Below are 69,094 nucleotides of genomic sequence, written 5' to 3' on the forward strand. Positions count from 1 at the left end.
AGGCAAGAGAATCACTTGAACCCAGGAGGTAGAGGTTGCAGAGAGCCGAGATTGCGCCACTGTACTCCAGCCTGGGCGATAGAGAGAGACTCCGTCTCAAAAAAAAAAAAGAAAGCCAGATCCATCAAGATGCTCCACTGTACAATGTAGTAGTGTGTGTTTTCCCACAGAGAAGATCCAACAGTTCTCTCATCATAATTAAACACAAAACATGCGACAGGGTCCCCGGGGCGGGAGGTGGGGGGGCTTGCGTGTGCCTCACTGGAGCATAAATGGCACAGGTGCTCAGCTCCGTGCCACACAGTTGGCGCTCAATAGATGCTGAGCATGAACGCGGCACTCATCAAGCAACCTGGCAGCTGATCCTTATGTCCACCGCGTGAGGTAGATTACCATCGTCCCCATTTTACAGACAGGAAACCGAGGTGCAGAGATATGGGGACTTGCCCGAGGTCACAACCAAAGAGTGACACGGCTGACTCTATGCTGGTGCCACTAGCTCCAAGGCGCGCCAGCTGCGTGAGTGACCTGGGGGCTCGCTTCTTTGTGGGCAGGGAGCACGCAGAGTGGGCAGAGGGAGCCGAGCAGAAAGAACCAGTCTGAATCGCCAAGAGGAGACAGCATTCTTTAATCATGCTGGACGGCAGGGCGTGGCGGGGTCAGGCAGGGGCAGGATCAGGCAGGGTGGTTTATAGCACAGGTCTTCCTGGCACTTGGTCAGACCCTGTTTCCGTCATCTGGCCATGGAGCCACGGCTCCCTCGGCTGTGAGCACCAGAGATCACCCCCCGGGGCACCTCAGCCCCAGAGTCTGCATGAGCACCAATGGGCGGAGGCCGCCTCCCTCTGGGGAGAAGGGCAGGCCACCTGGGTTTGGAAGGCTAGGGGGACACCAGGCCACCCCACCCTGGAAGAAGAAACGGAAGGCCTGAGGTCCCTCCTTTGCTTTAGCTCCCCAGACCTGCTGAGGGCTCTAAAGCCTGGGGCTTCCGTGGCCCTTCTCCTGCAGGTGTTTGTAAAGGCAGCACCAGGCCGGAGGAGGGCTCTGAGACGAGCAGCTGCCCACCCGGGCCTTAGCACCTTGATAAAGCCTGGAGAGTCGGGGCACTGGGCCGGTGAGAGGGGCATGAGGGGCAGAGAGCACCTGGGGACAGACATCAGTGTCTGAGGGCAGCTGGAGGCCCTGGGGAAACGGAAGTTCAGATGACTTTGGTGGAAGGGACTGAGCAAGGCCCTGGCAGAGCCCTGGGAGGAGGCAGGAAGGGGATCCCAGTGAGGAGGGCAGGTCTTCTCGCAGGATGCCGTATCAGCTGTGGGGAGAGCTATGGGTGTGGGTTCCATTCTTCGGGGGCCCCTTCACCCCCCAAATGCCCCCACACTCCTGGGTCCTCTCCTCACAGAACCCTTGACCTGGCCAAGGCCCCCTGGGGTTCGCTTTAACGATGAGCACTGGGCAGGTGGATGAGGAACGGGAAGGAGATACCTGCCCCTGCCACCGGGACCCCGTCCCACCAGCCTTGGGGAGCAGTGGGTAATGGAGGACCAGCAGCACCTGAACACCCAGAACACAGGCCCCCATGAGCTCTGGGTCTGCTTTAAAACCTATGTACACGTCTCTCCCTGCCTGGGCTGGACTGGCCAGTCACTGAGGGCAGGGGCAGGGCCTGTGTCTGACCCCCTCACCCTTCCCGGGACCCAGCACAGAGTGAGTGCTCAGTGTTTAATGAATGAATAAATGAACGGTGGCTGCAGTGGTGCAGGCCTGAGCAAGAGAAGAGGGGGAAGGGGTAAAGAGAACATAGCACGGGGAGCCCTGGAGGGATGAGAGAATTTAAGAATGTTGGAATTGGCCAGGCACGGTGGCCCACACCTGTAATCTCAGCATTTTGAGAGGCCGAGGCGGGTGGATCACCTGAAGTCAGGAGTTCAAGACCAGCCTGGCCAATATGGTGAAACCCCATCTCTACTAAAAATACAAAAATTAGCCAGGCATGGTAGCAGGCGCCTGTAATCCCAGCCACTAGGGAGGCTGAGGCAGAAGAATCGCTTGAACCCGGGAGGCAGAGGTTGCAGTGAACTGAGATTGCACCACTGCACTCTAGCCTGCGCAACAGAGCAAGACTCTGTCTCAAAAAAAAAAATGTTGGGAGAATTCTAGAATGTGGGGAGGATTCCAGAATGTTCAGAAAGTACTAGAATATTGAGAAAGTCCTAGAACCTGGTTGCTCCAGTGTGGTTCATAGACTGACCCCATCAGCATCACCCAGGAACATGTCAGAAACACAGAATCCTGGACCCACTCAGACCTACTGAGTCAGAACCTGCATTTAACGCGAACCCCGGGTGATTCGCCTGCATTTCCAAGTTTGAGAAGTGCTGGGCTACGAGGCTGGGAAAGTTCTAGAATATTTAGGCTAGAAAGCTTCTTAAAATAGGTCCAAGAGAGAAGAGAGGAGCAGAAATAGGCTGGGAGGGACGATGGCAGCCAAGAAAGAAGCAGGGTCTCCCCAGAATGCCAGGTCCCCGGGGACCTCCCTGGCCTTCCTGCTTCACAGCAGTGCAAACTGAGCCCTGCAGGGGACGGGACCAGCACCTGAGCTCTCCAGCCGGGAGGGTGGCCCAGAGGCCCTCAGTCGTCCTCGGCCTTGATGAGGTGGCCACTGAAGGTGATGTAGGTGTCGAAGTCGTTGCTGTAGATGGCGTTCTCGCGCTGGCGCTTGAAGAGCCGCACCCAGACGCGGTCCCCGTAGGCCAGGTCCAGCATCACACTCTGGCTCTGCATGATGCTGCGCTCGCTGGGCTGCGCGTACAGGATGACGGCCTCTTTCTGGTTATGCATAATGTGCACGTACGTCTCCTTGTAATTCCAGCTGTGCACATTGAGGCTGAAGAAGTAGATGCCACGCAGGGGAGCAGCAAACTGGCCGGTCGCCATGTCAAAGCACCCATCAAGGTTCACAAAGACCCTTTCGAAGAGCAGTGTCTGGAAGTCCTCACCGCTGTGCAGGGCCGTCTTGCGGCCCACTGAGAAGGCGAAGAAGCGCTTCTGGCACGGGGCGCCGGGGCTGCCCATCTCCCCCTTGTCACCCTTGCTGCCCTGAGGGCCAGGCTCCCCTTGGGGACCCTCCCTGCCCATGTACCCTGGCAGGCCCATTGGGCCTGGGTCCCCTTTGTCACCTGTGGGGATAAAAAGGGGACAAGTCAGGGTGGACATCTGAGCCTGCTCCAAGGAGGTGCCCACACTCATCTGTGACGGCTCTGCCCCTGTCCTGGCCCAGAGAAGAAGCCAGCATTTATTTAGCACCTACTGTATGCCAGACATTGCCTCCCCACATGCCTGCCTAAAGAAAACATCATGACCATCTTCACTTCACAGAGAGGGTAAGTGACTCACCCTGGGCCACACAGTGCAGGAGCAGAAGAGGCAGGACTTAAAATATGGTCTGTCCCCAGGGTGACTTGACTTCCCCTCACCCAGCAGGGAGGGTCCGACTGTTGTCTCTGGGAGGCCAGGCCCAGGCCCCCACCCCAGGACCACAGCGCAGTCCAGGCTGGCAGGGATGTGGGGTGTGCTGGAACATACTTTGGGTTTCTGACGCAGGGAAGAAACCAAGAAAAATACACTTGCCCACCTGGAGGAAAAGCCCAGCTTAGGAGCCAGGAAGCCCTTGGTTGGCAGTCCTGCCCTGTGTGACCTCGGGCACTCCACGGCTGGGGTCTCGGTTTTCTGGTCTATATTTTAAAGAGGATTATGTCTACCTCAGGGGTGTTTGTGAGCCCTCAACAAAATGTCCTGTGGGAAAGCACTTTGCAAACTGCAAATAAGAGGCAGAACAGTTCACCCAGCACGGCTGGCCCATCCCGACCTGCTCTGAGGTCTGGCAGCATCTACAATGGCCCCCCAGGCAGGCACAGCCCTGCCCGGCCCTTAGTCCAGGCTGACTTTCAACATAAGAAAAGCAGGTGACCACCCACGCCTGGAGGGACCCGACCTCACATAGCTCCCTGCCACCTGTCACAGTGCCTGGAGTCACACGAGCAACCACATCCTTGCATGGGCTAGAAGGCCCTGTGTTTTCCACAGGGGGGGGAAGGGGACAGAAAGGAGGGCACAGGCCCTTGAGGTGGAAGCCCAGAGAGCTGGGCAGGGCAAGGCCACAGCTCTGCGGGGTTCTGGCTCCACCGCCTCACTGGAGAACCGCGTCCTCACCTGCACAGCTCCAGACCTTGTGCAGAAAGTTTGTTGTGCCTCAGCCCAAGGAAAGGAAGGAGTGGAGGGTGGACAGGATGAAGGGACTATCTTCTTTTTACAAATAAGGCAGCAAGCTCAGGGCGGGGGAGAGACCAGCCTGACTCACTGGGCAAGGGGGCGGAAGAGGTGAGGCTGGGACCCAGGACTCCCAAAGCCAGCCCGAGGTCTCTCACGGCAGCCTACCCACCTCCCAGCAGGCTGCTGAGCTGGGCCCAGGAGCAGTGACCCTGGGTTTGGGGAGGGCAATGAGGAGGGACCATCAGCAGCCAGGCACCTCTCCAACCTCATGCAGAGAGCTAAGTCAGCCCTGGGGAAGCTGGGTGGGGAGGGGGGTGTGAGGAAGAGCAACGTCCTCACCACGAAATCAGAACAAGGGCAGGCCAGGTGCCAGGTGACCACTGGCTGTGCAGTGAGTGTCCCCGGGGAGAGCTCAGGAACAAATCCTGGCTCCATCCCTGACAGCTGTGTGGCCCCAGGAGACTGAGTTTCCCCATCTGCAAAGTGGGAGGAATAAGAAAATATCAACCTCACGGGCTGTTGTGGGCAGAGACGGAAGCTAAGGATGTCAAGGCCTGGTCACAGCCGTCAGCAACCACAGCCTGGAAGGGAAGCGAGTCCTTCCACGTCCTATTGAGAGAGCGAGTAGCCAGCCCGCACCTGGACGGCCCTCACCTGGATGCCTCTCACCTGGACAGGCCCTCACCTGGACAGGCCCTCACCTGGACGGCCCTCACCTGGACAGCCCTCACCTGGACGGCCCTCACCTGGACAGGCCCTCACCTGGACAGCCCTCACCTGGACAGCCCTCACCTGGATGGCTCTCACCTGGACAGCCCTCACCTGGACAGCCCTCACCTGGATGGCTCTCACCTGGACAGGCCCCACAAGGCTGCATGCTCCGACCCTTGGCCCCCGCTGGTTGCTCTCCACATGACATTAGAGGGATCCATTTGAAACCTGGGTGGGATCAAGTCCCCGTCCCACCCAAACCTGCCCCTGTTCCCACTCCACTCAGCGGAGCCCAAGTCCCTACAGTAGCCGGGTGGTGACAGCACCCCATGTGATCTGAGCCTGGTGCATCTCCCGGCCCTGCCCCAGGGCCCCTGCACCAGCTGTGCCCTTTGCCAGGAGGCTCCTCCACCACCTCTTAGAAGACTGTGCTCCATGGGTCCTCCACTGACCACCCCATTCAATATGCAGCCTGCAGCCCAGACCCCCACTCCTGAAGCCCCTTTTCATTTCCCAGAGCACTGATCACCATCGAACATTCCACTCCACTAACTTAGGTGATGTGTGCCTTGCTCACAGCCCATCTCCCCACCGAGAACGGGCGCTCAGGCGGGAGGCATCTTGGTCTGGTTTGTTCACGCTCCGTCATCAGTGTTTGGAACAGACCAGGCTCACATTGGGGCTCAATAACTCAGGATGAAAGAGGAGTCTGGACAGGTTTCCACCCTGCCCTCTACTCCCTCCACCTCAGCTCCCTGGCCCTCCCTGCCCACTGCCAGGCCCCACAGGAGGGCACTCACCCTTCAGGATGGTGATGTTAATGTAGGGTCTGATCTCAGGCAGGGCGTGGGGGCGGCCAGAGGAAGAGGCTGAGGACACATGGGCAGGATCCAGGGGGTCCTCAGAGTCACAGCACCGTTGGCAGCCGCTGGCCACAGCTCTGTCAAAGGTGAGCTCCACCATAGGGATCTCACACATCAGGAGAAAGAGCAGGAGCGCTGCCCAGAGGGGACCCAGGGCGGCTGTCCCCATGGTGACCTGGAACAAGGAAGGAGGGACAGGAACTATACTTCACTCAACATCTACTATGTGCCGATGCCTGGGGTGGGCGGGTTCTGCCTCCCCCAGCCACAGCACTCCTGACCTAATTCCAGAGGGAAGGTTATTGTCCCCATCTATCAGACAAGAAGACTGAGACCTCCACAGAGCAGCAAGTTCCCCAAGATCGGGAGGAGACTGGCAGGGCAGGGCCTGCATGCTGAGTCTCCGGGCACCCAGTCCATGGAGGCTTCTGCTCCACACAGGCCTTGGAAGGATGAAGCCCCTCTGAAAACAGCCACAGCTGAGAGCAGACAGGGATTCCCAGGAAGCTTTGCTGGGGCAGGTGAGAAGATGCCCCAGCTGGCCATGGGTGGCAACCCAGGAGACCGTCAAATGCTTTCCCGCCCGCGCACCTCCCTCTGGCACTTTCTTGCCACTGACTCCACTATCTCCAGCAAACACATGCCCTCCGGGCAGGAGGACTGAGGTTAGTGAACACTGGGGACAAACGTGGAGGGTTCTGGAGGCTTGTTCTCAGGAGAGGGGATGGGTGGCCGAGCCCATGCTTTGGTGTGAGAACACCATAGTTCTGAAAAAAAGAGATAGGAGAGTTCATTGATCCTAGCAGACAGAAAGCAACGTCCATGAGAGCATGTGGGGTGGTGCGCGGTGATGGTGTCATTGCATCGCTTAGCAGTCAGGAGAAGGAATACTGGGTCCTTGACTGCAGCCCATTGCTAGTCTTTAGAGTGCCTTTGTGCAAAGCAAAGAAGGTGCCCCTCTGGACAAATTAGAAATGATAAGAGTCCCCGTTGGAGGGACGTGATGCTGAGGGTGTGCAGCTTGGCAAGGGCTGGCGCTAGTCCACCTCCCTGCTCAGCACCTTTGTGCAGTCAACTATCTACGCAACCCAACCTTATCCAGAAGCCCTGCAGGGAGGGTTCTGTAGAGAGAGTTAGTTCATTGGAAGATGGTTGTGTCAATCATCATAGACCTGCCAATCAGATGCCAAGGTGGTAGATTGGAATTAAGGGGTAGGACTAGGAGGTATGAAAAATTCTAAAGGATCAGAAAAGTGTAAGTGTTGGTGAGGATGTCTCTGGCCTTGGCCAAGAAGGGGTCTAGGGCTCCAGGAGAGAGGCAGGAAGTAGCCTGGACACCAGGCTCTAGAGACAGTCCTGGGTTGGGTGGGCAGGAAGCCGGGCAAAAAGACCTTTGAGGTGGTGCAGCTTCTGGGGGCTGGTGCCGAGTTATCACAGGATCAGAAACTCTGCTTTTGAAACCAGACTGGTTTTTACACTTCTGGCGTTTCTTTGTTTATTTCCTTTTTGTTCTCCTTTAACATTTAGTAGAATTCAAAAATATTTTTTTTGTGGTTAATACATGTAGACAAGGTACAATTATTACTTTTTAAAATGCCACCCTGTCTCAGCTGAGCACTGAGGTGAGGGCAGAGTTTTAAAGGGGCAGGATGGCCAGGTGCAGTGACTTACTCCTGCAATCCCAGCACTTTGGGAGGCCACGGAGAGAGGATCACTCGAGTCCCGGAGTTCGAGACCAGTCTTGGCAACATAGTGAGACCCTGTCTCTATTTTTCAAAAATTAAAACTAAAAATAAATAAAGCGGCAGGAGCCCTGCCCCCCACCCTCAGAGCTGGATAGTAGCAGCAGGAGAAGGGGGCTGGGCAGGAAGTCTCCAGAGCCACCTCCCTCTTCCTGGAGGTGACTCTTCCCAAGCTTCTCTCTGCCCACCCTGGTTGGGTTCCTGGTTCTGCTCAATAAGGAGGTCAAATCCTCAGAGATCAACATCCTCCCTGTCTGAGACTGTCATCCTCAACTTTTACTTATAAGTGACAAATCCCAGTGGTTTTGGAAATCCCAAAATTCCCTTCTTTTTCCCAGCCACAGATATGACCTCATGAGAAAAGCTGAGGTCTTAGAGTCAAATCTGAGACCCAGAATAGTTTGCAAGCTGTGTGACCTAGGGCTAGTGGCTGAACCTCTCTGGGCTTCCTGCTCCTTGATACTTACAAGGAAATGACACCACCCTTTCCCTCCCAGGTAATTTGGAAGGACTTCAATGCAGGGAAAGTGCCTGCCTTATAAAAGACTTAAAAAAAAAAAGTGTGCTTTGACTTCTTCCCTGTGCCTGCATGGGATGGGAAGGAGAACTTCTCCCAGAGGACTGGCATGGTTTGGGAGCATTTCTGTTTCCTATTGGCCCCAGCCGGATGGGAGTCAAAGGCTGTGAGACACAGAACCGTGGCCTGGGAGCAGGAATCAGGAAGCCGTTAACGAGGAATCATAACCACTGCCAGGATCACGAACTAGCTCTGGGGGTGGGTGCCAGGCAGGGACCAAGTGTGGGAACCAAGTCATAGGGAGGACTTTTGGGGTCCTTGCTGCTTCCACTGGGGAGCTGGGACCTCTTTGGGGAGGGAGCGGCAGGGCAACTTTTCTCGGTCCAGGCAGGCCGTGCAGAGCTGAGTTTGTGTGTGCCCGGGTAGGGGCGGGCACAAACCGGGAGCAGTGGAGCGCAGCCCTCAGCCAGAGGCAGGAGGAAATGTGGAGGGGAGAGCCTGGAGAGGCTGTCCCAGTCAGAGGGAGAGAGCAGGGCCCGAGATGCTTCCAGGAAGCAAGGAGGGAGGAGAGGAATTCCAGGCTCTGACCCCAGCCCCCAAGCTTGAGGAGCCTCTGGTCACTCACCCTGTGTCCTGTGGCCTCCCCAGGCGACTCACGGACCCTGAGCCACTGCATGGCCTCTGGCTCCTTGGCCCATGTCTGCAATACTAACTTGTTGCTGGCCCAGACCCCCAGGCCCAGCAGAGGAGGGAGAGAGGAGGGGATGGAGGGAGAGAGGGCGGAGGGAGGGCGGAGGGAGAGGGCAGAGCCGCTTCCCACTTCCCCTCCTCCCTGCTCCCTCCCTTTCAGCCTCTGGGTTCTGCGGAGATAAAGGGAGGCAGGGATTTCCTTTGCTTAACTCTTTGGTGATCCAGTGGGGTCTTGTTTGATTGAAAGGCCTAGAAAGTCAGAGCAGGCAGGAGTCTGAGGCCCCCTGATGATTGGGAAATGGACACAGGAATGGGGCACAGGAGCCCCTAGGTTGCTCAGGAAGGGGGAGGCAGCCCTGAGTCCACCCTGAGCTAAAGCGCTTAACTGCTCTGAGTCACAGAGGCAGGGTGGGTAGCAGAGAAGGTGCAGGTGTTGGCCCTCCAGGCACAGGCTAGAATCCTGGCCCTGCTACCACAGTTGCGTCGCCTCTCAGAGCCTAGGTGTTCCAGAACTGCAGTCCTCAGCCCCCTTTGTGCCAGGCACATGGGAGGGCTTAACCCATGTTTGTTGGGTGAATGACCAGGCTGACCTCCTCAGGTATCATGCAAGTGTTACCAGAGAGGGGTCCTGATCCAGACCCCAAGAGAGGATTCTTGGATCTTGCACCAGAAAGAATTTGGGGTAAGTCCACAGAGCAAAGTGAAAGCAAGTTTATTAGAGAAGCAAAGAAACAAAAGAATGGCTACTCCATAGGCAGAGCACCCCCAAGCACTGCTAGTTGGCTATTTTTATAGTTATTTCTTGATCCTATGCTAAACAGGGGTGGATTATTCATGAGTTTTCCAGGAAAGGGGTGGGAATTTCCTGAAACTGAGGCTTCCTCCCCCTTTTAGACAATATAGGGTAATTTCCAGACATTGCCATGGTATTTGTAGGCTGTCTTGGTGCTGGTAGAAGTGTCTTTTAGCATGCTAACGCATTTTAATTAACATACAATGAGCAATAAGGATGACCGGATGTCACTTTCATTGCAATCTTAGATTTGGCAGGTTTTGGCTGGTTTGTTTACCGCATACCGTTTCTCAGCAGGGTCTTGATGACCTGTATCTTGTGATACCAGTCCTGCCAACTTCCTATCCCTTCCTGTGACTACAAATGCCTGACCTCCTGGGAATGCAGCCTGGCAGGTCTTAGCCTCATTTTACCCAGCCCCTATTCAAGATGGAGTTGCCCTATTTTGAACACCTCTGACATATTTCCCTACTCTCTTTTACGAGGGAACGTTTAATCTTAAGGGTTGTAGAGGGATGAAGATCCATCTTCTGTAACTTCTTCAGGCTGAATAGAGGCGATGATATTCCTGCCTAACTATTAGAGTCTCTTGGGTTTGGTGCAGAGAGGAACTGAGTAAGAAAATGTTGGTGTGTTCAGAGTCATTTGTAACTCTGAGTCCTAACAAAAGGTGATATCTGGAAGATTAATGTGTTCAATTTAAGGAAGCACTGAGTAAGCTTATCTTGCATTCTTACACAAAGAGTATAGCAGCAATATATTCTACAACAGCAAAGTAAAATAAGTAAAATTATCCCAAGTAATCCAAATAAGAAGGCTTTCCATGAACTGGGCAAGAATGCCTGTGACTTATCGGGTAAAATGAGGCTGAGACCTACTGGGCTGCATTCCCAGGAGGTTAGGCATTCTTAGTCACAGGAATTGCTAGATGAGCTGATACGGAGTTGCTAGACGATTCCAATACATGCTCAGAATTAGATACTGATCCAGATTTTTATGTTATCCATCCCTCTTGTTTCTGACGAGAAGCAGTCAAGAGATGACTGTTTGGTTCACAGAAAGAAGCAAGGTCAGTCTAAATTGCAGAAAAAAAAACTCAAAAACAATGGATAAGACTAGAATCTATGACAGGTGTACCATATTTTTTGAAACACTGTTTTTCTCTCTCCAGTCTCCCATTTTTTATTAAAAACAAATCATGGTAGGACCAATTTATTTGCAAAATAAGCTTTAGTCTTATTATACTTGGCTTCATTATTTGCATAAAGTGCAGCAAGTATAATTATTTGCCATATAGGCTCCTTTTAAAATTGGCTTTGTTTCATAAGGTATCTTAGATTAGATGTTTTAAAGCTTTGAGCCCAGCCATGGATTTACCTATGCCTGCAAGAACCTGTATGAGTTACATAAATTCCTCTCCTCTTGAGGTCCCAAGATAACTCGGGGCTCCCAGGCCTGTCAGAAAGTTACATTCTTTACTTACCACAGGTCAGGAACCCTATACAGGGACTTCATACACAAGGTACAAGACCAGTTTTTCCAAGAGGCTTTTATTGGCTCTATTAGTCAACTTTAATTCCTTAAAGAAGTCTGTTTATATTTGAAAGCATGCCACTCCAGTCAAACCCTTGTTAAATAACCAGTTTCTCCAATTGTGTCCTGTTACAAAAAAAAAAAAAAGAAGAAAGAAGGAAAAACAGATTCTTACTGCACTTATGCAAATAACTATATTGCCATAAGTTAAGAACACTCACAAATAGTTTCCAAATTCTGCAGAAATCAGGTAAAGAGAAAAAAATATATTCCAAATTTTGTTTTTGGACAAAACTTTGTTTTATAATCCTTATAGGAGCGTACTTTACTCAATTGTTAAAAGCTGTAAATAGCTCAAGAAGGGGGGGTTTCTTGACTCTGAAAAACAAAACAGAAAGATCAACAACATTTTAAACAAAAAGTCATAAAAGATTATTTCAGTCTTTTATTAGTTCAGTCTATGCAATTAATTCCTGTTTTGCTTGATATATATGTGTTAGTTTTCCAAGAGTCTTGGATGCTGTTTTCTTTTTCTCTGCATTTAAGAGTACTCATCAGAGTCCTATAGCTGATTATAAACCACCTTTTGAAGAGAATAAAAGCAAGACAACAATTGTCTATGGATGACAGAAAGACTTAGAGCAGTCATGGTTAAAGAATTAATATCATTGACTAGGAAATGTGGATACCTCTGTAGCACATAATAAATTAACATCATAACAATTATAATTATTATTGATAATGCCCATTAGTATTGATAATGTTCATATCAGAATTATAGGAGTTTCCCATAATTTTGGAACACATACCAATAACATATTTATATAAACACAGCCCAAAGAAAGCCAAACACAATTTCATATTTGACAATGCTTCCTGTATTATTTTAATGTACCAAATAAGCCAAATATGTCATTTTTGGACTTTAGGGGACCTAATATCTAAAGGACTAATCAGGTTAGAAAAAGGCATAACTTAGAATTTGATTTTGGAAAGTTTCTCAAATATCAAAAATTTAAAACATTTGATACTACAAAATAGCATCCCAGGTCACCATAAGTCATTTATTTGGCCAAAAGGATAACTCAAAGATGTTTTTAAGGGCAAAAACCTTTACTCACTGATAAAGGGAAGACTTAGCTTTCCAAAAAAACTGTCTCTTTTCGTTCCTTTCTTTTTTCTATAGCTTATTCAAAAGGCAAACAAAAATCTTTATTTTTCAATATTACATGAAAAACTTGTTCAAGAGAGAAAGCCAAATTTTACCTTTGCATTTGTGTACTATTAATGTCAAACCCAATTCATAATAAAGCCTTATAGACAACTCTATCCAATTTTAATGTTTGACCATGAGGTAAGAGTCTCATAAACCTTTTATAGCTCTTTACAATTTTCTTGCTAAAGAGTATACCAGTGCTCTAAGAAAACCTTGTTATACTTTTATTCCATATTTAATTTATGGAAAAACTGAATAATATCCCTTTAATTTAAGCCAATAAGTTCACACAGAATTTCTTTTACAACATTAATCTTTCACAAACCTTCCACAACTTGCTCAAACCTTCAGCTTTATCCTACCTAACTTGAAACAATCCTTTAACCCTCTAAAGTAGGGGGAAAGTCCACATTCCCATGCTTTCTTATAATCTTCTTACCAAAAGCATATTCTATTTTCCTTACACACCTTGCATATAAAACTGTTTCTCTAGTAGTCTCAATTACATATAACATATTACAATGTTAACTCTTAGCAACTTTTATTTTTTGGTGAAAAACCTGGTAAGTAAGCAGTTTTACTTATATTCCAGGTGTGGAGCCTAGGACAGCCTTATCTGCAGAAGTGCAGATAAGGTCTGACTGTTTCCAGCATAGCTGGGGGCATGGCTAACTCGACAAGTCCCCAGGCCTTATCTAGAATCTAATGGCCCCAAAGCAGGTAAGCTGGGCAATTTTCAAAAGTCAATGATGCAGTTTATGACCTTGAGGCATTTAGCAAACCTAAAATCTGACCTGCCTAATTTAGACCAAATGTCTAAAGTTTGAAGATATTTTAATGTTACTGATAATCTTTAAAACTGTCTTTATTTCCCAAAGATTATTAAAGTCATGTGAACCAAAAGGCATTAATGTTTCTATTTTTCTGACAAAATATTTAAGTACTTATTATTTTTAAGCCAATTAATCAGAGCTCTTTCATATATCAACATCACACACACAACATATATAAATACACAGACAGAAGATCCAGTAGTTGTAAGATTTTTCATTTGCCAATTTTTAAGTTTCTTAATTGGATTACTGACTTCAGGGTGGAGCCCTTCAAGAAACAGGGCCAGGAAAGCCTGCAGTTTCTAAGGCCTAATAAGCAGGCACAGCTGGAAGGCAAAACAGATCCCCAAAATTAAGGGTTTCATTTTTATATTGGATCCTGGATCCCAAAGAGAGGGCATCAGCCCATCCCCCATGGCAGTCTTATCTTTCAATGGAGGGTGGGGACACTTCCATACTTTCTAGGTGGTCAAGAGCATGCTTTTCTGATCCAAAGGTGCGAAGAGCCAAGTATCCCCACAAAACTGCCATTAGCCATCCCTAAAAGTGTATTCCCCACCTAGTTATTACATAGCAAGGCTAAAAGCTCTCTTAAAATGCAAAGTAATTTCTGATATCCCCAAAAGTCAAAACTGTCAGATAACACAATACAAAACAGAGCAGAGCCTTAGATTTTGAGAGTGGTCTATCTGCTTTCAATTCCTGGGGGTGTCCATGAGGAGAACAGAGGTTTCTCCCAAAACAGGGTCTGTAGCACCTCCTTTTTTCCTGAGAAGTCCCAGGCTATTAAAATTTATCTTAGGTCCTCTCAGGTGGGGCATCAAGAGTGGCAAGAAGACAAAATGGGGAAAAAAATTAAGTCGACTGAAAAGAAAAAATTTTTCAGAAAAATAAGAGCCAAGAAGAGAAAAAAAGCATAAAGGCCTTTTAAATATATGTATAGCTTGGATATCCATTTTTAATTAAGCTGACTTTTAACCAAATCTTGTTACCAGACTCTAGCCGGGACAAACAGCCAATATTTCTGGCTTTTGAACTTCACCAACAGTAACCTCCCAGGTGAAACCTGGTAAGCCTTAACTAAGGTTAGCACTTAACCCAGGTATACAAGGTATTTTCAAAGAGGTGATAAGCAGTTTTTATGAGATCTAGAATCGCCAAGGGTAGTGCAGAGAAAGGAAAATTCAAACGAGAAGTCAGAAGCTGTTTATGGAGAAGAGAATGAATAAATGGCAAAGGTCACATAGATATTAAACCAGAAAGGACTCATTCCCTAAGGTGGGAATTGAACCTGGGTCCCCAGTGTGAAAAGACAAAGCCTTAGCTACTGAGCCACGGCACTAGACAGTTTCTGTCTTCCTTCCTGGAAGGAGCCTAGAGAAGCCAATTTCAAGCGTGCAAAGGCTTTTAACTGCTCAGGACAATTTTTAGGGCTATCACATGAAGCCCCAGCTTCCTGTCGTCTGGATGGTGGAGACTAAGAGAAAGTACTCCCACACGGTCACAAGGTTAAACTTGCAAGGACGTAAAAAAAAGACAAGACAGAAACCTCATCTAGTTTTTGTTTCAGGGACCTGCCGCCAAGTTTGTAACTGACGAGTTTGCTGGGCCAACTTGAATAATGGGCTTATATGGGTCCTAGGCCCACATTCTATCCTACAGTACCTCTTTTTATGACAGATTGACACAGAAAGAAAAGTTCATAGCACTAAGTACACCAGATTCTCTAAAGCTTAAGACTAGCCCCCACGAATTCTTTTTCGTATTAATCAAATTCCTTGCAGGAGAGACAAACAGTGATTTTTATCATTTATTCAACCAGTTTGCACCAAGAGAGGCCAGAAGCCTGACTGGTAAGAAATTCTTACCCTTTGCCAGCATGCCAGGTTTCTGGGTTCCCTTTCTCTCTGTGGCTTTGATGGCTCTGCTTACTGTGCCATTGCTATGGGGGCCAAGACACGTTACAAAAGAAAATCGTCTTTTTCCATTTCATGGAACCACAGGCAAAAGCCTCTTAATTTTGTAAGATGCTGTCCAACAGGCTGCATGGGGAAACCAAATTAACATTTTCCATTCCAGGACACTAGCCACCCCACTCAGTGCCCAACATCAACCTGGCAAGGCTCAAACTTGCTCCCGATGGCCCTTGTCATCTTTGATCCACTCCAAGTGAGGTGGAATGCCCTCCAACCAGGAGTTTCAACATATGGTAGCTGGGCAAGATGGAAGACTGGAGAGTCACCCTGAGTGACAGAAAAGATAGAAAAGAGAAAGGAGAGAGGAAGAAAAGCATTGCCTGCCGGTGGGTGGAGAAGCTGAGGAGCTCAGGGAGGCCAGAGGCCTCCATTCCATTGACACTGGATCAATAGTTCAGGAGGCCGCTTGTCAGTAGCAAAGTATCTTTTCCAGCAATCTCATCATCTCTAAAGTTTCCCCCTTTGGGGAGAAGAAAGCTCCCCATGTCCCATGATCCTGTACGTGCCTAATCCTGTCACTCACAGCTGTCAGCAAACAGTGCAAGGCAGATTAATGAAAAGAGAATAGTGGTTAATATCCCATAGTGCCTAATCCATTTCTCCTTACCAAGGGACATGACCGAGGGGGACCTCTAACTCCCTAAGGACTCCAACCTTCTTCAGCTGGGCCTCTAACCCAATTTCTGATAAGCATCTTTGCCCTTCACTAAGAGGGGCCTTTAACCCCCTATTTCTGAGGAGGGAACCTAACCCAAATCCATACATTACCCAGAATAAAATATCCCTCACTTACCCAAAGTCAGCCAATTGGGGCTGTAGTCTATTTCCTTTGGGTTGAGGGTGTTCTCTGGTATCGTCCCTTCGTGGTTCACCAGAAAAAATGGTACTGGAAAGGGGTCCCAATCCAGACCCAAAGAGAGGGTTGCTGGACTCGCACAAGAAAGAATTTGAGGTGAGTCCACAGAGTGAAGTCAAAGCAAGTTTATGGAGAAGTAAAGAAACAAAAGAATGGCTACTCCATAGACAGACCACCCCTGAGGGCTGCTGGTTGGCTGTTTTTATGGTTATTTCTTGATTATATGCTAAACAAAGGGTGGATTATTAATCAGTTTTCCAAGAAAGGGGAGGAGATTTCCCCAGAACTGAGAGTTCCTCCCGCTTTTAGACCGTATAAGGTAATTTCTGGACATTGCCATGGCATTTGTAAATTGTCATGGTGCTGGTGGGAGTGTCTTTTAGCATGCTAATGCATTATAATTAGTGTATAATGAGCAGTGAGGATGACCAGAGGTCACTTTCATCACCATCTTGGATTTGGTGTGTTTTGGCCGGCTTGTTTAGCGCATCCTGTTTATCAGCAGGGTATTTATGACCTGTATCTTATGATACCAGTCGTGCCGACTCCCATCTCATCCTGTGACTAAAAATGCCTAACCTCCTGGGAATGCAGCCCAGCAGGTCTCAGCCCTATTTTACCCAGCCCCTACTCAAGATGGAGTGGCTCTGGTTCTAACACCTCTGACACAGGGCCAGGGCGGCAGCCAAGTCGCTCCTCTATGCTCCAGCCCCAGCTACACCAAAGTCTTCTTCCTCTGACTGGAATTCTGCCATTGTTACTGACTCACCCTGGTCTTCTAGAACTATTCCCCTGTGGAAATGACCCCCAACAAGTTCACAGGAGGGCAGCCTGTTTGCCTCTGGGTCTGGCAGGGTCCTGCCTCAGTTTCCTTCTTGTTAGGCAGGGGGAAGTTTGGCAAAGACTCTCTGCCCTGGCTTCCTGGGGCCCGAGACTCCTGTATAAAGACCGTATCAAATGTCCCTTATCCTCCACCAAAGGATTTGGTGGGTTTTGGCTGGCTTGTTTACAGCATCCTCCTATTCTACATTTGTTGAGGACTTACTGCCTGGGCCAGGTCTCATCTCTCTAGGGGCTTTTGGTCCCCAAAGGGTGTTTATATCCATTACTTCAACTAGTCCTAGGGAGCTGGGGTCAGGCAGCTGAAGTGACTTGCCCAAGGTCACATAACTGGTAGAGAGGAGCAAAGCCCCCTACAGAAGGGAAGACTCTCCAACCCGATGGAATTCCCTCGGGGCTTGGACATGGGCGGGGAACAATGCCTGCAGGTCAGGGCCGTCCTGGGAGGAGGGAGGTGCAGGAGTGCGGGGACCCCGGCGGGGAGTGGGGATATATTTAAATCTGGGGCTTCAGGTGCTAAATCCCACTCCCCCACTCACAGCTGGGCCAAGTGTGGAGGATGGGACGGCCCCTGGGCTCTGCGTCCTCAACCAGGGCTCATCCTTGGGCCTCCAATTTCCAATTTATTTGGGGGGATAATCAAACAGAAGAATATGAAGCCTGGAAAGATCCTCAGAAATGATCTCATCTGATTCTTTCATCTGACCAGCAGGGACACTGTGGCCCAGGGAGGATTTATCTTTGGCCCAAAGGTCACATAGCAGACTGCAGTCCAAGCTGGGATGACAGCCAGACTCTCCCAACCTCCAGCCTTGTGCTGTCACCCCTCCCAAGCCGACTTGGAATCCCCCAGGTCATCCATTCAGGGGTGCAAGGGAGCCCAAAGGAAAGCAGACTAAAGGACTTTGGCCGCTGGGAACACCCAAAGGCCTGCACTGGCCCTGCTCTCTACGTGGCCCTGCCCCAGGCAGCATTCCCAGGGCGCAGAGCCAGGGCTGCAGAGGGAGGGAGCCAAGGGGAGCCTCCCTCCCTGCAGCTTCTAAGGGAAAAGGGTTGAGTCGGCAGCACTGGAGAGGGAGACAGCTCCTGCCTGGCTCCAAGCCTTCGGGCTTAGAAAACCTGACCTTCTGAGGAAACAGGGATAGAGAGAATGATCAATGGGACTTGGGGAGAAACAGGCTGGGGACACAGCAATGGTTTTGTCAAGGGCCAACTGTGTGCCTGGCAGTGTTCCATACCGCCCTCAACTGCTCCTCTGCAGAGAAGAGCTGTTCAACCCACCTCACAGGTGAGGAGGCTGAGGTCTGAAAAGCCAGGCAACTCACCAGCTTCTGGTGCCAGCTCATTTGGCTCCCGGCCATGCAATGCCCCGGAGAAGAGCCTCCTGTCCCTCTAGGTGCAGGGCAGCTGGCAGGAGTCAGAGCAGACAAGAGAGAACTCTGGAATATTACACTTCAGTATTTTCCCTCCCATTAGCTTTGACCGTGCCTGAAAATTCCTCCATTTGTGCGTCATCCGTTGGTGTCCCAGCCTTTCTGACGATCTCCTCAGCTGGTCAGGTGGCCTGAAAACAGAGCTCCAGCCCTGGGGCAGACAAACCTGGGTGATGACTCAGCTCCCCCTCCTAGCTGTGTGACCTCGGGCAAGTTTACCTCTCTGAGCCTTGGTGTCCCTGGGCCAGATAAACATGAGGAGGCCAGGACCATGGGAGCCGACTGGTGGAATGCCCGATGGGGGCACTCCCCACTGGCCACCCATCAGTAAAGCTGTGTGCCCTTTCCCAGGCACCCTGGGACCCTGGACAACAGCGTGACCAGGAGGAGCGCAGGCCCAGGGTGGCTCTCATCGCCCTGCTATCACTCCCAGCAGTAAAGGAGTGACCCCAATGCAGAAACCCAGGGTACGGGCCCTGCTTCCCCAGCCACTCCCCACCCTTTCCCCTGCCTCCAGAAGCTGGCTTTTCTCCCCAGCCATTCTGTGGGCCTTCCATGTCTTGACTCCTCTAATCCTTCCAACAATGCTCTGAGGTAGGCACACGTGTTACCTCCTCTGTCCATTTTACAGACGAGATAGATGAGGCACATACTGACCAAGAGCCAAGCCCCTGGCCACCATCCTGCACTCGCCCACGTTCCAGCCCAGGGTCAGGAGAGGGTGTGAAAATAGGCACATTCAGTCAGCGCTTACAAAGCACGGCGCGCTTCATGTATTTAAAAAATAAAATGTGTGCCTGTCAAAAAGGGAGACAGGAAAGTAAACATAATGATTCCTGGCGTCCGCTATGAAGGTTGTGAGTGGCAAGTCACAGATCTAATTGTTCAAGCGCAGAGATCAATTTCAACAAAGGAAGACGCGAGCGCCTCCTGCTGGGCAGAGCCCCCGCGCCCGGGAACCCGGGACGCTCCCCGCCCCCCGGTCCCCGGGACGCTCCCCGCCCCCCGGTCCCCGGCCCCCTCCCCGCCCCTCGGTCCCCGGCCCCCGCCCGTCCCACCAGCCCGTCCCCTCAGGGAACTTTGGGGCAGGCCAGGGCGCCCATGCACTCGCTTCTTCCTCCAAACCCCCGCAGTCCCCGCAGCAACCCCCACCCCCCACACACAAACCGGCTTCCTCCCACGAGGAGAGCCCCGGGCCTGGTTCTACCGAATCCCCCACGTTGACCCGCCCAGGGGCCGGGGAAAGTTTCGCTCTCCGGACCCAGGTTCCCCGTCCTGGGCTTTCAGGACGTCGGATCCCAAAGGTGTTCAGCAGAGTTGGGCGGGCTGTCATGTTTTACAAAAGGGGAAACTGAGTCTGGAGAGCGCCAGCGCCGCGCCAGGCCCTGTGCCCCGGCGGGAAACCTGCTGATTGTTGGAGGGGAAACCGAGACTCAGGGACACTGAGGGGCAGCAACTTCCTCCCCCCACACGACAGAACAGCGGCAGAGCCTGCCTGCTGGGGCGTGCAGCTGGCGCCAACCTCTCCCTTTCTCCCTGCAAAACGAAGGCGAAAGACGCTCCCACGCCAGGCTCGGGGAGCCCCTCCCTCTCCACCCGCTTCGCCCTCAAACCCTGGTTCGTGTCTCCCTCTGCATAGCCCAGGGCCCAGGCAAGCGGAACCCCTACATCCACGACAGCGCCACGGGCCCGAGGGCCGAGGACCTGCCTCTTTGGCCTACCCAGGCCTCGCGCCCGGAGGGCGGAGCCGCAGCCGCGCCGGGAAACTGCCTTTGCACTTCCGGCGTGGGGCGAAGCCGAGCAGATCGGAACAAGGCCGAGTCTGACCGAGTGCTGCCGAATACAGCCGAGTAGAGCCGAGCCTGGCCGAGTGGAGCCAAGTGTCGCCGAATAGAGACGAGTCCAGCCGAGCGGAGCTGCGGGTCGGATACCACGCGGCTACTGGGCGAGGCCTGAGGACCCGCGGCGCCCCCTGCCGGGCCTGGGGAGCACAGAGCCACGCTCCGGCCGTCCCCGCAGCCTTGCGACAGGCTTTTGAGATGGGCGTGGGAGCCCATTTTTTCGGATGAGGAAACTGAGTCTACGAGAGGTTCTGAGGCTGGCTCAAAGGCACTCAGCGCTAAGAGGCAGTGGCACTGGGGTTCAAACCCGATTGCGTGGCCAGGAGCTCACCTTTCACTGCCGACCACGTAATGGGCATCGTGCGTTTGTTCCGTTCTCCCTCTGGCAGCTGCCGTTTGATAAGCCCCAACAGGGAGAGCCCCTCCCCTCTGAAGAGCAGGCGCAGGGTCCTGGCTGGAGCTCAGAGGCAACCCCTGATCTTACAGAGGGAGACACCAGGCAGGCTCTGGGGCCTGTTGAGCCAGCAGTTCCCCTGAGCAAATATTGACACATTTGCTGGCCTGGCCTCCACCCGGACAGGAGGGTGGAGAGGCCACATCCCAGCTCTTCCCCTGCTAGGATCCGATACACCCCACCCCACCGTAGGCCTCAGTTTCTCCACCTGTAAGATGGTGACAGAGGATGTGGGTTCCAGGAGAGTGTGAGCCAGAACCTGAGGTGTCTGGGACCCCAGGGGACCCTGACTGTGGCCCAGGCACCTATTTTTTTTTTTTTTTTAAGATGGAGTCTCGCTCTGTCGCCCAGACTAGAGTGCAGTGGTATGTTCTCCGATGACTGCAACCTCCGCCTCCTGAGTTCAAGCGATTCTCCTGCCTCAGCCTCCCTAGCAGCTGGGATTAGAGGCGCATGCCACTATGCCTGACTAATTTTTGTACTTTTAGTAAAGATGGGGTTTCACCATGTTGACCAGGGTGGCCTCAAACTCCTGACCTCAGGTGATCCACCTGCCTCGGCCTCCCAAAGTGCTGCGATTACAGGCATGAGCCACCGTGCCTGGCCTCCCCGCTTCTTAGGGACACCAGCCGTATTGGATTAGGGGCCATCCCTGCTCTAGTATGACCTCTTCACTACCTACAACTGTGATGACCCCATTTCCAAATATCAGGTCACATTCTGAGGCTCTGGAGGTTAGGACTTCAACATAGAAATTTAGAGGGGGGCAGAATTCAGCCTTAACAGGAATGGATGCCCTAGGAAGCCCTGTGTGACACATTCTCTGTCCCTAAAAAGGGGCCTCTTTGCTACCTTTCTTCCTTTCACTCACTGCCTTCCTCCAGCTCAGGGCCTTAGCACGTGCAGATACCTCTGCCTGGCACACTTAGGCTGAAACTTCCACTCTAGATGCAGCTCCCACCAGCCCCCAACCCTCCTAGTGCTCTCCCAGAGCACACTGCACTTCTCCCTCCCCACTGAGCCCCCAAAATAGGGCTACGCTTCCTTGTGTGGTTGCCTGTGAGTGCTGAGAGTGCGGGACCCCTGTCCATTTGCCTGCACTGGCCCCCAGCCGCATGTCAGGACCTTGCATACAGCTGGTGCTCAGAAAAGCCTTTGTTAGCTAAGTGAACCACATCCGGAGGTGAAATAAATGGCCCAAGGCCACACAGTAGGTTTGCTGCGGGAGACATAGGGCCCAGGCCTGCTGACTTTGGCCCCATGACTTTCGGGGAGACATTTCTCCCTCAGCCTTCCAGCGGACTTGCTGAGATGCTCACCAGGGCCTGCCAGAGACAGGGAGTATCCTGAGGCCTTGGAGGGATGGTGGCCTTGCGCACCTCCAGGGGGTGCCCCTCACACTACAGCCTGGCCTTCTCGCCGTGTTTTTTTTGTTTGTTTTGGGTGGGTTTTTTTGGTTTGGGGTTTTGTTTTTGAGATAGGGTCTCCCTCTGTCATCCAGGCTGGAGTGCAGTGGCACAATCTCGGCTCACTGCAACCTCTGCCTCCCGGGCTCAAGCGATCCTCCCACCTCAGCCTCCCAAGTAGCTGGAATCACAGACATGCACCACCATGCCTGGTTAATTTTTGTATTTTTGGTAGAGACGGGGTTCCACCATGTTGCCCAGGCTGATCTCGAACTCCTGAGCTCAAGCAATCTGCCCACCTCGGCCCCACAAAGTGCTGGGATTACAGGCTTGAGCCCGACCGCTCGCTGTGTTTTCTTCTGTGTCGAGTCCTGTGGAGTCCAGCTGTCAACTCCCATGGGTCAGTGGCCTCACCTGCCCCATCCCTTCTAGGTAAAGAGGATCCCAAAGATCTGGGGGCCGTGGTCTTTCCTGCCCCAGGCCCTGTGTGTTCCCAGCTTCCCTCTGATAATGCTGATGCTGATGCAGGAAGTCCTGGTCCAGAGCCTGGTGGCCAAGGGCTGTTGCCTGGCAACTGCCTCTGAGAGACAAGTTCAAGGTAAAGCCTCTGGTCTGAGCAACTTCAATGGCTGGAGGAGGAGGAGAGGAGTGGGCAAGGTGCGTTATCATCACTTCTCCCTCCCTGCTCCTGCTCACAACTGCAGAGCCTCCCCTCACCCTGCAGCCCCAATGGCTCCCCTAACCCACAGATTCTAGCCCCAACCCCATACAAGCTCCTTCAGTACCCGCCCCCCCCTTTTCACTCATTTATTCAGAGGCACCGTGTTGTAGCTTCACAGGAGGTTACAGGAACAGCGTGTACAGTACCCCCTGCAGTTGTGACATGCAGTGGCCCCCTTTGTTCATTCATTCCAGATACTCCTAAGAAAGGCCACAGCAGCACTGCCAGGCCCTGGGAACACAAGGCTGCCAGACACACATGTGTGGGGGACAAGCACACGCACACACAGGCTGCACGTGAGCATGCACAGGCGGGGACACCCAGTGTGGTGGGGAAGCAAGGGCTGCCAGGGCCAGATGAGGGACCCTGCCCAGGCAGCCACTCCCACCCAACGCTGGGGCCCCAGCAGTTCCTCCACTCCCACCACTTGCACACCGGCCGCATGTCACACCTCAGTGCACATTCACTCACGGACGCAGCTAAGATGTCCCGACCACCTACTATGCACCCTGCACTGGGCTCACACAAACCTGGACACACAATATCACACCCAGCAACGGCAGCCACACACAGCAAACCCCACACACACCCAGACCCGCATGTTGTTGGTTGTTGGTGCCTGGCCCACCTCCCCTAGCCATTAGTAGGCTGTCCTTGACCCACCCCTGCCCCACAGGCCAGGCCAGAGTGTCCATCACAGTGCCCTACCTTCTCTCTGGCTGGAAATGTAGGCACATGACCCGCACCTGGCCAACCATGGCACCCTATCACCACGTCTTTGGTGATTGGCCCAAGGGACCATCATGTGACCTAGTTGGAGCCAATCCACTTTCTTCCCTGAAATCTGCTATTTGGATAATAGGGAGAAAGGACATCTACTGCTTTTGGATCAAGGTCTATAAGGATGTGGGCTCAGCCCCATCAAGGGTATCTTCCATGTTCCCTGAAGGACCTGGACTCTGGGAGGTCACACCCGAACAGGCCAGGGTGCACGGAGCCCACACACACCTACACATTCACACCCATCTGGACACAGTGTCTGGCAGAGAAATTGGCCCAGGCCACAGCTGTTATCAGGTGTCACCGTCTTTATTGACAAGAGCTAGAGACAGAAGCAGCAAAGGGTTTCCTAACTGGCCTCCCAGGGACCCTTCTAGGACATTACTCTCCTGTCCTAGGCAACAAGAAGGCAGGATCAGCCAAAGAAGGCCAGAAGGCCAGGGCATCCCTCCTCCCTTGGACCCTCAGATCTTCCTCAAGAAACCCCAGACCAAGTCCCAGGGCCGGGCCTCCAGCCTCCATCTCCACACAAAATGTGGTTTTGAAAACTTCCTTCTCTTCTGATGGTCCCACACTCTCCCCAAGCCCTGCCTCCCTGACCCTTGGCCTCTGACCCCCCAACTGCCCATTTCTCATGGCCTACAGTGTCCTCACCCCAAAGGACAGACACAGAGAGGCCACTTGATGAAGGAGAGGGGGGTATAGGCCAAGCCTGGGGGTGAGGAGGGCACCCCCACTTTATAATCTGATACACCCCACCGTACCCATTGCAGTGAGCCTGGAAGTTACCTCACATGACTCATTTTCTCTTTAGATCTCAGGAGGCAGCCAAGCTGGGATTCATCTCCATTTGTTGATGGGGAAATTGAGGCCCGGAAGGCCAATGCCAGCCCAGGACCCTGAGGTGTGCTGAAGATCCAAGTCTCCAAAAGTCTGGTTCCTGTGCTTTCCCTGAGGACCCCTGCCCTCTGCAGGGGGTGGGGAAGCGGAGGGATTTCACCAGGGGTCTCACCCTCCCAGGGCCAGCCTCACCACAGCTCTGAGGGACCATCTCTGGGAGGGAGTCTAGGCCCAGCCCTGGATGGTGGCTGCTCCCCATGGTCCCCCTCCACAGTCCCACTTCAGCCTCTTCTTGTCTTCCCTGGGCCTCCCGACCTGTAGTCTCCAGGATGATAGAGCATGGGGAGGGAGCTCCCCAGTCCTCCCAATGTCCCTGGTAGCCAGCTCCACCCTAGGGCTTTATTAAGGCCTGAGCCCTCTTGGCAGCACTCTGAGGCCCCTCAGGGACGCAGGCCCTGTGCCTGTCTGTACTCTGTGCATTTGCCGTTGCACCCTGGCTGTTCCACCCTGATCGTGTCCTTCCCTCAGTACTGGTTGGGTGGGGCTGTTGTCGGCAACTCAGGTTCACAGATGCTACCACTGAGCTCAGCCCAGGGGGGCCAAAGACGGCTCCAGGAAACAGATCTGTACTTCTCCTTCCCCCTCCTCCTCCTCCCCTTTCCCCCTTGTCTTCCTCTTCCTTCTCCTTCCTCTTCCTCTTCTCCCTTCCTCTTCCTTCTCCTTCCTCTTCCTCTTCTCCCTTCTTCTTCCTTCTCCTCACAGCGCTCTTCAGACACTCTGCCTTTCCATGCCAGTCCTCATGGGCTGGGTCCCTGTCTCGGTCTCAAGGAGGGGAGAATATGGGTCACAAGGAGAGGAACAGGGATGGCCCCTCCTACAAGGAGGCGCCTGGAAGCCCTCAAAAGACCTGGGAACCCCCGGGGGCCCCTACTCCAGCCATAAGACCCAACGTGAGCTTCCTTGGGGACTGGGTGGCTGACCTCAGCAGGGGCAGAGCCAGACTTTGGGTGGCCTAAGCTTATGCAGTTTGAGGTCCCTCTTTAAGAAAACGAATACAAAATGACAAGTACAAAAGTAGATGCAGGGCCTTGCAAAAGCCCAGGCAGTGAGAGACCCTGAAGCCGGACTTCATTCGCTTCCATGAGCAGGAAATTCACCTGCTCTTCCCGTCCAGAAGCACAGGACCTCCAGCACTGACTGCCTGGGCCAAAAGGGTGTAGAGGTTGTTGGGTTTTACCCGGGTGAAGCCTGAGGCCTAGAGAGGAGCAGAGCTGGTCCAAGGCCTCACAGTCGAGGGGAGGGAGCTGATCTGGGGCCTGACCATTTCTGCCCCACTCCTCCCACCAGGTTAGGCTTTCTTCTGTTTAGGTTTCCAGCCCAGCCCCCAGCAGCTCCTGTGTTCCTGACTCTGAGCCCAAGAAATCCTGGCCTTGGTTTATCCCTCTGAGGGCCAAGATACTAGTTGATGCCCCAAGACACTCCATCCCTGGGGGGAGGCCAGTCTGCACCCACCTTTTGCCCGCTCAGCCAGGTCAGCCCAGCAATAGTGCCCTCCAAACCTCTCATCTGACATAGCTCATCCAGGCTGATGACTCCTATCCCTGAGTCACAGAGGAGAAAACAAGGCCCAGAGAGTAGAAGCAACCTACCCAAGGTCACACAGCAAGACTTGGCAGCAATAGCATCAAAGTCCAGGCCCCTCAACATCCCATCATGGGCCTGTGGCACCTTGGGAAGTAGGCCCTAGGCACACCCACGGCTTCTGCCTCTTCCTCGGGCCATCCTGGCTTTCCCCAGGCCCCTACAGGTAGCTGATGCGCATCGTGCTGGACTTCTCCCCAGTGGAGGCCTCTTGGGGTAGGAGCTGCTGCTCCTTGCTGGCCACTCTGCTGGGCGGCCGCTCCTGCCCGCTGGTGCCAGGCTGCGTGATCTGGCTGACCCGGCCGTTCATCTCCTTCCCCTTGCCCCCCTCCCTGCTCTCCTCCCCATCCTCCTCCTCCTCATCCTCTTCCTCAGTCTTCTCCGGGGGCCCCACAGTGGGCTCCTGGCTGCGCACGCGGCGGGAGGGCCGCAGCAGGACCCTGCGGAAGCCCTGCTTGAAGCGGTAGGAGAGGAAGCCATAAAGGATGGGGTTGGCACAGCTGTTGGCATAGGGCAGCGCCACCACCAGGAAGTAGAGCCCAAAGAAGGCAGGCTCCTCGGGCAGTGGGCACACCACGTTGACGATGTTGAGCACATAGAAGGGCATCCAGCAGAGCACGAAGAGCGCCACCACGGCCACCACCATGCGCGTGACCCTGCGTTCGGAGTGCCGCCGCCGCTGGCACGAGGGTGCCCACACCCGGCGCCCAGCTGAGCGCACCTTCACCACGATGAGCAGGTAGCAGAGGCAGATGACCAGCAGCGGCCCGAAGAAGCCCAGTGCGGCCGTGTAGATGATGAAGCCGGCTCGCCAGGCCGCCGCCGGCTCGGGCCACTGCATGTGGCAGGTGCTCATGCCGCGGGGCACTCCGGAGAAGACCACCACGGGCAGCACCACCACGGCTGAGGCCACCCACACGGCCGCACTGACCGTGCGGGCCACCGGAGCTGTGCGCCAGCGGGCCGAGCGGGTGGGATGTACCACGGCCAGGTAGCGGTCCACGCTCATGACAGTCAGGCAGAATATGCTGGTGAACTGGTTGATGCCATCCACCGCCATGACCAGGCGGCACATGAGGGAGCCGAAGGGCCAGTAGGACAGGGCGTTCTGGGCGGCCAGGAAGGGCAGCCCCAGCATGAAGAGCTCGTCGGCCAGCGCCAGGTTGAGGATGTAGACGTTGGTGACTGAAGGGCTGGCCGTGTGCCGCAGGACCACATAGATGACCAGCGAGTTACCCAGCAGGCCCACCACGCACACCACCAGGTAGACCAGGGGGATCAGAACGCCACTGACGGCCAGCCCTGCCGGGCTTGGGCCCGCCGACACGTTGCCCAGGGTGGCATCTGGGGGCCAGGCCGAGGAGGCATTCTCAGGTTCTGAGGTCGTGGACACCGATGATGGATGAAGCATGTCCATGGCTGAGGGGAGGGTGGTCAGCAGTCAGCTATTTGCCTGGGGGAAGGAAAAACAGCTCGGTCACAGCAGAGAATGGCTTTCTCTATGCTGCCCCCTCCCAATCATGCCGAACCTGGGGACCTGCTGCACGCCCATCCTCCCATCGTCTGAGAGATTTCAGAAGACGGGAGGTGCTTAGCACGCACCATCTCATTCACCCCGCACAGCCCCGCAAGGCTGAGTCGTGTTATCCCCTTTTCTCAGATGAGGAAACTGAGGCTCAGGGAGGTGAGGTGATCATTCTCCATCATGGAGTGAGGGTGTGGTGTGCGGCATGAAGTCATGCTGTTTCACCAACAAATACCTGCCCTTCCTTTTTACATGTGAGGCCCCAGCTGGCAGGGCCCTGTGAAGTGGGTTGCATTGCCACCAACAGGTCTCGCCCTCACATCTGGAAAACACTGCTTCATACCGCAGGACCTTCGCCTGGAAACCTGCTCCCTAGATGAACTTCAGAGGATCCATGAACGCCCTAAACTCCAGGTGAAGGTTAATGTCAGATCTGTTATCAGATTCTTCAGGTTCCAAATGGAGTTAAGAACCACAGGCTTGGGGTGTCCCCTCCCCTGGGAGTCAGAGTCCTTAGGTGCCCCCTCAGCCTGGGCCATCCCACTGTGCCCCTCCCAAAGGCCCTGCCCAGGAAGGTTGGCTGTGAACCTGGGGGGCAGGTGGCTGAGGCCCCTTCTCCCCAGAGGCCGGCTGGGGTTGGAGAACTTTACAATTCACTCACCAGATGCTATCCAAGGTTAGTCCCTCCCCCTGGCTGGAGGGGCCAGCTGCCTGGAAAAGGGGACATTTTCAGAAGGGATTTGCAGCATAAGCAAGAGCCCGCCCGCACTCCAGGTGCTTTCTTAGTGTCTTTCTCATCCCATGCCTGCGCAGAAGAAGCTGGGGCTCCTCTGGGCTCCCCTGTGAGACTCTGATCCCCTCCCCTGTGGAGTCTCCAGCCAGCTTTGGACCCTCCCCATTGCTTTCTGCCCCATCACTTCTGCACAGGCACGAGCTCTGCCTCAGTGTCAGGCATCAGCTCTGCCTCAGTGTCAGGCATCAAATGAACCAGAGAAGCCTTCAGTGGACCAAGTCCAGTGCCAAGGGGGAATGTCAGGCCCCACTGAGGAAAGCCACACTCAGGAGGAGGCCCAGGCAGAGCCAGGCTGGATGCAGGAGCCTCCTCTGGGGTCTGGACCACCCACTGCACCCCCTCTTCCTAATGATCCCCCAATCCCCTGGCTCCTGGCTGTCCTTGGATTCTCCCTGCAGAAAACCCTGAAGGGAAGATAAATCTCTCAGAGGAGAAGCCCTTCTCCTAATATCCCTGACACTGGGCCTGCACTTCCTCCCTCCAATGGGAGCTGTGGTCCGCACTGCCCTATATGGATGTCACTGTTGATGTGCAAAGCTCCTGGGAAGGGAAGGCACCCCAAATCCAAACAAACGCCTCTGAGCACGCCTGGCTACCCCTGCCCCAAGGACCTGGGGCTGCAGCAGGTTCAGAGTGCCAGGCTGGGTGAAGCCAAGGGTAGCAAGGAACCCCTAGGCCGTGGCTTCTCCAAAAGCATCCCGAGCTGGCTGGGCTCAGAGCATCTCCTCCCTGTTCTTGGGGCTGGGAGAAGAGAAGGATTCTGAGCCTGGGTCATCCCCTAACCTGTCCTCAACCCATCCTTCTCCCCAACCCTTCATCAGGTCTCCTGAGCCTGGGACAGCAGCACTAAGGGAGGGGCACCTGGACAGTGGGCTAGAGGATCCTAACAGTGCTGCCAGCTGCTCATCACTGAGCCCTGACTGTGCCAGGTGCCAGGCTAAGCTGGTGAGCTGCAGTATCCTATGATGTCCTACGAGGGAGGCACTACTGTCATCCCCACTGCACAGATGGGGAGCAAACGTGAGGTCACATGTTCTGGTCACAGCTAGGAAGGGGCAAATCTGGAAAGATCTGTAGTGACCACCTCTACGCCCATTCCACAGGCTGGCAAACTGAAGCCAGGCCTGGGAAGGCACCCATCTGAGTGCCCAGCTGGCATCCGCTTTCCCAGTTGCCCCCAGGGCTTTGAGCTATGAGGATCATGGACTCAAAGCCTAATGGACCTTAGAGATCTAAAAATAGAATTTTGAATTCTTAGAACAGGCAGAGAATCTTACAGCCGTAGGATTTTAGACTTAGTATCCTTGAATCAGAGAATGTTAGAATTCCAGAATGCTAGAATGAGTCCTTCTTAGACCTGGAATTGTGCAACCTGGAACCTTAGAGTCCTGCCTCCCTGGTAGGGGACCCACGTCACCATCCACCTTGCTGCCCTGTGCTGTGCACAGATCCTCTTTATAGCATCCCTGCTGGTCAGCCAATCACAAGCCAGGGCTAGATGAGGGAGGGGAGCACCAGGCTCCCGAGAGAAGCAAGGAGCTGGGCAGGCCTAATTTCCAGGCTTCAGGGACATATGCCCCTGGGGTAGCCCGCTGGGGGTAAGCTCTGAGGTTGCCCCACCCCCACGCCTGCCCAGCACACGTCTGTGCACCCACAAGCGCATGCGCTGACACACACGTGGTCCTGGCAGGAACACGGCGTGCCTAGCCAGACCCTCCTTTGTACCAGGGCATGCAGTCGCCCCTCCCAGAACCCCTGGCCCCCTCCTGGAAAACCCTGTCTCCACCCTTATCTCAGCCGGTCTTCTCTGTCAAAGTTTGAGGGGCCCAGGCAGCAGAAGCAGGGAAATTACAGCTTTCCACGCACGTAAGCCAGACCTGCAATTGAGGTGCCGTCTTTTCTTTAAAGAGCTGGAATCCTGTGCATGATCTAGTTCATCCTTGAGAAGGAGGGACTTTTCCTCCCTGTCTGGTTTATCTTTGGCACAAGCTTGCCTGAAAGCTGGGGGCGGACTCCTTGGAGGACTGTTCAGGAGGAGACAGCACAGAGAGGGTGAGTGGCTGTCCTGAGCCGCACAGCCCTAACAGTTCAGGGAGGCTAGGCACCCCAATCATTCTCCATTTGCCCATCTCCCACCCGCTAGAACACTGGCTCTTGAAGGCAGGGGCCCTGAATGATTTATTTCTTAACCCCAGAACCTAGGGCATCACCCAGAACAGCCATAAATGTGAACAGCCAAGCCGTTCAACAAGGAGAGCTCCAAGGTGGGACATTGTCCCCGGATGGAAGCCTCAGACTCACATCATGAGATCCTCAAGAAGCCCAAGAGGGAGAGTTTTTAGAGAGGAAGAAGTTGAGGCTCAGAGAGGTTGAGTAAGCTGCAAAGGGTCACCCAGCTGGAGAGTGGGAAGCCAGAATTCGAACCCAGTTCTATCTACTTCTAAACCATCAGTACCTCCTGGCCACACTGGCTCCTCTGAAGGCCTCAGGCTGAGAAGGATCAAAGGCCATGACAGTCCTGAATAGTGCAGGGCGATGGCCCCTGGCTCTCTGCTTGTCCTCTACATGCTTCGGCCTTCCCCCCAAAGACACCTGGCTTATGCTTGCCAGTGCCGACTGACTCACTGGCACCCCAGGCCTGGGGCCTGATCCCAGGAGCACACCCTACAGGCCCAGCGCTGGGGGTTTGGGCTCTGCTGCACAGCGATGATGCCAAATTGCTGTGTGACCTCGGGCAAGTCACTTCTCCCCCCTGCACCTCAGTTTCGTCATATGGAAGACAAGCGGACCCACCTCCCAGGGTTGTTTGCAGAGATTAAACGGAGGCGTGCCAAGCACAGTGCCGGGTATGGAGGGGGAGCTCAGGAGAGCTGCCACGTGAGCTGGGGAAGCCAACGACATGATACATCTGGCTCCCTCCAGCCCTGACAGCCTGCGATTCTGTGATTCCGAGATCCTAGAATCATGGCACGAGATTCTGAGACTAACACCCCTGCCCCTGCAGCCGACCGGGAGGTCACAGGAAGGCCTCCCTCCTGCCTCCCTGGGACTCCCCACCCTCTGCCTCCCCAGCCCCAGCCTCCCAAGTTCATCCTGGGCAGAGGATGGGCTTCCAGGACCCCACCCTTCGGGACATCATCCGGGCCCCAGCCTCCTTACCTGCCCATGGGGTGAGGGCTTCCCTCCTTGCCGCCAGGCTGGTTATCATTCTGCTGTCCCCTCTCCCTGCCCAGTCCCCAGGTGCCCCCAGGGCACTCCTAACTAGGGTCCCCACACGGCACCCACTTCTAGACCGCTTGCGGGCTCAGGTTCCCTCCCAGGCCCTCGGCCACGGCTGTCCACAGAGCCTCTCCCATCTGGTCTCCGGCCCTGACTTCCCAACCAGCGCCTGGTACGTCACCCCCCATCTCCAGGACACATCCTGGGGGGGCAGGGGCAAGGATAGGGGGGAGAAGCTTCCCAGAGTGAGGAAGAGAAGAGGGGAGCAAGGGACGCAGAAGCCAATAGAAATAGAGGGGAAAGGGGGTCGGGAGGAGGTGGAGAAAGAGAGAGAGAGAGAGAAAGAGGGAGGGGGAGAGGGAGAGGAGACCGTGAGTAGGAGGAAAGGCAGAATGAGGGGGAGTGATGAGAGATGCGTGACAGGGAGAAGACGAGAAGGAAAGAGAAGAGAGGAGACACGGGTGAGAGGGAGAGATGCAGAGAGAGGCAGGAGGGAGGAAGGAGAACGAGGGGGTGGCAGGGAGAGTGACAGAGAGGGACTGTGCCACAGATGGTGACATGGAGCCCGTGAAGGAGGGAGTAAGCAGGGAGGGGCTGAGGGCCGGAGAGCAGGTGTGGGGGGTGGGGGGCGGGGTGCAGGTTAAGGGAGGAGGCCCGGAGAGGGAGCAGGAGGGGGGCAGACCCTGTTACCGGGGAGATTTCAGCCACCCACGCCCGCTGGCCTTGGCTCCTGCAGGGAGTTGGAGAGAAGAATGTACTCAGTGCTCAGGGGAGCTGAGGCTGCCAGCCAGTAGCCAGAGCAGCTCCTGAGGCCACTGCGGCACAGGTCCCCCGGGGCAGCAGCTGTGTCCCAAGGCAAGGCTGGGTGTGGGGCTGGCCAGCCCGGGAGTCCACAGTCCAGCCCTGCAGTCGGGCACACCGGCCGCAGCACGGACCACTGGGGAGGCCGGGTGGGGGTCATTAGTCCTGGGATTGGTTAAATCTGGAGAGCCCCAGGCAGGGTGAGGAGTGGAAGGACAGAACAGAGAACCAATATTTTAGGCTTTGAGGGCAAAATCATTGTGCAGTGAGAAAACAGATTTTTACTATTTTGTAACTGACAAAACTCAAAATAGAATAATAATAATTGAGGCCAGTATTTTGTAATGTAGGTCCACTCATGAGAAGAATAGAGTTCTTTTTACAGACATCACCTTTTGCTTAATTGGAGTTTAGAGTTAGTGTTTCATCAAACCGATTGCAAATGTTCATCCGTAAAAACCATTCTCAGCTCCTAGGCTGTACAAAAACAGGCAGTGGGTGGGATTTGCCCCGTGGGCCATATTTACTGATCTTTGGTCTAAGAGACTCTGCCGTACGGTCCTGAGCACAGGCCCAGATGTCTTGGGATGCCGTCCTGCCTGTGCTGATTCCTGCCTCAGCACAGGAGTGATAAGGAAAGGAACAGTCAGAGACGGAAGGGAAAAGGACACACGTCTTGGCTGAGCACCTACTATGTGCCAGGCTGTACCTAGGCTGCTTTCCAAACTGGGCCATTCCCTGGGACCAGGGCTGGACCTCCTTTGTCACTAGGTACCTGGCACTGCAGAGAACTGGAAGTTGAATCCGTCCACAGGTGCCACCATGCATGCGGCAGCACACAGTAGGACACACCCGCTTCCAGCCGGAGCCGGCCTGGTCTCTTAACGCTGCCCGTCCCTTTGCCTTGTGCCCGGGACAAGGCCCTTGCTCCAGGTCTCAGCCTCCCATTGTCCTTGTCCGTACAAGTTCATGAGGTGTGGGTGGGCTCCTGGGAGCGTGTCCTCAGGGTCAAGGGTGGGTTTTCCATGGCACTGACCACCCACCCCTACCCACGGCTTCTCACTGCCCTCAGAATAAAGCTCTCCCGCCGCAGCCCACCTGGCACTGCATCCTTGATTCCTGCCGCTTGCGCGGGCCTCCTCCTCTGCTGATTTCACTCGCTCCTCTGTGCCCCAGGCATACCCAGCCTCATGTATTCATTCACTTATTCCTGCAGGTTGGGGTATAGGGGCTGAAGACTGGACAGGGGAGTTTGAGCCCCAGCTCTACCCTTGCCGTGCACTGAACTTAAACTTCGGTTTTCTCCTTCAGTAGATTGTACACACCTGACTGCCTGGCCTGGGGGTTCTTGCGAAGGTTAAAGGAGTGAATGCTCATCAGTGTGCCCCCTGCCACACACCTCCCCAGCACCGAGCCTTACTGCTCCAGCCTGGAACCCGTCCACTGCTCTCCATCCACAGGCTCCCGTCTGAGCCAGGCCACTGAAGGGGTTCAGGACACGCCACCCCAGAATACACCACTCTGGCATATTGATTTCTCTGCACTAAAGGCACTTCAGAAACAGCAGGTGCAGAAAGGGGGCTCTGACCTCCCCTTTTCTTCCTGAAAGCAGGAGCTAAAACGCCCTGTGAAAGACACCCTCCCTATGCCAGGAGGAGGAAAGACATTACCAGATAAGGGGAGTCGGGGCCAAAAGAAATCTGTATGAACAGATCTTTTAATCCTTATCTTCCTAGTTACACAATTGCCATTCTATGTTCAACCTGGTACAAAAGCCTTTATGCCTAGTCACTTCTTTGGGTCTTGGTCATTTGGGCGGGAGGCGGGGGGGCTCCCTTGTACATGTAAATGAAATCTGTATGTTTTTCTCCTGCTGATCTGCCTTATGTCAGTTTAATTCTTCAGCCCAGCCAGAGACCCTAAGACAGTAAAGAAGGGTTTTTCCTCCTCCACCCCACCATCACCTTGTACTCCCCTGCTTCCACCCTCGCCCCCTACTCAGCAGAGAGAGTGAGTCCATTACAAACATAAGTCATCCCAGCTGCCTCCTTGAGACCCTCCTATGGCCACCTGTTCCTCATCAAATAAAATCCACAGTCCCGACCGCGGCCTAGGGACCCCATGTAACGCGCCTCAGCCTGCGCTTCCGCCACTCGGCCCTCTTCTCGTTCTAAAGCACCAGGGCCTCCATCTGAAACTCACCGGTGCCGCGAGTCCCTAGCAGGCCACTCCGGGTCCCCCTCTTCACCTTCAGCCTGGTTAGGCATCCCCTGCTCTGGCAGCCTTCTCCAGAGCCCTCCCCTTCTCCAACACTCCCTCCTTCAGGATTCCTTATCTGTAATGCAATGATTTTTTAACTTGCTTTTATTTTATCAAAGTACTGTTTGCAAGTAAGTTTAGAAACCAGTAGAATAGTCCCCCCTTTATGCCCCTTATGCCTCAGTGCATACATCCCAATACCCTGAGTGGATGCCTGAATCCGTGGATTATAGTGAACCTGTATATATATGCTATTATTTTTTCCTGTATGATGTTTTACATACCCATGGTAATTTTTTTTTTTTAAAGAAACAGGGTCTCCCTATGTTGGCCAAGCTAGCCTCAAACTCCAGGCCTCAAGCAATCCTCCCACCTCAGCTTCTCAAAGTACTGGGATTATAGGCATGAGCCACCTCGCCCAGCCTGATAATTTTTTTCTTTTTTTTTGAGACGGAGTCTCGCGCTGTTGCCCAGGCTGGAATGCAGTGGTGCGATCTTGGCTCACTACAACCTCCGCCTCCCAGGTTCAAGCGATTCTCCTGCCTCAGCCTCCCGAGTAGCAGGGATTACAGGCTGATAATTTTTTTTTAAATAAAAGATCTCACCTATGTATTACTGAACCCAGCCTACTAGTGCAGAGCATATGAACAAAGAGAAAAAGTACCTTCCCAATCAAACGTGTCCAGCTGTCCAGATAGTGGTGACATTTTCAGCTTGCTATGGTAATATGATCACAACCTTGATACAACATGAATATGTGTAGCATCTCATGCTCAATTCCTTATAGACCCAGCTTGGTTCTTTCCAATATCTCCTTTTGGAGCTGTACCTGATGTGATTACCAGTTTTCATACAGATCCACTGGGGAATGGGACCATTTTGCTTTTGTTTCTTGTACAGGAATCACTTGATCCTGAAAGTCTTGTGAGAAGCTGTGGCGAGAAACGGAGTCAACCACACACCACGATGGTGGAGAAAGATAATGTTTAATTTATAAATTAGGCACAGTTAAGAGACGAACAGCAATAATTAATAATACAATATACAATAAAACAATTATAACAATATATCGTAACAGAAGTTATATGATGGTGACCTCTCTGTCTCTGTCTTTTTCTTTCAAAATCTATTAATATTTTTGGACTGTGGTTGACCACAGGTAACTGAAACTGCGCTAAGTGGACTACTGTAGCGCTGAAAAGGTTTATAACGGCAAAAAACAGCAGTCCTCCTCCATCCCTCCCGCCCCTCCCATCCCACAGGTAATCCCACCCACTCGGCAATTGCTCCCTCAGTTAAGCTCTTTCTCGCTAAATATCATATTGATTTTTTTATGTCTCAATCCCTCAATTTTACCCATTATCTACTGACTCCTCTTACAGTACAGGAGAAGTTTACATTTCTTACGCACTCTCACCCCTTCTCCCCATCTTCTCAATATGAGTTTCGGTTAAATGCATATCCAGTGTTCCCATGATTAATGCAATGTAAATATTATTTCCTGCTCAGCCAGGAGTTCATAATTGCTTCGTTTTTTGGTTTTTAAAAATATCTTCGATTTCTTGGACTAAGCATTTCCACACGTTCCTATAGCTTCGTAAAAACCACACAGTGGAGTTTCCAGAGTCGAGCCTCAGGGACGATTTTGTCCTGGAGACTGATGAGCTCCTCTTATCTGGGCCAGCTGCCCCTTGGGCCTGTGCGCAGCTGACATCCCGAGATTCTCTCTCCATTGTTGTTTGGGGATTCCCTTCAGCGTTTTCCTGTATGAATCCAGTTCCTTAGATTCCATGTCTTCCTTTTTGATGTTTTACTCTCTCATTTTATGGGGGCCTTGGGGTTTTTTTGTTTTGTTTTGTTTTGTTTTGTTTTTGAGACAGGGTCTTTCTCTGTCACCCAAGCTGGAGTGCAGTGGTTCAATCTCGGCTCACTGCCACCTCTGCCTCCCAGGCCCAAGCGATCTTCTCACCTCAGCCTCTTGAGTAGCTGGGACTACAGGTGCATGCCACCACACCCAGATAGTTTTTGTATTTTCGGTAGAGATGGGGTTTTGCCATGTTGCCAAGGCTGGTCTTGAACTCCTGGGCTCAAGTGATCCACCTGCCTCAGCCTCCCAAAGTGCTGGGATTACAGGCGTGAGCCACCGCGCCTGGCCTCCTCTCTCATTTTGATGGAGCATAGCTCCCAGTAACTTTCAGAGAAGGTGTGCATGTTTCAAAATAGTGAATTCCCCTCTCACACATGTTGATAGGTAGGCTAGGTATAGAATTTGAGATTGAGAATGACTCTGACTCAGCTGATGGAAGGCGTCTGTCGGTGTCTCTAGCTTCCAGCACAGTTCTTAATCCCAATCCACTGTGTAACTTAAGCTAACTTTTTTTTATTATTCTGGAATCTTCTAGGATCTTTGCTTTATCCTTAAATTTCTGAAAATTTTATAACAAGATTTGATTCTTTTTTCATTTGTCTTCGGGGGCACCAAGTAGCCTTTTAAGCTGAAGATTTGTGTTCTTCAGTTCTGAGACACATTTTTCTGTTATTTCCTTCTGTAACTCCTATTATATTTGAATATTGGGTGTCCTGGATGAAATCTTTATTCTTCTTGTTGCTCATCTTTATAATTTTGTTCTACTTCCTGGGAGGTTTAAAAAAAATCTGTTTTTCTCTTCCAGTCCCTCTTTTTTTAAATCAACCTATTTTTCATTTCCAAGAGCTCTCTCCTGTTTTTTATTTTATTTTTTTGTTTGTTTGTTTGTGTTTTTTGAGACAGACAGAGTCTCGCTCTCTCACTCTGTCACCCAGGCTAGAGTGCAGTGGCACAATCTCAGCTCATTGCAACCTCCGCCTCCTGGGTTCAAGTGATTCTTCTGCCTCAGCCTCCCGAGTAGCTGGGATTACAGGCACATGCCACCACACCCAGCTAATTTTTGTAATTTTAGTAGAGACAGGGTTTCACCATGTTGGTCAGGCTAGTCTCAAACTCCTGGCCTCAAGCAATCCATCCACCTCGGCCTCCCAAATTGCTGGGATTACAGGAATGAGCTACCGAGCCCAACCAGCTCTCTCCTGATTTCTGCCTGCTCCTTTGCTATGGCATTCTGTACTCATTTGTGGATATATGTTTCCTTATCTCTTCAAGGATGGCAATGATGGTTTTGTCAAAATTTTCTTCTGCTCACTGCATCATCTTTATTGCTTACTGATATTCCTTTTCTTCTACTTGTTTGATTGGGTCTCTTTCATTTATCATTTGGGGCAATGCTATCATTAGAGCCTTCTTCAACCAGTCATCCTGTGTTAGCCACTCCTGTTTCAGAATGAGGCATTAAGCCCGGGCATGGTGGCTCACGCCTGTAATCCCAGCACTTTGGGAAGCTAAGGCAGGAGGATCACCTGGGGTGGGAGTTCGAGACCAGCCTGACCAACGTGGAGAAACCCTGTCTCTACTAAAAATACAAAATTAGCCTGGCGTGGTGGCGCATGCCTGTAATCCCAGCTACTCAGGAGGCTGAGGCAGGAGAATCGCTTGAACCCAGGAGGTGGAGGTTGTCATCCCAGTAGCCACAGCAAGTCACATGGCCAAGCCCAGCATCGGGGGAGAGGGGAAACATGCCCCTCCCATAGAGGGTGTGTCAATATCTCTCTGGAGCATGGTAGGAATGATGGGTAGGGAGGGTAGGAGTGGAGGAGTGATTATTTGCAAGGCATCATCGAATTGACAACATCTCCAAAAGCATTGTGGTGCCTTACCCCCACTCTGCCCTGTAGCAAATGTCTCTGGGTCCAGAGAACTCTGGCTGAATACTCCTTGCTGGGGTTAGGGAGGGGTGGGTGCCTGACCACGTAATGGAAAAGAGAAGACCTGGGGTGGTGCTGGGGGATCTCACTCCTCCTAAGCAGACTTCCACACAACCCCTGTTTTCAGCCTCCTGCCTCACCATCCATGATGTCTGGGTTCCCTAATTCTAAGCCTCCCCAGGGTTCTGCAAGACCAGGTGATTTGCATCTTTTCTGTCTCCAAAGCCCCTACTCCACCCCACCATGTAGCAGCAGGCACTTAGGTTTGCCTTCCTCAGCTCTGTTCAATCGTTTACCACCCTCCATCTGCTCTTGCTGCTCATACATTGTGGTTTGGGGTTACAGGTGTCTCCTGGCTTCTTTGAAGGTGGGAGTTTGTGTTTCTGTTTCTTGTTCTCCTTCTTGTCGTGGCTGCTTTTCAGCGAGGAGGCGGGGGTGGAAACATCTCTACCCTAGCGCCTTGAGACCAGAGTCTCTTCCTTTCTGTATTGAATATATTTCTGTGATCTGTGGATCAAGCCACATGGTGGATGTCTATTTACACGTCTGTCTCTCCCACTGGCTTCTGAGCTGCTGGTGAGCAAGGGGCTGTGCCTCACCCCTCTCTGCACCTCCAGCTCCTGCCACAGCTTGGTGTGAAGCACGTAGTTAATAGGTGGGAACTGTATTGATTGAATTTTGGATTCTGCAAAAAACTGCTCATTTTACCTTCCTTGAGGTCCTCTCCAGAAGCCTTCTAGGGATATCCTGGATCTGCCTCTCCCTCTCCGGGACCTGTCCTGCTCTGCCTCCCATATCATGTGAGAGCTGGATGGAGTCAGATGTCCCCAAGTGTCAATATCTCTCTGGAGCGTGGTAGGAATGGTGGGTAGAAAGGAGAGGTCAGAGATCGGAGGAGCAGATAATGAAGAGTCTAGACTCCAAAAAGTCAAGGTTTCAGTATCAGTACCTGTGTCACAAACCACCCCAAAATGTAGTGGCTTACAATAGCCATGTTATTATCCCTCATGATTCTGTGGGTTGGCTGGGCTCGTTCAGGCCATTCTTTTTCTTTGATGGTGGCTGACTGCGAGTCACCTGGAGACTCAGCTAGGCCGGCACATCCAGGTCAGCTCTTGTACATGGCTGGCACCTGGCTAGGGTGGTTGGAGGCTGGGCTCAGCTGGGTCGCTGGCATGCTTCAGTCTCTCTATTTTCATTAAAGTCCATTCTTTCACCCACTTACTCATTTGTACAAATAACATTCATTCTGCATGGATTAGGTGGCCAGGACTCACTAGGGCCTTAGTGTAAAACAAAACATGCAGGTCCTTGTGTGTGTTTGAGCTTACAGTCTAGACCGGAAGCACTTTTTGAATAAATACACCTATTTAATAAACAATTATAAACAGTGATGAAGACTGTTCTTCAACAGAGGCACCAAGAGAGAAGCAGGAGGAGGAGGTGATCGAGATTGAGTGTGGGGTGATTGTGGAGGAAGATCTGGGAGAGTAGGTGCTATGTGTGGAAGGAGCGGCTTGAGCAAGGGTCCCAAGGTAGAAGGGGCCTGGCATACAGTGAAAATCCTGGGAGCAGCCTGCATTAGTCTGTTCTCACACTGCTAATAAAGACATACCCCCAGCCTGGCCAACATGACAAAACCCCATCTCTACTAAAAATACAAAAACTACCTGGGTGTGGTGGCACATGCCTGTAGTCCCAGCTACTCAGGAGGTTGAGGCAGGAGAATTGCTTGAACCTGGGAGGTGGAGGTTGAGGCAGCAGAATTGCTTGAACCTGGGAGGTGGAGGTTGAGGCAGGAGAATTGCTTGAACCTGGGAGGTGGAGGTGGAGGCAGCAGAATTGCTTGAACCTGGGAGGTGGAGGTTGAGGCAGGAGAATTGCTTGAACCTGGGAGGTGGAGGTTGAGGCAGGAGAATTGCTTGAACCTGGGAGGTGGAGGTTGAGGCAGGAGAATTGCTTGAACCTGGGAGGTGGAGGTTGCAGTGAGCTGAGATCATGCCATTACATTCCAGCCTGGGCAACAGAGAAAGACTCTATCTCAAAAAATAAAACAAAATAAAAAATAAAAGTAAAGACATACCCGAGACTGGGTAATTTATAAAGGAAAGAGGTTTAATTGCCTCACAGTTTAGCATGGCTGGGGAATCCTCAGGAAACTTACAATTATGGCAGAAGGGGAAGCAAACGCATCCTTCTTCACATGATGGCAGGAAGAAGTGCCAAGCAAAAGGGGAAAACCCTTATAAAACCATCAGATCTTGTGAGAACTCACGTACTATCACGAGAACAGCATGGAGGTAATCGTCCTCCTCCCCCATGGTTCAATTACCTCCCACTGGGTTCCTCCCACCTGGATTATGGGATTCAATTACCTCCCTCTGGGTTCCTCCCACCTGGATTATGGGATTCAATTACCTCCCTCTGGGTTCCTCCCACCTGGATTATGGGATTCAATTACCTCCCACTGGGTTCCTCCCACCTGGATTATGGGAACTACAATTCAAGAGGAGATTTGTGTTTGGGACACAGCCAAACCAGGTCACAGCCCTTGTGGCTGGAGCTTTGCAAGGAAAGGGAAGATAGTGCCAAGTGAGATCTGGAGGTAGAAACTGACAACATCCTATAGGCCTTGTAGGTGAGGGAGGAGGTTTCGTGCCAAATGTCCAGAGATACCACTGGAGGGTGTTATACAAGGGAGTGGTCTGATCTGATTGGTAGTTTAACGCGATCACTCTGGCCACTCCGTGGAGATAAACCATGGCCAAGGGCAAGAGTGAAAACAAGAAGGCCAGTCAGGAGGTGTGAGCATTAGGATTGGTGCTCAGTTGGTGCTCAGCAAATATTTCCTTTCCTCCAAGTCTGGGAAGAGTTCCTGTCCCTGCCCCATTGGTGGTGTTGGGCTCGGCCATGTGAAGCATGAGCAAAGGCCTTAAACACTGCATGGTTTGGCTTGGCTTCTCATGCTCCTGCGATCCACAATGAGAAGGACATGCCCCAGGGAATGCTGGTCTAAGGAGGATGAGAGACAGGTGGAGCCGACCCCCACACACCCACAGCCAGAACCGAGACCACCCATCCCCAGCCTGAAGCCAAGTCACCAGCCAAACCCTCCTAAGTCAGCAGACCCACTGTCCACCTACAACTAGTGAGTGTGAGAATACAGGCCTGCTGCTTCTTGCCTCTGGATTTCAAGGCGGTTTGGTTTGTTACACAGCATTATTGTACCAATTGCTGACTATGACAGGAGGCTACCACAGGGAGGATAAAGTGCTGGTTTGGACATTAGAAACCATGACAATGCAGAGAAGGGGGGCACTGAGGAGATTGTCGGTGATGGGTTGGAAGTGGAAGGTGAGGGAGAAGGTGTCAAGGAGGACTCCCAGGTTTTTGATTTGAGAGCCTGGATGCATTTACTGAGTGATGAAGGCTGGGCGGGGCGTGTGAGTTTGAAATGCTCAGGAGACATCCAAGCAGAAGGGCCATTTCCCGGGGCTCTCTGCTGGCTGGACAGCCTCCCCACTGGCCTGTGAGCTCCTGAGAGCGGGCTCATGCTTGACCCACCCCCAAGCCTTGGGCTTGACACACGGTCTCAATAACTATTTGCTGAAGGATTCAATGATTGAATAAGTCTGTGGTTCTATCGGCATTTTTGACTGCACAGTTGTTTGTAAACGAGGAAAATCCCCAGGCCACCTGGTGGAAAATGGAGTATAGGCAGAGAGAGGGAAGACAGGAGGCCAGTGAGGAGGCTGTGGCTACTGTCCAGGGGAGACATGGCAGGGGTTAGGTTAGGGAGCAGCCGTGGGGACAAGGGGTGGATTTAATAGATAGAGGCTGAATTGTCCAGGCTTGGTGGCCAGTGAATGCCAGGGTGAAAGGATCGGAGGAGTTTGGGGGACCCCAGGCCTCCGCTTTGAAAAAGGGACAAGGAACAGCCAGTCTCTAGAATAGAAAGCACCAGATGAAGTGGCCTTGTCTGGCAGGCACTTTCCTCAACCACCAGGCCATGATTTCATTGCAAGAAAGGGCCAAGTGAGGCATGGAACCTGCTGCCAGCCCAGGCCTGGCACTAGGTGGGCACTTGGGAGGGGTTGTTGTCGCATGAAAGAGCAAACCACGGTGTCAGCTCCTGCCCACAACCGGCAGGTCTTCCTGTTTCAAAACAGGTTCCCACTGACTTCCCATAAGCTTTCTCTTTCCTATATGAGGGGCCTCCATCCTCAGCCAATTTGCAGAGCAGAAACAAGTGGCTCACCCCACTTGGAGTGGCTGCTGGGAACAGTTATACAGTGGGAAGAGCACTGTGCTAGGAGTCCTACCGCTTCAGTGACAAATGCTGTCAGCTTACCGTAACAAAAGGCGTGACCAACGGTGACATTAACAATTGGGTGGTTTCATTTTCTTCAGTTCCCATAACAAGGCAGCTGTTAGCATCGGCTCAGCTGCCCACTGCTGCTGCCAGGAACTCACGCTCTTTTTATCTTTCTGCTCATCCCCTCTCAGCACGGGGCCTTGTATCTTCATGTTTGTGGCTTCGAGCTCACAAGACGGCTGCTGCAGCTCCAGACATCCCACCTGTCTTTTTTTTTTTTTTTTTTTTTTGAGCCTTGCTCTGTCACCCAGGCTGGAGTGCAGTGGCGCGATCTCGGCTCACTGCAAGCTCCGCCTCCCGGGTTCACACAATTCTCCTGCCTCAGCCTCCCGTGTAGCTGGGACTACAGGCACCCGCCACCACACCCGGCTATTTTTTTGTATTTTTTAGTAGAGACAGGGTTTCACCGTGTTAGCCAGGATGATCTCGATCTCCTGACCTCGTGATCCGCCCACCTCGGCCTCCCAAAGTGCTGGGATTACAGGCGTGAGCCACCGCGCCCGGCCGGGGCCTGTCATTTTTTTAAGGAAGAAAACTTTCACAGAAGACATCTCTCCTGCTGACTTTCATTCACATCGGCTTCTCGGCCAGAACTATGTGGCCTGAAAACCCCAGCGACAAAACCAGCTGGAAAAACAAGTATTTTGTCGGTGTTAGGTACGGTGCTGCTATGCACAAAACTAGGATTCTGTTAGCAAGGAGGATGGGAACAGAGGTAGAGGGTGGGAAAGGACAGCGTCTGCCTTGTCAATTTGAGCCAAACCTGTGCCCTCCCGCATCCTCATCTCCTCTTCTGCAAACCGTGGCTAAGAGTACCTATCTTGGAAGGCTATTAGAACATTAAATGAGATAATATGTGCATGGGAGCCAAGACAATGAGTAAAGGAAGTTATTTACTGACATTATTATCGTATAGAAGCAAAGATTGTCTCTACTGGGGTCGACCTAACGGCTGAACACACATGGAAGGAGATCCGGGCCCACCTTTGCCCTGCAGGGAAGTTCCAGGAGCAAAGGAAAGGGGTCCAGTATGTACAAAGGCCTGGAATGAAAGAAGCATGAATGTGGAGTGGAAGAAATGACAGTCCAGTCTGATGGTAGAGGCATGAGTGCAATAAGAGTGGGAGGCAGAGGATGGCCAGACCTTCAGGGCCATGGTTTGTTGCGGAGACTCTGGAGTTTATCCCAAGGCTCTGTGAAGAGGAGGGAGCAGAAAGAGGCTCCCTCAGACTCTGGCCAACCTCAGGGGGTGCCTCAGGGATCTTAGACATCGAACATACTAGGGAGTGGGGTCCTGGCCGCCTGCATCTGTATGGTGCCATGGATGGGTGGGGTTTAGTATTTCCTTTCTGTTTCAGAAGAGAAGTAACTTTGAAAACATCATGACTTTGTCAGAGCTGAAACTAAGAAAAGCAAAGGGGTTTCCCCTCTGCACCTAATCCCTTTTAAGGGGGGCTCCCAGGAGGTGAGTGAGCTGGAGGGGGTCCTGCCTCAGAACATGGGGACTAATGGGGATAGTGGGGTTGGCTGGGAGCTCTGGGAAAGCACAATGTGGAAACTCAAGCATTTCATGGGCTGGAAATTGGGGTCTTCTGGGTTGTCAGGGGCAGCCTCTTAGATCTCTTAGCCTCTCTAGAGTGTCAGCCTCCTGAGGGCAGGGACTTCTGAGCACTGCTGGATCCCTGGCACCTAGAACAGTGCCAGGCACAGAAGAGGTGCTCAATAAATGTGTGTTTGATGAAGGAGTGAGAAGTTGAGATAGAGGAGAGTAATTGTCCGCAGGAGGGGGAGGTCTGGCACCTCCACAGAACTTAGCAAGCCCTGAGGTGGGACTGACTGTGCAGGCACTGTTGTGCCCATGTCAGAACTTCTTAAATCCTCACAACAACCCCGCCTCTCTTTTAAAGGAACTCCCCTTTGCTTATCACCTTTGGGGTCCAGCACTGTTTCATTTCACTGCTGAAATGAACACTTTCCCATGACCTCCAGTAGTGGAGGTTGAGGGTTTCTCGCCCAAATTCCCAAATTCCCGCCAGGCTCTCAGCCCACTTTGGAACTCACCCTCCCCACCGGTACACATGCTTTCGCTGGGGTTGCCGCGGTTCTGTTCCAGCATGGCATATGGTCCATGCCTGGCCAGTCAGAGCACAGCACTGCACCACTCTGACAAATATGATTGGTTAAAAGGGGGCCCAGGACCTATGCTGGTCCAATCACAGTAAATCTTAGTTAGAACTTTGCCTGGGATAGACATTTGCTCTTTTTGGCTGAACTTGAACTTGGAAGGATGAGGCCCTGAACTTGAACTTGGAAGGATGAAACCCTGAACTTGAACCTGGGAGGATGAAGCCCTAAGTCACCTGCCTGAGAATGAACCAGCCAGCAGAAGGCAGAGCCCAGAACTAAGCAAGCCTCGATGACATCATTTGAATCCCTTGATCAAGCTGCACCTGAAATTACGATATCTCCAAACTTGAATCAATAAATTTATTTTCTGCTTAAGCAGGTTGAGTTGGGTTTTCTATTTGCAATAGCAAAAGTCCTGACTGGCAAGGTTTAAAAGTTTGAAGACTCTCACAGGTAAGTGCAGCTCAGGATCCTGTGAGTGGAGCAGAAAGTCTTAAGAAATGGCAGGGGCTGGTTGAACCTAGATTTTTCATTGGCTGAGCAGATATCCCCAGAGGCGTAGAAAATTAAATTTGTTTTATGTTGTTCCAAAAGAGGAGAACTGAGGCCAGAGGAGCACACTTCTGAGACACTCATTTTTGCTGGGTAGAGGAACTCTCTGGCAAGCAGGACCATAGATATTAGAGCAGCTGGCCTCAGGAGGGAGTAAGAGCCCCATCCCTGAAGGTACACAAGTTGTGGCAGCAACCATCTGGCCTGCAGTTTCCAGAGGGGAGTCAGGCGTGGGGTGGGACTGGAGTGAACGGGTAGATGCTTCCATATGCGGCAGTTGGCACTGACGGCAGGAACACGGGGGTGGCTTAATGGGTCCTGGGGCTCCCCTCTGGCCCTCAGGAAGGCAGGAGCATGAGGGGCTTGGGATGCAGCACCTGCAAATTTGCACCTTCCTGGCCTCAGGAGGCCTCCAGTACAGAAAAGACCATCAACGAAGCTCTGCAGCCATCTGCTAAGAAACGCCACAGGGAGGGGACAGCATGGCCAGCCGGGGTGCCATCAGGCTTTGGGTGGGGATCCTGGAGGATCAGACCCATCTAGGTGGGAGCGCTGGGGTGCAACCTGGAAGGAAGATAAGCAGGGAAAGAGAATTTGGGGACATGCAGAATCCACAGCTCTCACCTTCCTGGCTCACAGCTCATTCCCACCTCCAGGTCTTTGCTCAAGGTTTGACTCCCACCAGGACTGCCAATGCTGCTCTCCCCACCTCACCAGTCCTCTCTGTCCTTCTGGTCCCACACCTCCAGGAGGCCTTGTGGGCTGCCTCCAAATCACTGACCCCACCATCTGCCCCCTGGGGATCATAGCTCAGGCTCTCCCACCTCCACCCACATATGTGGGTGCAGGATCTCCCTGGCTCGACTGGGCTCTCCTAGGGCCAGGGACCAAGGCATCTTTTCCATCACCTCCTGCAGGAATGGGCAGAGTGGGGCTCCGTGACACCCACTCCCTGGCCCGGGGGTGGGGGGTTACCAGGCATTCATTCATACCTTGGGCCTTGCCTCTGGAAGATGAGCTCCAGAGAGTGAGACTGGCCCAGGCAGATGACAAGTAGGCTAGGGAAACTGAGGCTACCTCCATACCCACCTTCTTTCTGTCCTGGCCTAAATGCCACTCACAGTGAACCAAAGGCCACTGCTCAGCCAGGGCCTGCTGTGTATGGGAGTTGGGCACTAGAGTGGGGGACTCTTACCCCTAGAGGAGGCTGCAGGTGCGCTTCTGCTGCCGCGTGGGCTGAGGGCACAGCACGGCCCGGATGGCCTCATCGAACACGGTTTTCAGGCCTCTCTGGGTGAGGGCTGAGCACTCTAGGTATTTCACCGAGTCTGGTTGGGGAGATGGACAGGAGAGCCAAGGCCTAAGTTGGGGGGGCTCTGGGCCAACATGTCTCCTATGCCATACAACCCTCCCACGCCATACACCCCTCCCACGCCATACACCCTCCCACGCCATACACCCCTCCCACGCCATACGCCCCTCCCACGCCATACGCCCCTCCCATGCCATACGCCCCTCCCACGCCATACGCCACTCCCACGCCATACACCATCCCAGGCCATACACCCCTTCCCATGCCTCCCACACCATACACCGTCCCACGCCATACGCCACTCCCACGCCATATGCCCCTCCCATGCCATACACCCTTCCCATGCCATACACCCTCCCACTCCATACACCCCTCCCACGCCATACACCATCCCAGGCCATACACCCCTTCCCATGCCTCCCACGCCATACACCGTCCCACGCCATATGCCCCTCCCACGCCATACACCCTTCCCATGCCATACACCCTCCCACTCCATACACCCCTCCCACATCATACACCGTTCCAGGCCATACACCCCTTCCCATGCCTCCCACACCATACACCGTCCCACGCCATACACCCTTCCCATGCCTCCCACACCATACACCGTCCCACGCCATACACCCCTCCCACGCCATACACCCTTCCCATGCTATACACCCCTCCCACGCCATACACCCCTCCCACGCTATACACCGTCCCACGCCATACACCCCTTCCCATGCCTTCCACGCCATACACCATCCCACGCCACACACCCCTCCCACGCCATACACCCCTCCCACGCCATACAACCCCTCCCAAGGCATACACCCCTCCCACGCCATACAACCCCTCCTATGCCATACAACCCCTCCTACGCCATACACCCCTCCCACGCCATACACCCCTCCCATGCCATACAAGCCCTCCTGTGCCATACACACCCCTCCCACGCCATACACCCCCTCCCACACCTCCCACGCCATACACCCCTCCCACGCCATACACCCCTCCCACGCCTCCCACACCATACAACCCCTCCCACGCCATACACCCCTCCCACGCCATACACCCTCCCATGCCATACACCCCTCCCACACCTCCCACACCATACACCCCTTCCATGCCATACACCCCCCCACGACATACACCCCTCCTACGCCATACAACCCCTCCCATGCCATACACCCTCCCATGCCATACACCCCCTCCCACGCCATACACCCCTCCCACACCATACACCCTCCCATGCCATACACCCCCTCCCATGCCATACAACCCCTCCCATGCCATACACCCCTTCCCATGCCTCCCATGCCATACACCCCTCCCATGCCATACACCCCTCCCATGCCTCCCACACCATACAAGCCCTCCTGTGCCATACACCCCTCCCATGCCATACATCCCTCCCACGCCTCCCACGCCATACACCCCTGCCACGCCATACACCCCTCCCACGCCATACACCCTCCCACGCCATACACCCCTTCCCATGCCTTCCACACCATACACCGTCCCACGCCACACAACCCTCCCATGCCATACACCCCTCCCATGCCATACACCCCTACCACGCCATACAACCCCTCCCAAGGCATACACCCCTCCCACGCCATACAACCCCTCCTACGCCATACAACCCCTCCTAAGCCATACACCCCTCCCACGCCATACACCCCTCCCACGCCATACACCCTCCGCCATACACCCCTCCCACGCCATACACCCCTCCCACGCCATACACCCCTCCCACGCCATACACCCCTCCCACGCCATACACCCCTCCCACGCCATACACTCCTCCCATGCCTCCCATGCCATACAAGCCCTCCTGTGCCATACACACCCCTCCCACGTCATACACCCCCTCCCACGCCTCCCACGCCATACACCCTTCCCACGCCATACACCCCTCCCACGCCTCCCACACCATACAACCCCTCCCACGCCATACGCCCCTCCCACGCCATACACCCTCCCACGCCATACACCCCTCCCACGCCATACACCCCTCCCACACCATACAACCCCTCCCACGCCATACACCTCTCCCACGCCATACAACCCCCCCATGCCATACACCCCTCCCACGCCATACACCCCTCCCACGCCATACACCCCTCCCACACCACACACTCCTCCCACGCCTCCCATGCCATACAAGCCCTCCTGTGCCATACACACCCCTCCCATGCCATACACCCCCCTCCCACGCCTCCCACACCATACACCCCTCCCACACCATACACCCCTCCCACGCCTCCCACACCATACAAGCCCTCCCACGCCATACACCCCCTCCCACGCCTCCCACACCATACAACACCTCCCGTGCCATACACCCCTCCCACAGCATATAACCCCTCCCACGCCATAAAACCCCTCACACCATACACCCCCCTCCCACACCTCCCACGCCATACAACCCCTCTCACGCCATACACCGCTCCCATGCCATACACCCTTCCCACGCCTCCCACGCCTCCCATGCCATACAACCCTCCATGCCATACACCCCCTCCCAAGCCATACAACTGAACACCAGGCTCTGGGGGCCGCCATCCAGTCCAGTGGGGTCACCTGGAGGCTGTGTCACCAGGAGCAAGGAGTTTAACGTCACCGTGCCTCAGTTTCCTCATGTCTGTAATAGCGAGCTTGAACTCAGTGAGAGACTAAGGCCTCCAGGGCAGGTCTGTGTCTTTCTTGGACACATAGCCCTTAGTCTGTGGAAGGAGGGTGGGAATTTTGATGCTTTTCTGTGAAGGAAAGGGCTCAAGCATCAGTGACCAAATCTCTGGGAGCCTCACCTTCTAGAAAATTGCCTTGCCAATCCCTCCAGGATTCTCCCAGGGTTGCAAATAATCCCCAGGAGGCCTGAAGCCCTCATGGCCCCCTCCCCAGGAACTTCCAAACATCATCAGCCCCTTCCTTAGCACCATCCCTGTCTTACAGACAAGGAAACTGAGGCTCGTGGAGAGTATGTGACTCATCCAAACTCACACGCTGGACGTATTCCCTCAACCTGGGCCCAGCTGGGGGCCTTCTGGGAGGAGTGGCATTGGAGAGCTCCTCTGTCCTGCCATGGGAGGCCCAGCCTTCTCCCACATGAAGACCCCTCGGGGCTAGAGCCCGGGGCACAGATGAGGAGAAAGGCAGGCCTAGTTCCCACCCCCAGGGACGGTGTTCCATGACATTCTGCAAAGAGTCCGTGTGACTTCCCATGTCCATTTCAAGCTGCACAGTTTCCCTGAAGTGAAAAACCACAAAACCCCTTCTGCCGAGATGCTATGCAGGCCTGGGGGCCGATGTCAGAACCAAGAGGAAGGAGAAGGGAGGGGAGGTGAACTCTGGGCCCTCCGCCAAAGCCCGCTTGCTTCTCTGTGGCAGGATGGAAGGGGATGGACGCTGGTCACCACCTACCCTGTGCCAGGCACTGAGCTGGGTGCTTCCAACAACACCGGGGTGAGTTCCCATTTCACAGACCAGGAAACAGGCCCAGAGTGGGGAAGCCAAGGCCCGAAGGCACAGAGCTGGGGGAGAAGTCGGGATGGCAGGAGGGGCAGCCCCTGGAACAGGGGAGCCCACTGAGGCCAGGTGCTGGGGAGAAAGGAAGGGTGGGGCAGGGACGAGGAACCTGAGGCTCAGAGAGGATGTCACTCGCTCTGAGTCACATGCTGGGCATCTCCCCTCTACCTGGAGGCATATACGCCCACCAGGGATCATGGGCAGTGGTTGTCATGGGGCTTGGCTGGCAAGAGCAGGGTGCCCTGAGCTCAGCCCGGAGTCTGGTCACCACAGCCCCCTGTGTTGAGGAGGTGTCACTGGGCACTTGGCCACTGTCTCCTTATAAGGGACCACATCTGCGTCCACTTCCCCCACATCCACCAACTGCCTTTTCCCTGGCACCCAGCCACCCACTCACCCAGGACAAGGGTCCTGAGCTGGGGGGCCAGGGCTCACTTTGGCTCGGCCTCTCACTGCTCTAGGACTTTAGTCAGTTCCCCCTCTCCGGGCCTCAGTCTCCCATCTGTCTAGGACTCATTGCCATGCGATGGCTCATCAAGCTGAGGCAGGGGCAGGGGAGCCACAGAGAGGGCAAGGAGGGTGAGGGGGCGGTGGGGGCAGTGGGGGTGCAGGGAGGACAGATGGCCCTCAGCTTTGTGGCTTAGGGAGCCAGTCCACCCCTTTTGGAATCCTGGCTGGGTGGCCTTAAGCCAGCAACATGTCCCTCCGAGCCTGTTTCCTCTCTGTAAAGTGGAGGTGACAAGAGCTCTTCGTCATAGCTGCTGTGAGAATGAAGTGGCTCCCAGGAAGTGCTCAGTCCACATCAGCTGTGATTATCAGCTGGGCTCAGGGCTGCCCCCAAAACTTGTCATCCCAGGGCTGGGGAGCCCAGGTGGGCAGAGGCAGTTGCTGCTTCCCTCACTAGCCCTGCCAGTCCCCCCAGGACTCCCCCTAGGCCTAAGCTGGTCTGAGGCACAGTTAAAATCACTGCCCCTGCCCCAGCTCCATGCAGGGTCAGCCAGGAAAGACTGGCTAGAGGCCAAGGCAAGAACTCTGAGTCACCACCTTATGGAGGAGAGAGGGCCTTTGGGGATTGTCCAGGTCAGCTTATGTGGAGAGGGAGACTGAGGCCCAGAGAGGGGCAGCCACTAACCCAAGGTCACACAGCCAATCAGTATCAGAGCCAGGACCAGAATCCAGGCCTCCAGCACCCTCCACATGATCCCAAAGCATGTGCTTTACAAGGGAGAGGTCAGTGACAGCCAGGCCACAGGCTGGAGAGCTGCACCCTGAATAGAAGGAGTCCAGGGGCAGGAGTTGGAGGGGTGCTGGTTGGTCAGAAAGAGAAGGCAGGGATGAATCCTTGATATTTAAAAGGAAAGACTTGCAGGCTGGGGAGCTGTGGCCCTAGGACAGGGGAAGGGAGCCAGGGTGTGAGCCACAGTCTGAGGCCCCCGGGGAAGATGGCCGTGTCACCACGCTAGTCACAGAAGGAGGGAGGTGGTGGCTGCGGTTTCTCTTCCTGTGAAGAGATGTGAGTCCCCAGGGCCCTCCCAGTTCCGGCAGGGGGAAGTGGGGCGGGGCTGGGGCGGTGGGGTGGGAGGAGGTCTAGTGGATTCCATTTGGGGGCCAAACCCTGGGCCTGCAGAGTCCTGTGGTGAGGCAGAGGGCACAGCTCATATGACCAAACCCAGCTGGTGGTTTTGGGCTTTTGGGCAAGGATCCCTGAGCTACAGACTCATTGGGACCTACCAGGGACAGGGACAGGAACAGAGCCAGCAGGCCTGGGTACCATGCATGAAGCCAGACCCATGGTCATCGCCTCCCTGATGCAGGCAGCCCTGAGCCACTACAAAGAAGCACCCCCCAGCAGTGAGCCAATAATTTGCTGTCCTTCCTTCAAATCTGGCTGGGCCACCTACTAGCTGGGTGACCTTGAGAAGTTACTATATTTCTCCAGCCCAGTGATTTGGAGGCAAAGAGGGGTCGAGCTGAGAAACCAAAGGGAGTGGGGAAAGGGAGGAGAGAAGGTGGTGGAAGGAAATGTGTCACCCTTTAGATCTAATGCAGCGCCACCTCCTCCAGGAAGCCTTCCCAGAACACCCAAGTTTGACTTGCCACTTGTCCTCCAAGCAACCACAGCACCCCCACTCAATCTCTGCTTCTGTCTGCTCAAAGCACACCTCCTTATTTTCAGTATCTATTAATAGATACTACTCATACTACTAGGACGACTACTACTAACACAGAGTGCTTCTCACACACAGGTGCTGCCCTGGCAGCTCCACCTGGAATAAGTCACTGAATTCCCCCAACCACCCCAGGAGGCAGGAGCTATCACTATCCCATGCTTTTCTGATAAGGAAACACAGGCAGAGAGAGGCTACGTGACTCGCCCAAGGTCACACAGCAAGTGCACAGCACAGCTGAGTTCAAACTGCACAGCCTGGCCCTGCAGCCCGTGTTTACAATCACACCACGAGGCCAAGTCAGGGCCTCCCCCGCAGCCAGCTCCCCCCTCTGAGCCCGAGGCCCGTACCAATCTCCTTGGCCAGTGCCAGGCCCTGCGGGTAGGTGATGGGAGCCAGCTTCTTCTCCTTCAGTTTCTCGATGGTGTCCTTGTCATCCCGCAGGTCCAGCTTGGTGCCCACCAGGATGATGGGTGTGCTGGGGCAGTGGTGCCGCACTTCTGGGAACCACTGGGCAGGTGGGTGGGGGGACACAAGGTTGTATGGGTCAAGAGGGGGTGCAAGGCTGTGCGGGGATCAGAGGGAGTGTGAGGGTGTAGGGAGAGGAGAGGCAGCAAGTTGCCAGAAGATCAGAGGTGGGCACGAGGGTGAGGAGAGAGAGACGTGAGGTGGCACAGGGAGGGGAGGCCACGACGTTGTGCAGGAAGGAGGGGGCGCATGATTGTAGGAAAGGAGGAGGCGAGGTTTTGTGCAGACATAAGAAGCAAACATGAGGTTATGTGACAATCGGAGGCGGACATGAGGTTGTGTGGGGAGGAGGAGAATGCAGCCATGGAAAGTGGGGGTATAGCTAACTATCGCAGCACCCCCCACCCCAGGTCCTCTGAATCTTACCCCCTCAAGTCCCTCTGCCAGCCCTGGTTGGCACTGGGGACCCTCTCTGTATGCGACCTCTGCTGCCCCAGGGACCAGCCTAGAGTCACCAGTTCCTCCCTCTGTCCCTCAGGGTTACCTGCCCCAGAGCCCCCAAGGCCCACCCTGTCCAGCTCACCTTGGCGCGGACGTTCTCATAAGAGGCTGGGCTGACGAGGGAGAAGCAGATGAGGAAGACGTCCTGGGGACAGAGCAAGTGAGGGTTGCTAGTGAGGAGGGCCCAGAGGTGTCCCACCATGGCAGCCACCGAGACGTGGAGCTTGGGGCTCCCTGAGGGTGGAACACCCCAGGGGATGCTGGGGACTTAGGATCTGGGCAGAGCAGAGATACCCTTCTCGCCTCTACCATGAGGCTGCTGTTTGTTAGGACGCTCACTAAAGGCCAGGGCCTCTGCGAAGTGGTTATCCTCACATGTCACTCTGCAGCAAGCACTGCTGGTAGCCCCATTCCTCAGACAGGGAAAGTGAGGCTTCCAGAGGTTAAAGAGTTTGCCAACGTGCACTCTGGTGAGGGGAGGATCTGGGATTCCAGAGTCCATACTCCAATCCATATACTATCCACCATCTGATTACCGGCCTTAGCCGCCTCCCTGCATACCCTGGAGGAAGGGCGAGGACCCAGCAGCCACCTGCAGGCATCCTCCACCTCTCCCCTCCCCCAGCACTCCCAGGGCTCACCATCCCGGGCTGCCTCCTGGGGCGCTGTGCAGAATCCACCTGCCCCACCACTGGAAACAGGGGGTGCCAGAGCCCAGGAGGCAATGGGGTGGGAAGATGGGCACATTGAGGACCGGGAACCAATGCAGGGCTGGGGGAGTGCAAGAGGAAGCCCTTCTCTGCCTGGGACATGCAAGGCAGGCAGACTCCCTGAGCTGGGCCTTAAGGGGAGAGGTAGGGTTTCCCAGGCTGAGCTGGCTGGAAGGGCATCCCAAGCAGAGGGAACAGAGACAGCAAAGGTCAGGACTGCAAGGCAGGTGGGAGCAGCACACCGTCTGTGGATAGGAGAGCGGCCGGAGACGGTCGTAGTCCTCCTGCCCAGCAGTGTCCCACAGCCCCAGGTTCACTGGCTTGCTGTCCACCATCACATTGGCTGAATAGTTGTCAAACCTGTGGGGAGCAGGCAAGGCAGAGGTAAGGTCAATCTCAAATCCCAGAACCTGGGAATTGTGGTCCAGCTCCATGTCATTCCTCGGAGGCTGAGACCTAGAGACAGTCTGCGACTGGCCCAAAGTCACACAGCATTTGCAATTGGGTTTCTTTATTTGTTTCATTACTGATTCATTATATTTTTTAAAAATGTAATACAAGTCAACAAGAAGAAAAAAAGATTATCTCTTAATCCTTTTCCTACCCGTACCTGTCCTTTGGAAAGGTAATTGAGGCTGTGTAACTTTTCCTCCCAGTCTTGATGAGAATAAACTTACCTCTCTCCCTATGCTGCCACTCAATGTTTGTTTTTTGTTGTTTTGTTTGTTTGTTTGTTTTTTGAAATGGAATCACGCTCTGTCGCCCAGGCTGGAGTGCAGTGGCACCATCTCGGCCCACTGCAAACTCTGCCCCCTGGGTTCAAGTGATTCTCCTGCCTCGGCCTCCCAAGTATCTGGGATTACAGGCATGCACCACCACGCCCAGCTAATTTTTGTATTTTTAGTAGAAACAGAGTTTCACCATGTTGACCAGGCTGGTCTTGAACTCCTGAACTTAAATGATCCGCCCGCCTCGGCCTCTCAAAGTGCTAGGATTACAGGCGTGAGCCACTGCGCCCAGCCTCAATATCTGTTGAATGAATGTTCATCCCGTCTCAGGCTGGGTCCCCCCGGAAGCAAACCCTGAGACAAGGAGGTGATGCGAGGGGTTTATTCGGGAAGTGACCCCAGGATGCTGCAGAAGGGGAGTGGGGAGGAATAAAGGAGGGGACAGCAGCTGACACAGGGCAGGTGGTTGAGTTGTCATGGCTGTGGACCGCTGCTGCTCAGTCCTGCTGGGGCCACCTGGGAGACAGAACGGACTGTGCTCAGGGCGTCCCCAGAGAAGGCAGGAAGCTAGGGTGCTGTCATTCATCTCCCATCTTCCAGGGAAAGAGGGCTGCTTCCGGGGCCTTTCAGCCCACCCCAGAGTGTGCGTGAAAGCTGTTAGTCACTGGCCATGGGAAGGGCCATGGCAAACGGTAGAAAGACACATGCTGCCGAGGAGATGGTGTGAGGCACTGACCTTGACTCCCAATGTCTCCCGCCAGACCCAGAGAGCCCTGCAGGGCCATCGAACGAGCCTCCAGATGCACTTGCTAGGCACCTACTATGCATCGGGTGCAGAGCCAGCGCTGGGGCCACCAAGGAGTACAAGCCTGATCCTGCCCCCACAGCTGGCAGAAGGCCAGACACGGGGTGAGGAGCCTGACAAATATCAGAGACGGGGAAGCCCAACGAATGCTGGGAGGGCCATCCCAGGGCTCCAAGCTCGGAATAGGGGAGGTTTTGCAAGCCAGTTCTTGCTACACACATCCCCGCGAGGAAGGTGCTGGCTACCCACGCTGTGGAAGGGAAAACTTGGCTCAGAGAGATGCAGTGACTTGCCCAAGGCCACACAGCCAGTGAGTGACCCAACTAGGTAAGAAACCAGAAACCAGTGACCACGACCAGTGCTCACTGCCCCAGGCCACAGCTGTGCCTCCGGGAATGCCCTCACCGCTTGCCCCTGAGGGTTAGGGAATCACTGTCACTTTTCCCGCTGTGGTCCCCCACACAGGCCCTGACCTGGTCCACTGAGACCTCCGGCTCCTCTGACTTCTCCTCCTACTCCTCCCCTCGCACACCAGCCAAGCCGTTTCCCGGGAAAGGCTCACACTGCCCACCTCCCTGTGCTGGTCCACACAAAGCCCCTGCCCAGAATGTCCTTCCCACCTTAGCTGTCCATATGTTCTCACCAACCTGGCCTCTGGCCCCCACACCCTCCAGGCTGCCCACCCCTCCAAGCCTTTGATCCTGTCTGTATCTCCCTCTGGAATACGCTTCCAGCCCCATTTCACTCCCGACTTCTATTCATGCTTCAAAACCCTGCCCAGACAAGTCCTCCTCTCTGGCGAAGCTTCGTCGTCCTCTACCTGTAAAGAGCCCATGGTTCCCTCTCTCAGGTGACTACTTTGCCTTGACCACGAGCAGGCACTTGGTGAGTCTCCACCCCTTCAAGGGCTGTGGGTTCTGTGTGGGCCAGGCCGATGCCTGCTTATTCTCCACAGTCTCAGGCCTGTCACCCAGTGAATGCAGGTGGAAGGGAATTAAACCACCTCCTCCAGGAAGTCCTCAGAGAACGCTACTCAATGTTAGGCTGCAGAAGCGCTAACACTTCAGAGTAACACAAAAGACACCTCTCCTGAGAGGAGTCCCCCACACCCCCAAAAAGTGGGCAGCCCAGCCTTTTTAATACACTTTGCCTGTCCAGCCCTGGACAGAATTCCTGGTTACCTCTCAGTTCCTCAAACGGCCCTGTTCCCGCCTGTCTGGAAAGTGCCTGCAAACAGTGGCCCCTGACTTCCCACTCTCCTTCCTCTCTCCCTTCTCTTCCTCCCCACTGCCAGGCTGGCTGACTTTTACTCATCCCTCCAGCCCCTGCTCAATGTCACCTCCTCCAAGAAGCCTTTCCTGACTTCCAGCCATGTCGGGGCTACCACCCCACCTAAACCAGCACTCCTTGGGGAACTCAGCATCCCAAGTGGCAGGCAATAAGCCTCATTTGTTTGCCGCTGCACCCTGGGGCCAGCCCGCGGTCTGGTGCACAGCAGGTGCTGGCGTGCACCTACTCTGGGTACCACCTACGCTGCTGTGGGATTTCAGGAAGAAGGCGCTGTCCAGGGAGACACAGCGAGGCATGATGGGAAAAGCCACACCTGTGTTGTTTTTCCAGTTTTGACCAGAAACACACTTTTGGGAAATGCTTGGACACTCTCTCCTCTAATGTCCAGCCACAGTGCTAGTGCCAAGAAGCCCCACAAGATTCACCTGTCTCCTCTGGGTCATCCCTGGAATCTCAGGGCCACGGTGATGGGGAAAGAGCTGGGACCTTGAGAAGCAACAGCCACCTTCTCTGAGGCCAGGCAGGGGGCTGAGGGTCTTTGTATGTTAGGTCTTGAAGTCTCATGTGATCCAAGACAAAAGAATCTTAAGTTACCCCCATTAGACAGATGAGGAAACTGAGGCCTGAAGAGGTCAAGGACCTTTCTTGTTGGGCGGGAACACAGAGTTCCTTGGGAAGCCAGGACATCCGGGCTGTGTGACCCTGGGTGAGTGACCTAACTTCTCTGAGCCTCAATCTCTTTAATGTGGAGGGGAAAATACCTATTTCTTGGAGCCATTAGGAGAATCCAAAAAAACAGAGGATGTTCAAGCCACCCCACTGGGAGATGCTGAGAAGCTAAGCAGTCTCATTTTCCATGTCCCCAAATGCCCCTGCCACAGGGCCCCTCCCCAGAGGACCAGAGGGACAGGTGCAGGAATGTGTCAATGGTGTGACACCCCTGAGGGTCCCCCTTACTTAAGAGACCCACAGGCAGCCAGGACCAGAGAGGAACCTTATGCACAGACCACCATGGCCAACCCTCACCCCATTTTCCGGATGAAGAAATTGAGGCTTACAGAGAGGAAGAGACTTGCCCAAGACCTCCCAGCCAGTGGGTGGCAGAGCAAGGCTAGATCCTGTTACCCAATTCAGAAAGGCCCACATGGTAAGCATCGCTGCTATTTCATGGCTGGAAATGGAGTTGGAGAGAGCAGAGACCATGTTTTCATCTAGTGCCTGTAGAACTCTGAGGCCTGGCCCTAGAATGGAGTGGAGGAGGGGAATGGGGCAGGTGGAAGGGGCCCCAGCACCCAGGTATCACCTGACCACCACCAAAGCCCACCCCCAGGGAGGAAGGATGGTGCATTCAAGGAACCCAGAGACCACGGGGCACGCATGGCTAGTGACTTGGGGGTGAGAAAGGATTGATGTCAGAGGGGCACGGACCAGTCAGGTCTTGGTTCTCAGGGCAATGGGGAACCAGCAAGGGGCCAAACCAGACAGAGGTGATGAGATCAGATTTGCATTTAGAAAAGGTCCCAGCTGGGCACGGTGGCTCACGCCTGTAATCCCAGCTCTTTGGGAGGCTGAGGCAGGTGGATCACCAGGTCAAGAGATCGAGACCATCCTGGCCAACATGGTGAAACCCTGTCTCTACCAAAAATACAAAAATTAGCTGGGTGTGGTGGTGCATGCCTGTAGTCCCAGCTACTTGGGAGGCTGAGGCAGCAGAATCGCTTGAACCCGGGAGGCAGAGGTTGCAGTGAGCCAAGATCGCACCACTGCACTCCAGCCTGGTGACACAGCGAGACTCCGTCAGGAAGGAAGTAAGGGAGGGAGGGAGGGAGGGACCCTCTTGGAGAAGTCTTAGGGAGGGGCCAGAGGGGAACAGAGGGGGAAACTGGCACATCAGCCAGGAGGGGAGGCCCTTACCGTGCTATTGGTTGAAAGATGAAGGCAGCTGGAGGTGTCACGGGGCAGGGAGAGGTGGAGCAGGAGGGAACAGAATACCCAACAGAAGGGGTGCCTGAGCTAAGGCAGAGGCTTGAGCCACTGGACATCAGGAGGCACCCACACACACAGCGGCAGGAGCAGGGATGGGGCTGCCGAGAGGCCAGGCAGGAGAACCTGGTGGGGCCTGGCGCACACAGCTAGGGAGGCTGATGTCATCCTGTCCACTGGAATCCCAGGCTGGATTCGCCAGTTTACCGAAGAGAGGATTTCAAATGAAAGTGAAAATTAAGTGCCAAATGATTCAACCTCAATTAGCAGCACACATTCTTCCATGCAGAGCTGAGCCCTGCCTTCCTCCCCGGGGTGGGGGAGGCAGTCATGACGGAGCAACAGGAATGGGCTCAGCTCTGTTCTAGAAACTGGCGCGATGGCAGGGAGCGAGGCAGATAAGGGCCCTGTCCTCAGGGAGCTTCCATCCAAGAGGAGGAGTGGCAGCAAAGGAGCAGCAAGATGAAGTCGGGCTGTGGGGGGGCATATGAAGACAGCCAAGCAGGGTGGTGGGATGGAGAGGGCAGGTTGGAGACGGGGGGCTGCTGTAGACAGGGGGTCAAGGAGGCGATGTCTAAGCAGGGAACTGAATGACAGGAAGCAGGGAGGGTTCTGGGTGTCATAAAGGGGAGTGAAGAGGTTGGGGGGAGGCAGAGATCATCAAGGCAGTCTGTGTACTTGGAATGAAGTGGGTAAGGGGTGTGGTAAATGAGGCTGGGGAGAGGGGGGCTGTTGTTCACGGTTTGAGCATTAAGATGAGTTTTAAGTGTGAAGGGAGCCACAGGAGAGATTTAGGCCAGGTTAACTTTCAGTTGTTTTTTGGGAGGCTCTTTTTATTTTATTTTTTGAGACAGGGTCTCACTTTGTTGCCCAGGCTGGAGTGCAGTAGCACGATCATAGCTCAATGCAGCCGCACCCTCCTAGGCTCAAGCGATCCTCCCACCTCAGTCTCCCGAGTAGCTGGGACTACAGGCATGCACCACCATGCCCGGCTAATTTTTGTATTTTTTGTAGAGATGGGGTTTCTGCTCCATGTTGCCCAGGCTGGTCTCGAACTCATGGGCTCAAGCGATCTGCCTGCCTCAGCCTCCCAAAGTGCTGGGATTACAGGCATGAGCCACGGCGCCCAGCCTAACTTTCAGTTTTAAAAGCTCACCAGGGCTTCCGTCGAGCTTGGTTCTAACCAGGCGAGGTGTAAGGGGGCGCCCCTCTATGCCACAGGCACACGAGGGCACTGTCTTCCTGCCATGTTTCTGTATCCCCAACACCTAGCACGGGGCCATCCACAGAGCAGACTCAGGCTCCCCAACTGCGAAACGGGGGATTTGATGCAAAGAACTCACAGGGCCTTGCCGGCTCCAATATAGGGTCTATACAACAGAGCAGGCGGCAAGAGCCAATCACGGTGCAGCCCCACGAGTCCTGGCAACTGATTGGCTGCTCAGGAAGATGTCAGTTCCGAAGGTTCAGGTCCATCCCTTTGCTGTTAACCCCTCATGGCTGGCAGCATGGGGAGCCAGCTCTCAGGCTTATCTGATCTTGTATCTGTAGCACGGGCCTCCCCAACCCCCAGCAAACCTACCATCCTCAGCCCAGAAGCTCTCTCCACCTTAATCTCAGGTGCCAGAGATTTGGGGCTGCCTGTTTTTCCCAACCCACCCTCTCGCCCTCTTCCCCCTCCAATGTCAAGGGCCCAGTGTGACTATTTTACCCTGCCTTCACAGGGGCACAGGCATTGGCAGTGGCAGGATCCCGCTCTGGGGTCTCGTCTGGGGCTGAGAAACTTTGTGCCTGAAGCCATATGAGGGTGTGAGGCAGGATTCACCACAGAACTTGCAAGACCCAGTGCAAAATGGAAGTACAGGGCCCATGCTCAAAAATGATTAAGAATTTCAAGATGTAGACATCAGAGTATTAAACAAGGTGCAAGACCCTTCTGAGCATGGGGCCCTGTGCAACTGGATAGGTGGCCACATGCATGGAGCTGGCCCTACTGGGATACCTTCACCCAATCCTTCAGAGAGACTTGGGAAGGTAGATCTGGTCGGGCCTATTTCTCCAGCTTCTGTGATGTTGTCCAGGACAACAAAGTCCACTAGGGGCCACCAGGGATCAGGGGCCTCCAGGCTGCTGAGAGCACCTGGCCATAACCTGGCCTCAGCAGCCTCAGCCATCCATCTCAACGTACAAGGGAGGTGCCTGGGGAAGGAGCTTGGGACTTCCAAGCCTCTACCTCTTATAGAAAAGGAGATTGAGGCTCAGAGAGGGGAAGTGATTGGTCCAAGGTCCTTCAGCAAGTGGGTCCTTCAACTCAGCCAGGATGCACAAAGGTGGGACAAGGTCTCAAGCCAGCATCCAGAGACCCAGGGACAGAGGCAGTGACAACACACTGCTGGTGACCATGGCCTTGAGCAGGAGCCGCCTCACCTAATTCTGCCTCCCTGCTCAGGTTTGCAGCCAGCCCTCCCTTGGCACTTAGAGGCACCTGATAAACGTTTGATAGTTGATGGTGAGTGGGCAGGAATCCTTGTTCCCATTTTGTATATAAGGACAGGACCAGAGAGGGGCACTCACCAGCATCAGGACCGAGCTGGGGCAAAAGCGGTTTTCTAGGCTCTCTGCTAGGGTTTCCCTGCCCTCTCCTGGCTGCCTGCCTTCCTCTAGCCTGGGCCAGGGCATCTAAGGCAGCTGAGTAGAGTGTCCCGGGGAGAGACAGCAGCAGAGAGAGCCCAGCCCACCCAAGTCTGGGATTGGGGGTTGGGTAGTGAGGAATCCTCTGGGGTGGGTTGGAAGCATCTTGGCTCCAGGCTTTCTTCTCCCTTCTGCCTGCCTCCCTCTTCCTAGGAGAGCCTGATCCCTGCCCCTGAAAGGGGGGTTCATTAAGATCAAGAAATGAGGGCCCCAGCGAGGTTCTGCATGGACCTTGGCTCTGAAGCTGGACAGGACCGTGTAAGCCTGGGAGGCAAGCCTCTTAGTGGCTGTGAGGCTCAGCTTCCCCATGGGTGTCCTGTGCATGCTAATAGCCATCTCCCAGGGGGATCAAATGAGATCACACATGTGTGACATCTTGCGCAGGGGCCAGCATGTGGCAGGCCTTTGCTAGATGGTGGCTATGATCGATCTTCCTGTGGTCTTTCCCACGATGTCCAAGTCAGGTCAACTCAAAACACATGTGTTGTGTGTAAGGTAATGCATGTATCACACCATGTAGAAGACACTGTGCTGAGATAATGGGAGACCCACAAAGAGCTGGCCATGGCTCCCTGCCCTCCACAGGCTCATAGTCATGGGAGAAATCAGATAAAGTCACTCTGGGGAGTGGAGACCCCTTCGTGGTAGATCAGAAAGGCTTCCCGGAGGAGGGGGCACTGGAGCTGCGCCTGGAGGCTTTAGACAGGTGGATGTGGGGAGAAAAAGCACTATGGGGAGAGAGAACAGCTTGAGCAAAGGCCCTGGGGTAGAAATGTGCAGGCAGTTTGTGGCGAACAGTAGGGTCCGGAGGAGGCAGAGTGTGAAGCAAAGTAATGGGTAATAAGGCCAGGTGGGAGGTTGAGTGAAGGCCATCAGGAGCCTTGAGTGCCATGCTAGGGAGTCGGGGAAATGTCCTAGGAGTGATGGGGACCCCTGAGGGCTGGCCAGGGAGGGGCTGGTGCCTCCCCAGTCATCCTTCCCTCCTGAGTCTGACACCAACACGCTCCCTACACGTCCGATGACAGCCCTGCCTCCGCCTCCCGCAATAGAGCGCAGGGCCTCCCAGGCCTACAGACAGCTCTGTTCCGCCCCCCAGCATGCCTTGTCCCCAGGTGTCCCTGTTCCTTGGAGTCAGGCTCTCTGGATCACCTCCTCCAGCAGCCTGCTTCCACAGAAGCTCCTCTCCCAGCTCCTGCTCTTGCCTGAGCCAGCCCTCTCCTCCACGTCCCTTTGCTTGGAGGCCCAGCCTAAAGGCCACCCCTCCTCCCTTCTACCCCTTCCTCCATACCCCATCCCGGGTTCTGGGAGCCCCCAGCACCTCTCAGCACCAGTGCTGCCTTCTTGGCTGGACTGTCAGGCAGCTCCACTGGGCTGGAGGCTGTGGGTGCCCACACAGGGTCTGGCCCACAGGAAGTGCCTGAAAGGAGGGTCGACTTGGTGATGGTCTCTCCCCTCCTCCCAGCACCCCGCATATCCCCAGGAACTCACACGGTGGGGATGTACTCTCCGGGAAAGGCGTTGGTGGTGTAGCTGATGAGAAGGCAGGTCTTGCCCACGGCCCTGAAAGACAGGAAGTGCAAGAGGGCGGCGGTCATGGGCTCTGCCGGAGACCTGGGGAGGTTTCTGCCTGGTCCTCTGCGAAGACCTCAGCATCCACCCAGCCCAGCCCTCTGGGCCTCCGTCTCCCCATGTGAGATGCCCCATGTCTGTGTTCTCACCCCCGAGAGCCTGCAAGTCATGTGGATGTTTGTTAAAGTGGAGACTTCAGGGTCCAGCCCCAGAGATTCTGATCCACGGGTGTGCGCAGAGCTGGCAATCCGCTTTCCCACAGGCTTCTCCAGGGCCCAGTGATGTGGGACAGAGGGTGCCCAGCAGACCCAGGCAATGCCGAGGGGCCCCCGACGCCTGACCTGGGCTTCAAATCCCAGCTGTACCACCTACCAGTGGTATGATCTTGGACAAGTCACTTAACCTGCCTCAGTTTCTCCATCTAGAAAATAGAGATGAGCCCATCCTCATAGGAGTGTGCTGAGGAGTAAATCCAACGAGGCCTATCAAAGCACTGAGCACAGGGCCTGACGCACGGCAGCAGCCGACGGCTGCTAGGGAAGACCTGACCCTGCTCTTCCCTCTCACCTCCCCCGTGGAGCAGAGCAGTTACCAGGTCAGGGTTTGAGTCAGAGTGGTCTGGGTTCAAATCCTGTGAGGCTTTGGGCAAATTATTTAGCTTCCCTGAACTTTCATTTTCCCACCTGTAAAATGGACCTATTAGGTTTGGTGAGAGGATAAATAGAGAAGGCTAGATTAACCCCAGAGCTGGTACATAGGAAGGAAGTGATAACGCGCGCCTCCTCCACCCTCAGCATGCGAGGCTGGGAGCGAGTGCAGGTAGCTCAGCCGAAGCCCAGAGGCCAAGGGACAGCTCTGGGCCTTCCCCTGCCCTGCGTGGTTTTGTCACTTCCTGCTCAGAGAAGACAGCTCATCCTCTCCTCCTACCATCGCCCTCCCCTGGGCCTGCCACCGAGGTAATTTTGAATGACTGGAACGTTAACCCTTGACTTCCGCCCGCCCCTCCTCCGATCAGATACAAAGCAGAAGTGAACAGGGCAGGGCAGGCAAGGGCAGATAAGGAGCCATGCATCAGAATCAGCTGAGGCTGGTGGACAAATGGGCCTGCCCCCACCTAGATGGGTCACAGCCAAAGTCGGGGCCACAGGGCCCAGGCCAGGAGAGCTGAGTCTCTCAAAGCCTTAGGCTGCTCCTCTGTAGAATGGGAAGGCTGGACAGGAGGCCCCCTTCCAGCTAGAACATGCTCCAGGGTGAGCCTGTAGGCTGGACCCTAAGATGTGGCTGCTGGCAGGCATGACAGATTGACAAATTGGATGTGTCCTTTTATTTTGTGTTTTTTTAAGAGACAGCGTCTTGCTCTGTCACCCAGGCTGACTGCAGTGGCACAATTATAGCTCACTGCAGCCTCAAACTCCTGGGCTCAGGCGATTCTCCCACCTCAGCCTCCCCAGTAGCTGGGACTGCAGGTGCATATGCCACCACTCCTGGCTTAAAAAAATTTTTTTATAGACATGGGTTCTCGCTATGATGCTTAGGCTGGTCTCAAGCTCCTGGCCTCAAGCAATCCTCCCATCTTGGCCTCTCAAAATGCTAGGACTACAGGCATGAGCCACTGCACCTGGCCTGGACCTGTCATTTTACAGATGAGGAAACTGAGGCCCCCAGGGGACAAGACAGCCTGAAGTCACTGGGATCTGACAACTGAGAAGGGTCTCAGCCCAGCCTGCCCCTCCCCTACCGACCCCACAATCACCCTCCCATCCTTTAGCCTCCTCCTTCCCTCTCTGTCTCTCAATGTCCCCTTGCCCCTTCTGCTCCTCACCCACATCCCCCACACATCCTCCCCAACCCGGCAGGCTGAGGGGAGGGGAGAGAAAGTGGAGGGGGTGCTAGAAGGCACATACTACAAGCAAGACAGCCACTCAGCTTATCTCAAGCGACCCCACAGCATCCCCAGGGCATAGGCCTCCTCCCAGATGAATAAGCTGAGGTTCAGAGAGGTGCTGTGACTTGCCCAAGGCCACACAGCAGCACCAAGCCAGTGACGACAGCCCAGGTCAGCCTGGGGACAAAGGCTGAATTTCAGGTTTCCCACTTCCCTCCTGCATCCACAGAGTAAAGACTGAGGCTTGCCTCCGTGGGAGACCTGCCCCCAGCTTTTGGGGTGCAGGTGAGGAGCCCTGGGCACTCTCACCCATAGTCCTGCACCCTCCACCGAGATGGCTTCTGGGGTGGGGTGGGGCTGAAGAGGGTGAAGCTCCCCTCAGCCCACCCCCGGGTGCTCCCTGTGGGCCCTAGGAGAAGAAGGAAGCGACCCCTCCAAGCTGCCTTCCAGGGACGCCTAGTTCTGCAGGGCCAGGGGCTTCCCCAGGGACACCAGGGCGGAAGGATCTCAGGGCATCCCAGTTGGGGGCTGTGAGGCAGTCCAGCCAGGTACCTACCCATCTCCCACCACCACACACTTGATGGCCTGCATCGTGTCCGGAGCCTGGAGAGTGTCGGTGGTGACAGCTCAGGGCCAGGCGCGTTTCTGCGGGCACAAGGGGTGTGGAGGCTGGTGAGGCGCCTGCTGAGGAGCAGCGGTGGTGGGGCAGGAGGAAACGGAAGGGGAACTTACTCAAGCTGCTCCCCCCACGGTCGTTTGCAGGGGGCGGAGCATGCGGTCTGGCAGAGCAGCTGGTGGGAGGGGCGCTCAGGTGCTGGGCTGAGCCCTGGCCATCCCCACAGGCCCCCTGCGTGGAGGCTCCAGCAGGAGATCTGGGGGCCCTCTGTGCTGGGAGGCTCACTTCCTGTCCACGGGGCAGGCCCAGAGGCTGTTCTCCAAGAACTTGAGGGTTCCAAGAATTCAGTGTACCTCAATTCTAAGCAGAGCATTTAATGAGTGCCTGCTGTGTGCCAGGCACAGTACCAGGTGCTGGTGATCCCAGGATGCAAGAGACAGCTGGTCCCTGGAGTTTACACCCTTTGCAGAGAGGGAGGCATGACTTCATCATGGGAGATCATAACAGAGACAGGAAGTGATTGAGGCAACGGGGGAATCTACAGAGAGGACCTCAGGGTTACCGAGATGGAGAGCTGGGGGCCTGCAAGCTAGCATTGGAGCTGGCTCTTGAAACGTGCGCCCTAAAGAGGGAACTCCAGGTGCGGGGAGATTGCTTGAGCCAGGACCCAGAGGCTCCCCCAGGCAAGGGCCTGTGTGGGAGTCCCTGGGTGGGAGGATGTGGGGCGATGAGGCAGGAAGGGAAGGTGGGGTCTGCTGATGGAGAAGGGCACATTGAGGGGAAGTGGCGGGCAGTGCCCCACAGGAGCCAAGCCTATTCTGAGGCCGCCCTGGGGGACCAGGCATCCTGGAGCTAGAACTGTGGCCCATTTCCCTGATGCGAAAACTGAGGGTCTGAGAAGTCATTTGACCACCTAGCCTGAAACCAGCCCTAGGCTCAGGTGACTCCAAGCTCTTCTCCAAGCTGCAGCTATTGGCTCCAGCTGCTGTTTGAAGGGACAAAACCTGAGTTCTGCAGCTCGCAGGGCGCTCCCTTCGCCACGAGGGCTCTCCACGTGGACTCGGGTGAATATTTGACCACCCCAGCTGGCGCCAAGTTCACTGTTCATTGCTATCACTCCCCACCCACACACCTTTCCAGCTCCGGGGGGAAGGGACGGAGGGGCGGGGAGAGGAAGAGCCACTGGTCACCCACCCTGGACTCGTCACTCAGGACAAGCCAGGAACCCCAAAGGAGGGTGCGGAGGGCCAGGGCCTGCTGGCTGGCAGAGTGCAGGATTCCCACCAGGCACCCAGAGGCTGAACCTTTTCAGAGCAATTCACACAAGTTACCGGGTTCACAACATTGACTTTTACAGAAAGGGAAATGCAACTTCCTCAAGCGCTGGGCAAGTCAACTGTTAAAGCTACCAGCAAACCGGTGTCCTTCCTCTGCACTTTGCATACGCTGTGCTGAGACTGTGGGTCAGAGAGGCCAGGTGTGCCCCGTGACCACCCTGGGGCTTCCTCCCTCACAGGCCACCTGAGGACTTTGTTCTGGATACTTCTCTATGCCCCTTTCTTTTTCCATCCACTGCTAGTCCACAGGGCAACCTCTGTGTTAATTTAAATAATAATAGTAATAATAATAATAATGTATTAAATGCAGTACGGTACCCCAGATTAGAACCTGGAACAGAAAAAGAACATTCGTGTAGCTTCAGTGAGACAGAAGGAGTAAGTTCTGGTGTCCTGTTACACAGTGGGGTGACTGCAGCAAATCTCAATCTCGTGCATATTTCAAGACAGCTGGAAGAGAAGGTTTCAAATGTCGCAACAAAGAAATGATAAATATTAAAAGTGATGGATGTGGGAATTACCTGGATTTGATTGATCATTATACGGTGTATACATGCATTGGAACATCACATTGTACCCCATAAATATGTACGATTATTATGTGTCAATTACAAATTAAAAAATTTTAATAAATTTTTTAAAAGAATTCATTTCTAGTTCTTGAAGGGGGAAAAAAAAACAAGTGTTTCATCTATACATGCAGCTTCTTGAAGCAATTTAAACGATTAAATTAGCTTTAAAAAAAAAGAACATCAGGCCGGGTGTGGTGGCTCACGCCTGTAATACCAGCACTTTGGGAGGCCAAGGCAGGTGGATCACCTGAGGTCAGGAGTTCGAGACCAGCCTGGCCAATATGGTGAAACCCCGTCACTACTAAAAATACAAAAAATTAACAAGGCGTGGTGGCGGGCACCTGTAATCCCAGCTACTCAAGATGCTGAGGCAGAGAATTGCTTGAACCTGGGAGGCAGAGGTTGCAGTGAGCCGAGATCGCACCATTGCACTCCAGCCTGGGCAACAAGAGTGAAACTCCGTCTCAAAAAAATAAAATAAAATAAGAACATCAGTGGAAAAAGTAGTAAAATCCAAATCAAGTCTGAAATTTTTGATAGTATTGTTAAGAATAGTAATTTCTTAGTTTTGACAAATATACCGTGGTTACACAAATGATGTTAGCATAGAGAGAAACTGGGTGAAAATGTATGTGAACACTCCTACTATCTTCGCACCTTTCCTGTACATCTAAAATTCTTCCAGAATAAAACATTTTTTTGTTTAAAAAAGGGAAGAGAAAAGAATAATGCGCTTCTTTAGGAATGCACAGCCAATGGGTGCAGCCACCTGACTTGGAAAGCAGTGTAGATACTGAGTTTTATCCTTCGTTCACCCACTAGAGCAGAGATTGTTTTTTGTTTTGTTTTGTTTATTTGTTTGTTTGTTTTGAGACAGAGTCTCGCTCTGTCGCCGGGCTGGAGTGCAGTGGCGTGATCTCGGCTCACTGCAACCTCCGCCTCCCGAGTTCAAGCAATTCTCCTGCCTCAGCCTCCCGAGTAGCTGAGACTACAGGCGCGTGCCACCGCACCCAGCTAATTTTTTTTGTATTTTTAGTAGAGACAGAGTTTCACCATGTTGGCCAGAATGGTCTTGATCTCCTGACCTCGTGATCCACCCGCCTTGGCCTCCCAAAGTGCTGGGATTACAGGCATGAGCCACCGCGCCCGGCCTTTTTTTTTTTTTTTTTTTTGCAGTACACAACCCACTCAACTGTACATGGCCATGACGGTCCTAAAATTGCAACTGCCCTCCCTCCCAAGAAAGCCACTTCTCCAGGGCAGCCCAAGCAAAAATTCTCCTTAGCTTAAGCCATTGATTCTCTCCTTCATTCTGCATGCATCAATGATACACCACCTGAATACCCAGCTCTGGGCTTGGTACTGTAGTGAATACAAAACATGGAAGAACAGAAAGCTATCCCTGAAGCACTCTCACCCACACCGAGAATGACACAGGAGCCCTGGAGCCACTCTCTGGGAATGCCCCCCATCTGCAGGTGGTCCTGGGATTGTGTGGACAGGCCAGGGTTGGCAGGATGGCCAGATGGAGGAGTGAAGCCA

General features: G+C 54.0%; 3 protein-coding genes across 8 annotated transcripts; all 3 read right to left on the bottom strand.

Moving 5' to 3' along the window:
* Positions 1-611: 611 nt before the first annotated feature.
* On the bottom strand, positions 612-11,149 carry C1QTNF6 (C1q and TNF related 6). 3 transcript variants are annotated; one of them, XM_009438344.5, is made up of 4 exons: positions 8,728-8,877; positions 5,781-6,018; positions 2,593-3,176; positions 612-1,309 (listed from the first exon to the last, which is right to left on the bottom strand). In XM_009438344.5, exons 1-3 carry the CDS (start codon positions 8,776-8,778, stop codon positions 2,629-2,631), a joined length of 837 nt encoding a protein of 278 aa, XP_009436619.1. In that variant the 5' UTR covers positions 8,779-8,877; the 3' UTR covers positions 612-1,309; positions 2,593-2,628. The 3 variants fall into 3 exon arrangements, with proteins under 3 accessions (XP_009436619.1, XP_063664502.1, XP_001160222.1); XM_063808432.1 differs by lacking the exon at positions 8,728-8,877 and adding an exon at positions 11,069-11,149 and having other exon boundaries at positions 612-3,176; XM_001160222.8 differs by having other exon boundaries at positions 612-3,176; positions 8,728-8,990.
* Positions 11,150-23,764: 12,615 nt separating this feature from the next.
* Positions 23,765-34,573, bottom strand: SSTR3 (somatostatin receptor 3). Of its 4 annotated transcripts, XR_676515.5 has the most exons (3): positions 31,433-31,722; positions 25,964-27,408; positions 23,765-25,136 (listed from the first exon to the last, which is right to left on the bottom strand). XR_676515.5 is itself a non-coding variant. In XM_054675890.2 (2 exons), exon 2 carries the CDS (start codon positions 27,370-27,372, stop codon positions 26,116-26,118), a length of 1,257 nt encoding a protein of 418 aa, XP_054531865.1. In that variant the 5' UTR covers positions 27,373-27,408; positions 34,496-34,573; the 3' UTR covers positions 23,765-26,115. The 4 variants fall into 4 exon arrangements, 3 of the variants coding, with proteins under 3 accessions (XP_054531865.1, XP_001160468.2, XP_009436621.2); XM_054675890.2 differs by lacking the exon at positions 31,433-31,722 and adding an exon at positions 34,496-34,573 and having other exon boundaries at positions 23,765-27,408; XM_001160468.7 differs by having other exon boundaries at positions 23,765-27,408; positions 31,433-31,983.
* Positions 34,574-45,198: 10,625 nt separating this feature from the next.
* RAC2 (Rac family small GTPase 2) lies at positions 45,199-65,912 on the bottom strand. The gene is made up of 7 exons (XM_016939115.4): positions 65,584-65,912; positions 63,062-63,133; positions 54,319-54,436; positions 53,449-53,511; positions 52,748-52,907; positions 46,600-46,732; positions 45,199-45,968 (listed from the first exon to the last, which is right to left on the bottom strand). Exons 1-6 carry the CDS (start codon positions 65,616-65,618, stop codon positions 46,602-46,604), a joined length of 579 nt encoding a protein of 192 aa, XP_016794604.1. The 5' UTR covers positions 65,619-65,912; the 3' UTR covers positions 45,199-45,968; positions 46,600-46,601.
* Between the last annotated feature and the right edge of the window lie 3,182 nt (positions 65,913-69,094).

Source organism: Pan troglodytes, chromosome 23 (genome assembly GCF_028858775.2).
Source record: "Pan troglodytes isolate AG18354 chromosome 23, NHGRI_mPanTro3-v2.0_pri, whole genome shotgun sequence".
Taxonomy (NCBI): Eukaryota; Metazoa; Chordata; class Mammalia; order Primates; family Hominidae; genus Pan; species Pan troglodytes.

What these genes read in the sequence shown, in the direction of transcription:
- C1QTNF6 (XM_001160222.8), bottom strand. Translation starts at nt 8,778, where the DNA reads ATGCAGTGGCTCAGGGTCCGTGAGTCGCCTGGGGAGGCCACAGGACAC. An exon ending in GGGAGGCCACAGGACACAGG is followed by an intron (nt 6,019 to 8,727) that starts GTGAGTGACCAG and finishes TCCTTGTTCCAG; the next exon opens with GTCACCATGGGGACAGCCGC. An exon ending in TAACATCACCATCCTGAAGG is followed by an intron (nt 3,177 to 5,780) that starts GTGAGTGCCCTC and finishes TTATCCCCACAG; the next exon opens with GTGACAAAGGGGACCCAGGC.
- SSTR3 (XM_054675890.2), bottom strand. Translation starts at nt 27,372, where the DNA reads ATGGACATGCTTCATCCATCATCGGTGTCCACGACCTCAGAACCTGAG.
- RAC2 (XM_016939115.4), bottom strand. Translation starts at nt 65,618, where the DNA reads ATGCAGGCCATCAAGTGTGTGGTGGTGGGAGATGG. An exon ending in GGAGAGTACATCCCCACCGT is followed by an intron (nt 54,437 to 63,061) that starts GTGAGTTCCTGG and finishes TGCTCCCCACAG; the next exon opens with GTTTGACAACTATTCAGCCA. An exon ending in CGCTCTCCTATCCACAGACG is followed by an intron (nt 53,512 to 54,318) that starts GTGTGCTGCTCC and finishes CTCTGTCCCCAG; the next exon opens with GACGTCTTCCTCATCTGCTT.